Source organism: Triticum aestivum, chromosome 3A (genome assembly GCF_018294505.1).
Source record: "Triticum aestivum cultivar Chinese Spring chromosome 3A, IWGSC CS RefSeq v2.1, whole genome shotgun sequence".
NCBI lineage: Eukaryota > Viridiplantae > Streptophyta > Magnoliopsida > Poales > Poaceae > Triticum > Triticum aestivum.
This window is the reverse complement of record NC_057800.1, coordinates 681,397,526-681,469,614: the sequence shown is the minus strand read 5'-3', so window position 1 is coordinate 681,469,614 and position 72,089 is coordinate 681,397,526. Positions and strand designations below refer to the sequence as shown.

The window sequence follows — 72,089 nt, the reverse complement described above, 5'->3', positions numbered from 1 at the left end:
TTGGGCACGTACCCAATCCCTTCTTTGGCCACAACTTCCTTTTGGTTTCTCAAAAGGTCGTTGAGGTTCTTCTCGCCTTGTATGCAAGACATAAGACCTTTCTCAAGTTGCACCTTCAACTTAGCGTTCTCCTCAACAAGATGCACATGCTCACAACATGGGTTAGTAGCATTTGCATTATCAATTAACATCATACGAGGAAAAGTGGCTTTCTCCTTGGTTAGCTTTACTTGAAGTTGATCATGAGACTCTTTGAGGCTAGCATGAGCACCCTTCAAGACCTTGTGAGCCTTGTCAAGTAGGTCAAACTCCTCTTTGAGTCTAGCAAGATCAACCCCAAGCTTGGCCTTCTCGGAGTTTAGCACACGAGAAACAACAAGAGCATGATCAAAATCTTTCTTTAACTTAGCGTGATCAACGTTGTGTGACTCCTCAAGAGCCAAACGAAGACCACGCTCTTCCTCAAGAGCATTGGAAAGATCCGAAATCTCATCGGCATAGTCACGACTATGCCCCTCCATCTTGGAGATAGTATCTTCGTGAGCCTCGATCATGTCATTGGCTTCACCAAGTTGTTCCAAGAGAGCAACGAAATGCTTCTTGGATTTACCCTTGAGTTTACCCATAAAGGACTCAAACTCATTTTCCTCCACATTAGATCCCTCATATTCATCAATGCAATCCGTCAAGGAAGGATTATTAATGATGGTAGTTTTGATGTTGGGGGTTACCTTGTTGGTGGCTTTAGCCATGAGGCACTTGGCGGTGATGTTCTCATTGGGTGAGTCGAAGAGAGACACTCGTGGAGTTGTTGCAATGGCCACGGAGGCCATGGCAACCGACTCACCATCTTCATCATCATCATCATCCTCATGGTACTCTTCTTGAACCACCAATGCCTTGTGAGGGGTCTTCTTGGTGAAGTTGCTCTTGTTTGGGAAAGACTTGGCTTTGTCCTTTCGGATGAGCTTGCCACCATTGTCTTCCCTCTTCTCATACGGGCACTCCGCAACAAAATGGCTCACATTGCCACAATTATAACAAGTCCTCACACGTTGCTTGCTCTTCGTGCCACTTGAGTTGTTCTTGTTGAAGTTTGGCCTTGAGTTTTTCTTGCTCCAAAATTGCCTTGAAGCAAGTGCCATGTGTTCATGATAGGCATACTTTGTATCTTCGGGGTTGCTTTCCTCTTCTTCCTCTTCTTCTTCTTCTTCAACACAAACCTTGGCCTTCAATGTAAGGTTGGGCTTCTTTGCCCTTTGAGAGCGAAGCACCACATTGTCGGCGGTCTTGTCCAAGATGCTCATAGCCACAAACTCATCCAATACTTCACTTGAGGACAAGGTGTGGAAGTCCGGCCTTTGACGAATGACGGAGGACATAGCCTTGTGGTAAGGCATCATTGCCTTGAGGAATTTGTGCTTGATCCAATTGTCATCCGTGTCCTTGCTCCCATGATCTCGGAGTCAAACCGCGAGTTTGGTTACTCTTCGATAAAGCTCATGAGGTTCTTCATCTTCCTTCATTGCAAACTCGTCGGCTTCATCTTGCACCACTTCATAGTTGGAGCATTGAATGCTTGCGCTTCCCCGGTAGAGAGAAACAACTTGGTGCCATGCATCTTTGGCTATGGCGTAGGGCCGGAGGTGAGCAAGATCTTTGGGTGGAATTGCATCTTGGATGATGAAGGGAGCATTCTCATTGAATTGATTATCCGCGGCTTCTCTTGGAGTGAAGTTGCTTCGGTCATGTGGATAGAAACCTTCTTCAATGATTCTCCAAGGATTAGTATTCACATGATTTAAATGACGCTTAAACCGATAGACCCGAGAATCAAAGTCCTCATTTTTCACAATCTTAGGGGGAGGGCCAGCATGATTCAAATAGTGGAAGGAATCGGTCCACCGTAAACAAGTGGAGGTTCCACATGGGCAAAGATGCTGGTGCCGTTTTTACCACTAGAAGAAGGAGCCTTTTCACTAGTAGCTTCCCCCTTGTCGGAGTTAGCATCTATCACCTTGTTAGTGGGATCACCCACTTTCAACGGTGCGGTGGATAGTTTAAGCCCTTCAATGAATTTAGTAAAGATGCTTTCAACCTCGGTCATCATGGATGTTTTCAATGTCTCCAAGGCCACATTGAATTCCTCACGAGAGACCGAGGTTCCCCCATCGCCCGTAGACGAGATCGGATTCACACCGGAGTGCTCCTCCACACAGTCTACGGTGTCAACCATACTCTTAGGACGGCAAAGTCCTTAGTAAAAAGACAAGGCTATGATACCAATTCGAAGGATCGATGTAGTTGACTAGAGGGGGTGAATAGGCAACTAACAAATTTTGACTTTTCTTTACCAAATTAAACTTTGCATCAAAGTAGGTTGTCTAGACATGCAACTATGTGAGCAACCTATATGATGCAATACCAACAAGCACACAAGCAAGCAAGGGAAATAACACAAATGAGCTTGCACAAGGAAAGGTACAAGATAACCAAGAGTGGAGCCGGTGGAGACAAGGATGTGTTATTGAAGTTCCTTCCTTTTGAGGGGAAGTACGTCTCCGTTGGAGCAGTGTGGAGGCACAATGCTCCCCAAGAAGCCACTAGGGCCACCGTATTCTCCTCACGCCCTCACACAATGCGAGATGTCATGATTCCACTATTGGTGCCCTTGGAGGCAGCAACCAAACCTTTACAAACAAGGTTGGGGCAATCTCTACAACTTAATTGGAGGCTCCCAACAACACCACGAAGCTTCACCACAATGGAATATGGCTCTGCGGTGACCTCAACCGTCTAGGGTGCTCAAACACTCAAGAGTAACAAGATCCGCTAGGGATTAGTGGAGGAATCAAATTTCTCTTGGTGGAAGTGTAGATCGGGGCCTTCTCAACCAATCCCGAGCAAATCAACAAGTTTGATTGGCTAGGGAGAGAGATCGGGTGAAAATGGAGCTTGGAGCATTAATGGAGCTTTGGGGGAAGAGGTGAGTCAACGATGAAGAGGACCCCCTTTTATACAAGGGGAAACAATCCAACCGTTACGCCCAAAACAGCCCCGCGGAGGGCGGTACTACCGCAGGGGGCGGCGGTACTACCGCTGGGCCCAGCGGTACAACCGCCCCCCCTCGCGGTACTGCCGCGCGGTCTGGGAGGGCTAAAGAAGGAGCCAGAAACAGGCCCAGTGTGGAACTGCCGCGGTGGTAGGGCGGTACTACCGCTCTTGAGCGGTACTACGGTTCCTACTTCCGCTGCTAAGTGACGCACAACCCGACACGAAAGGCGACCCCCTCGAGTCGACGCGGTAGGAGCCCGGTACCGCAGCGGTACTACGGCTGAGGACCCACAAGCGGTACTACCACTGGGTACCGCGGTACTACCGCTTGGACCAAAGCAAGCTCATAACGCAGGGAAAGAGACCTCCATCGACGCGGAAGGCTCAGAGGGTGCGAAAAGGAAGTGTACGTGATGATTCCACCCTAGCATTACCAAAGCGAACCCCCTCTTGATAGTACGGTGACTCCTACGAGACAAGACCACCAAACTAGAAACGAAAGAGCTCCACCGTCTTGAATAAAAACTCCGAGGGGAAAGAATTGTCTCGTGCCAAAGGATGAATCTCTGGAAAGCTCAAAGCACATGATTAGTCCGCAAAAGTATTGTCATCAATCACCAAAACACCTTTGGGATAAATATGCCCTTACACTAGGGTTTTTGTTTTTTCTGAAGGGGGGGGGTTGGGGGTTTGTAGGGTTAATTTAGGTGTTTCATATATTGTGTTAGCTAGCTAATAGAGAGAAGTGTCCTCTCTTATCTCCGTGCTTGGTCGAGGCTACGTACTATACATATAGAGAGGACTCAACACGCTATAGCTAGTAATAAAATTAATGAAAGAAACCATTAAGTAGGGAAGTTCGTCATGAACATATGCATAGAGAGAGAAGTGATATCGACCTCTCCTTCTCTGAGAGATTGGTCGAACAACAAGTTTTCGTATATCTATCTGACGCTACTAGCTACATATATAGAATATAAGATCTCTTACAATCCCCTGACATCTGAACTCAACTTCCACATGGTATTCTCCGGCTTTATTGATGACCTGATCAACAAAGAATCCCACCAATTCCTCTTGAATTGCTTTCATGCGATCTTGTTGTAGGAGTTCATCCCACATCTGCCACGTCTAATTTGAAGAAGGGGGTTAATACATATATTGATATATATATATATATGAATGAAACTCAACACAAATGATGGTAATAAAACGAAATTGTGAATATTATTGCTTACGCACATCATATTGTCTTTTAGAGTAGCCCCGCTTATTCTTGGTCGTCGCGTTGTAGATGAAATCGCAGACGTAGTATCCACAGAAATCATTACCTTGTTCCTGCCACAAGCACTTTACGAGAAATAGAGGTCAATCAAAACTGATAATGAAGCATTATAAATGGCATTGTGATACGTCTCCGTCGTATCTACTTTTCCAAACACTTTTGCCCTTGTTTTGGACTCTAACTTGCATGATTTGAATGGAACTAACCCGGACTGACGCTGTTTTTCAACAGAATTGCCATGGTGTTATTTATGTGCAGAAATAAAAGTTCTCGGAATGACGTGAAACTTCACGGAACGTCTTTTTAGAAATAAAAAAAATCCTGGCAAAAGATGAAGACCAGGGGGCCCACACCCTAGCCATGAGGATGGGGGCGCGCCTGCCCCTGGGCGCGCCCCCTACCTCGTGGGCCCCTGGAGCTCCTCCTACCTCAACTCCAACTCTATATATTTGCTTTCGGGGAGAAAAAAAATCAGAGAGAAGGATGCCTCGCGTTTTGCGATACGGAGCCGCCGCCAAGCCCTAAAACCTCTCGGGAGGGCTCATCTGGAGTCCGTTCGGGGCTCCGGAGAGGGGAATCCGTCGCCATCGTCATCATCAACCATCCTCCATCACTAATTTTGATGATGCTCACCGCCATGCGTGAGTAATTCCATCATAGGCTTGCTGAACGGTGATGGGTTGGATGAGATTTATCATGTAATCGAGTTAGTTTTGTTAGGGTTTGATCCCTAGTATCCACTATGTTCTGAGATTGATGTTGCTATGACTTTGCTATGCTTAATGCTTGTCACTAGGGCCCGAGTGCCATGATTTCAGATCTGAACCTATTATGTTTTCATCAATATATGAGAGTTCTTGATCCTATCTTGCAAGTCTATAGTCACCTACTATGTGTTATGATCCGGCAACCCCGAAGTGACAATAATCGGGACCACTCCTGGTGATGACCGTAGTTTGAGGAGTTCATGTTTTCACTATGTGTTAATGCTTTGGTCTGGTACTCTATTAAAAGGAGGCCTTAATATCCCTTAGTTTCCATTAGGACCCCGTTGCCACGGGAGGGTAGGACAAAATATGTCATGCAAGTTCTTTTCCATAAGCACGTATGACTCTATTCGGAATACATTCCTACATTACATTGATGAATTGGAGCTAGTTTTGTGTCACCCTATGTTATGACTGTTACATGATGAACCGCATCCGACATAATTCTCCATCACTGATCCATTGCCTACGAGCTTCCCATATATTGTTCTTCGCTTATTTACTTTTTCGTTGCTATTGCTATAATCACTACAAAACACCAAAAACATTACTTTTGTTATCATTACCTTTTGCTACCATTACCACTACTATCATATTACTTGGCTACTAAATACTTTGCTGCATATATTAAAGTTTCCAGGTGTGGTTGAATTGACAACTCAGCTGCTAATACTTGAGAATATTCTTTGGCTCCCCTTGTGTCGAATAAATAAATTTGGGTTGAATACTCTACCCTCGAAAACTGTTGCGATCCCCTATACTTGTGGGTTATCAAGACTATTTTCTGGCGCCGTTGCCAGGGAGCATAGCTCTATTCTTTGAGTCACTTGGGATTTATATCTTCTTATCATTATGAGGAACTTGAGAGATCCAAAAACCAATCAACTACGAGGGGAGGTAAGGAACTGCTATCTAGCTCTGCACTTGATTCACCTTCTGGTTTGAGTAAGCTTGCGACACCTAAACCTGCTTCTGCTATTCGTTCTGATATGTCGCATGTTATTGATGATGCTACTTCTACTATGCATGATACTTATGATGAAACTACTTCTATGCTTGATACTACTGTGCCACTTGGTGAATTTCTTGATGAACAACTTGCTAGGGTTAGAGAGAATGAAATTATTGAAACTAATAATATTGACGAAAGTGATGATGAAGACTCTCCCCTAATAAATATGAATCACCTGTTATTCCTGAGGGTTATGTTTTGGAAAAAGAAGTTGCTCTAGCAATTTTAGCTTGCAATGATAGATATGATCTAAAGAGGTTATTAGCTAAATGGAAGCAGCAATCTCTTAATGCTAGAATGAAACCTGACCCTACTTTTGCTACTTCACCTATCTGTGTTACTGATAAGGATTATGAATTCTCAATTGATCCTGATATAATTACTTTGGTTGAATCTGATCCTTTTTATGGCTATGAATCTGAAATTGTTGTGGCACATCTTACTAAATTAAATGATATAGCCACCTTGTTCACTAATGATGAGAGAACTCGCTACTTTTATATCCTTAAAATATTTCCGTTTTAATTAAAGGGTGATGCTAAGATATGGTTTAATTCTATGGATCCTAGTTGTGTGCGTAGTCCCCAGGATATGATTTATTACTTCTCTGCTAAATATTTCCCTGCTCATAAGAAACAAGCTGCTTTGAGGGATATATATAATTTTGTGCAAATTGAAGAAGAGAGTCTCCCACAAGCTTGGGGGAGGCTTCTCCAATTACTTAAGAAAAATGAAATACTTGATATCTTTTATAATGGACTAACCGATGCTTCCAGAGATTACCTGGATAGTTGTGCTGGTTCTGTTTTCAGGGAAAGAGCACCGGATGAAGATGAAATCCTATTGAATAATATGTTGACAAGTGAAAACAATTCGACACTTCCTGAGCCAGCTCCTGAGCCTATTCCTAAACCAACTTCAAAAAAAGAGGTGTTCTATTTCTCAGTCCTGAAGATATGCAAGAGGCAAAGAAATCTATGAAAGAAAAAGGTATTAAAGTTGAAGATGTTAAGAATTTACCTCCTATTGAAGAAATACACGGTCTTAATTTACCACCTGTTGAAGAAACATATGATCTTAATCCATTACCTATTGAAGAAATACATGGTCTTGATAACCCAACATAGGTAGTAAAGGTAAATTCTCTCTATAGATATGATAAAGCTGAAATCCTATTTACTAAGTTTGCTAGCCCATGCTTAGATGAGTTTGATAAATTTATGGTTAAGCAAGAAGATTTCAATGCTTATTTTGGTAGAGAATTAAAATGCAGTGCTGGTATGCTTGAACACTTGGGTGATTATATGGCTAATGTCAAAGGTGAACTTAAACTTATTAGCAAACATGCTTCTATGGTTACCACGCAAGTAGAACAAGTACTTAAGGCTCAAAATGATTTTCTCAATGAATTGAATAGTAAGAATAATGATTATGCTGTTAGAGTGGCTACTAGAACTGGTAGAATGACTCAGGAACCTCTGTATCCTGAAGGCCACCCTAAGAGAATTGAGCAAGATTCTCAGAGAAATAATATAGATGCACCTAGTCCTTCTAAAAGAAAGAAAAAGAAAAATGATAGGACTTTGCATGCTTCTAGTGAACCTATTGCTGAAACACCTGAGAATCCAAATGATATTTCTATTTCTGATGCTGAAACACAATCTGGTAATGAACCTGAAACTATTGATAATGTTAATGATAATGTTCATGATGATGCTCAACCTAGTAATGATAATTGATGTCTACTACACAACCTTCTTCTTGTAGACGTTGTTGGGCCTCCAAGTGCAAAGGTTTGTAGGATAGTAGCAAATTTTCCTCAAGTGGATGACCTAAGGTTTATCAATCCGTAGGAGGCGTAGGATGAAGATGGTCTCTCTCAAGCAACCCTGCAACCAAATAACAAAGAGTCTCTTGTGTCCCCAACACACCCAATACAATGGTAAATTGTATAGGTGCACTAGTTCGGCGAAGAGATGGTGATACAAGTGGTAAATGGATAGTAGATAATGGTTTTTGTAATCTGAAAATATAAAACCAGCAAGGTAACTAATGATAAAAGTGAGTGTAAACGGTATTGCAATGTGTTGAAACAAGGCCTAGGGTTCATACTTTCGCTAGTGCAAGTTCCCTCAACAATAATAACATAATTGGATCACATAACTATCCCTCAACATGCCACAAAGAGTCACTCCATATCACTAATAGAGAAGAACAAATGAAGAGATTATGGCAGGGTACGAAACCACCTCAAAGTTATTCTTTCCAATCAATCCGTTGGGCTATTCCTATAAGTGTCACAAACAACCCTAGAGTTCGTACTAGAATAACACCTTAAGACACAAATCAACCAAAACCCTAATGTCACCTAGATACTCCAATGTCACCTCAAGTATCTGTGGGTATGATTATACGATATGCATCACACAATCTCAGATTCATCTATTCAACCAACACATAGGACCGCAAAGAGTGCCCCAAAGTTTCTACCGGAGAATCACGACGAAAACGTGTGCCGACCCCTATGCATAGGTTCATGGGCGGAACCCGCAAGTTGATCACCAAAACATACATCAAGTGAATCACGTGGTATCCCATTGTCACCACAGATACGCACGGCAAGACATACATCAAGTGTTCTCAAATCTTTAAAGACTCAATCCGATAAGATAACTTCAAAGGGGAAACTCAATCCATTACAAGAGAGTAGAGGGGGAGGAGAAACATAAGATCCAACTATAATAGCAAAGCTCGCGATACATCAAGATCGTGCCAAATCAAGAACACGAGAGAGAGAGAGAGATCAAACACATAGCTACTGGTACATACCCTCAGCCCCGAGGGAGAACTACTCCCTCCTCATCATGGAGAGCACCATGATGATGAAGATGGCCACCGGAGAGGGATTGCCCCCTCCGGCAGGTTGCCAGAACGGGTCTAGATTGGCTTTCGGTGGCTACGGAGGCTTCTAGCGGCGGAACTCCCGATCTATTGTGCTCCCGGATAGTTTTAGGGTACGTGGGTATATATGGGTGAAAGAGATACGTCAGGGGAGCCACGAGGGGCCCACGAGGGTGGAGGGCGCGCCCCTACCTCGTGGCCTCCTCGAAGCTTCGCTTACGTGCACTTCAAGTCTTCTGGGCTTCTTTCCTTCCAAAAATGAGTTCCGTGAAGTTTCAGGTCAATTGGACTCCGTTTGATTTTCCTTTTCTTTGTAACCCTAAAACAAGGTAAAAACAGAAACTGGCACTGGGCTCTGGGTTAATAGGTTAGTCCCAAAAATGATATAAAAGTGTATAATAAAGCCCATAAACATCCAAAACAGTAGATAATATAGCATGGAGCAATAAAAAATTATAGATACATTGGAGACGTATCAGCATCCCCAAGCTTAATTCCTGCTCGTCCTCGAGTAGGTAAATGATAAAAACAGAATTTTTGATGTGGAATGCTACTTGGCATAATTTCAATGTAATTCTTCTCAATTGTGGAATGAATATTCAGATCCGAAAGATTCAAGACAAAAGTTCATATTGACATAAAAATGATAATACTTCAAGCATACTAACTAAGCAATTATGTCTTCTCAAAATAACATGGCCAAAGAAAGTTCATCCCTAAAAATCATATGGTTTAGTCATGTTTCATTTTCATCACACAAGAATGCTCTGATCATGCACAACCCTGATGACAAGCCAACCAATTGTTTCATACTTTAGTAATCTCAAACTCATAAACCTTCACGCAATAAATGAGCGCGAGCCATGGATATAACACTATGGGTGGAATAGAATATAATGAGGGGGGTTATGTGGAGAAGAAAAAAAGGAGAAAGTCTCACATCAACGAGGCTAATGAATGTGCTATGGAGATGCCCACCGATTGATGTTAATGCGAGGAGTAGGGATTGCCATGCAACGGATGCACTAGAGCTATAAATGTATGAAAGCTCAACAAAAGAAACTAGTGGGTGTGCATCCAACTTGCTTGCTCAGGAAGACCTAGGGCACTTGAGGAGGCCCATTATTAGAATATACAAGCCAAGTTCTATAATGAAAAATTCCCACTAGTATATGAAAGTGACAAAACAAGAGACTCTCTATCATGAAGATTATGGTGCTACTTTGAAGCACAAGTGTGGCAAAGGATAGTAGCATTGTCCCTTCTCTCTTTTTCTCTCACTTTCATTTTTTGGGACTTCTCTTTTTTATGGCCTTTTTCTTTTCTTTTTTTGGGCCTTCTCTTTTTTAATGGCATTTCTCTTTTTTCTTCCTCACTTGGGACAATGCTCTAGAAAATGATGATCATCACACTTCTATTTATTTACAACTCAATGATTACAACTCGATACTAGAACAAAGATGCCTCTATATGAATGCCTCCGGCGGTGTACCGGGATATGCAATGAATCAAGAGTAACATGTATGAAAGAATTATGAACGGTGGCTTTGCCACAAATACTATGTCAACTACATGATCATGCTAAGCAATATGAAAATGATGAATGTGTCATGATGAACGGAATGATGGAAAGTTGCATGGCAATATATCTCGGAATGGCTATGGAAATGCCATAATAGGTAGGTATGGTGGCTGTTTTGAGGAAGATATAAGGAGGTTTATGTGTGAAAGAGCGTATCATATCACGGGGTTTGGATGCACCGGCGAAGTTTGCGCCAACTCCATCTCAATGTGAGAAAGGGCAATGCACGGTACCGAAGAGGCTAGCAAGGATGGAAGGGTGAGAGTGCGTATAATCCATGGACTCAACATTAGTCATAAAGAACTCACATACTTATTGCAAAAATCTACAAGTCATCAAAAACCTCGACACTACGCGCATGCTCCTAGGGGGATAGATTGGTAGGACAAGACCATCGCTCGTCCCCGACCGCCACTCATAAGGAAGACAATCAAATAACACCTCATGTTTCAAATTTGTTACACAACGTTTACCGTACGTGCATGCTACGAGACTTGCAAACTTCGACACAAGCACTTCTCAAATTCACAACTACTCAACTAGCATGACTTTGATATTATTACCTCCATATCTCAAAACAATCATCAAGCATCAAAATTCGCTTAGTATTCAAAACACTCATAAGAATTTTTTTAACTATTCTTTGAATACCAAGCATATTAGGATTATTTAAGCAAACTGCCATGCTGTTTAGGACTCTCAAAATAATATAAGTGAAGTACGAGAGTTCATCTATTTCTTCAAAATAAAACTACCACCATGCTCTAAAAGGTCTAAGTGAAGCACTAGAGCAACAACAAGCTACTCCGAAAGATATAAGTGAAGATCAATGAGTAGTCGAATAATTATGCAACTATGTGAAGACTCTCTAGCATTTAACAATTTCAGATCTTGGTATTTTATTCAAACAGAAATAAAATAAAATAAACTAAAATGACGCTCCAAGCAAAACACATATCATGTGGCGAATAAAAATATAGCTCCAAGTAAAGTTACCGATGAACGAAGACGAAAGAGGGGATGCCTTCCGGGGCATCCCCAAGCTTAGGCTTTTGGTTGTCCTTGAATATTACCTTGGGGTGCCTTGGGCATCCCCAAGCTTAGGCTCTTTCCACTCCTTATTCCATAATCCATTGAATCTTTACCCAAAACTTGAAAACTTCACAACACAAAACTTAAAGTAGAAAACTCGTGAGCTCCGTTAGTATAAGAAAATAAATCACCACTTCAAGGTACTGTAATGAACTCATTATTAATTTATATTTGTGTTAAACCTACTTTATTCTAACTTATCTATGGTTCATACCCTCCGACACTACTCATAGATTCATCAAAATAAGCAAACAACACATAGAAAACAGAATCTGTCAAAAACAGAATAGTCTGTAGTAATATGGATCAAACGTATACTTCTGGAACCCCAAAAATTATAAAATAAATTGCTGGACCTGAGGAATTTATCTATTAATCATCTGCAAAATGAATTAACTAAATATCACTCTCCAATAAAAAATGACAGCAATTCTCGTGAGCGCTAAAGTCCTGTTTTTGACAGCATGATCAACAAGACTTTCCCCAAGTCTTCCCAAAGGTTCTACTTGGCACAAACACTAATTAAAATCATAAAACCACATCTAAACAGAGGCTATATGAATTATTTATTACTAAACAGGAACAAAAAGTAAAGAACAAGAATAGGATTGGGTTGCCTCCCAACAAGCGCTATCGTTTAACGCCCCTAGCTAGGCATGATGATTTCAATGATGCTCACATAAAAGATAAGAATTGTAACATAAAGAGAGCATGATAAAGAATATGACTAGCACATTTAAGTCTAACCCACTTCCTATTCATAGGGATTTTGTGAAAAACAACTTGTGGGAACAATAATCAACTAGCATAGGAGGGTAAAACAAGCATAACTTCAAAACTTTAAGCACATAGAGTGGAAACTTGATATTATTGCAATTCCTACAAGCATATGTTCCTCCCTCATAATAATTTTCAGTAGCATCATGAATGAATTCAACAATATCACCAGCACCTAAAGCATTCTTTTCATGATCTACAAGCATAGAAATTTTATTACTCTCCACATAAGCAAAATTCTTCTCATTCGGGATAGTGGGAGTATCATAAGAGACTTGGATACTATAAATTGTTTCCACATTAAAAGAGTAATGTTCAGAAAAGGGGTAACCATAATCATGACAAGTTTTATAAATATAATCCTCACTACTTTTTATAGCATATGTATCATCACAATAATTATCATAAGTAGGAGGCATGTTATTATCATTATAAATTTGCATATCAAAACTTGGGATACTAAAAATATCATCTTCATTAAGCGTAGCATCCCCAAGCTTGGGAAAAACATTAATTGCATCAAAAACATCATCTTCATCAAACATAGCATCCCCAAGCTTGGGCCTTTTCATATTATAAGCATAATCACTCTCATCATTAATAGTATGGATAGCACCAATAGTATAACAATTATCATATTCTTCCAAGCAAGTGCCAAAAAGATTTTCAAGATCATAAGAAGTATCATTATCTTCCACAATTATATTTTCACGAGGCACAATAGTAATAGGAGCAGCATTATTTGAGAGAGATATCTTTTTACCTCTCTTCCTTTTTCTTTTCTTCTTATTCACCACATCATGTGTGGGTTCAATCCTCGTTTTGAGGTCCTTATTAATGAGATTGGTTGAATAGGAGGCTCCTCCTCGTTACCTGATTCATCATAAGAAATAATAGGAGGGTATTGGGAAGCCTCTTCCCTTTCATTAGTATTCTCTTCATCTTCTATTTGTTTTGTTTTCTTTATGTAGTTGGCAATATAAGGATTTTCAATACAATTCACCGCACAATACATATAAATTTCATCTAGATCAAATCCAAGAAGTTTATAACGGGTAAATTCTGGAAGATAATTAGTTATATGTTTCATTTCTTCCTAACTCATAAGCAAACTAATTTCATTATGATGTGCAAGGGAAATCAAGTCATCACAATTTTTGGACACGATACGATCATGAAACAATTTGCATTGGGTATTGAAATGATCATGTTCGTTACAAAGCTCACAAGTATGGCCAATATAATTTAAATTTTCAGAACATTCATCTAACCTTTCTTGCAACAATTTAGTTTCTAAGTACTTATGCCTCTTGCAATATATATCTTCCCTATTTGGTGTGTTCGTACAAACCCAATGTACTCCACAGAAATTGACAAGTTTATAGGAGACATCATAACTAGTGCAATCATCATTAGTATCATGGATATTCAAAGAATTCGTACTAACAAAATTGCAATCATGCTCATCATTCAAAGATTTAGTGCCAAACATTTTATAGATTTCTTCTTCTAGCACTTGAGCATAATTATCCTTTCCGTCATACTCACGAAAGATATTAAAAAGGTGAAGCGTATGAGACAAACTCAATTCCATTTTTTATAGTTTTCTTTTATAAACTAAACTAGTGATAAAACAAGAAACTAAAAGACTCGATTGCAAGATCTAAAGATATACCTTCAAGCGCTAACCTCCCCGGCAATGGCGCCATAAAAGAGCTTGATGTCTACTACACAACCTTCTTCTTGTAGACGTTGTTGGGCCTCCAAGTGCAGAGGTTTGTAGGACAGTAGAAAATTTCCGTCAAGTGGATGACCCAAGGTTTATCAATCCGTAGGAGGCGTAGGATGAAGATGGTCTCTCTCAAGCAACCCTGCAACCAAATAACAAAGAGTCTCTTGTGTCCCCAACACAGCCAATACAATGGTAAATTGTATAGGTGCACTAGTTCGGCGAAGAAATGGTGATACAAGTGGTATATGGATAGCAGATAATGGTTTTTCTAATCTGAAAATATAAAAACAGCAAGGTAACTAATGATAAAAGTGAGCGTAAACGGTATTGCAATGTGTTGAAACAAGGCCTAGGGTTCATACTTTCGCTAGTGCAAGTTCCCTCACTATAATAACATAATTGGATCACATAACTATCCCTCAACATGCAACAAAGAGTCACTCCAAGTCACTAATAGAGGAGAACAAACGAAGATATTATGGTAGGGTACGAAACCACCTCAAAGTTATTCTTTCCAATCAATCGGTTGGCCTATTCCTATAAGTGTCACAAACAGCCCTAGAGTTCGTACTAGAATAACACCTTAAGAGACAAATCAACCGAAACCCTAATGTCACCTAGATACTCCAATGTCACCTCAAGTATCCGTGGGTATGATTATACGATATGCATCACACAATCTCAGATTCATCTATTCAACCAACACATAGGACCTCAAAGAGTGCCCCAAAGTTTCTACCGGAGAATCACGACGAAAATATGTGCCAACCCCTATGCATAGGTTCATGGGCGGAACCCGCAAGTTGATCACCAAAACATACATCAAGTAAATCATGTGGTATCCCATTGTCACCACAGATACGCACGACAAGACATACATCAAGTGTTCTCAAATCTTTAAAGACTCAATCCGATAAGATAACTTCAAAGGGGAAACTCAATCCATTACAAGAGAGTAGAGGGGGAGGAGAAACATAAGATCCAACTATAATAGCTAAGCTCGAGATACATCAAGATCGTGCCAAAGCAAGAACACAAGAGAGAGAGAGATCAAACACATAGCTACTGGTACATACCCTCATCCTCGAGGGAGAAATACTCCCTCCTCGTCATGGAGAGCACCAGGATGATGAAGATGGCCACCGGAGAGGGATTGCCCCCTCCGGCGGGGTGCCGGAACAGGTCTAGATTGGCTTTCGATGGCTACGGAGGCTTCTGGCGGCGGAACTCCCGATCTATTGTGCTCCCGGATAGTTTTAGGGTACGTGGGTATATATGAGTGAAAGAGATACGTTAGGGGAGCCACGAGGGGCCCCAGGCCCGGCCCTGAGGGGGGGGGGCAGGGGGGGCGGCCGCCCCGGGCCCCCAAAACTCAGGGGGCCCTCCCCAGGGTACACACACAGAGGTAGTCTACGGGCCATGGCCCATGGTGTTAGCGCATGGACGCATAACCTATGGCGAAGTAGCGATTCTTCCTGTACTGAAAAAAGGGAACTCAGAAATGTAGCGCTATTCTTCCTATTCCATCACGTAGCAATCCCATATCCTACGCCGTCCTTTTCGCGATAACACAAACAGCCCATACGGCACCTTCCTCCTAATTTCCTTCCTAATCCCAGTCTCTCGTTCGCCGTCTCCCCGATTTCTGTATCCGGGGTCCCGATGGCGAGACACTAGTCAGAGTACTGAGTACGCGGCGCCGCTTTGCTCTCTGCCTTCAGGCGTTGGACATGCACACACACATCGCCAGTTCGCCGGCCTAATTTTAGACGAGTCCATATCGAGGCATTGGGTCATCGCTCAACACAACATAGCCGATCGGATCATCTAAGGTACTATATTATATTGCGTAGTCTTCTCTCATCCTTACTCCGTATACGTTTAGTACTGATTAAGTAATTTATCTGTCACACACATGGTGCATAGCTCGCATTGATCAACCTTTGATGTCATTTTTTTTCCCAGCACGGTTAAAAGTGATACAATGTGTGGATGATGCAATCACAGAGGCGCTCTTGATAACAAAAATCAAGAGAAATATTGGTGCCTTGTTGAATCCAAATGGTGAATTGGCGATTGTTGTTGTGGGGGAAGATGAAAAAATTGATGGAATTCCAAATCTAAACATGAGGGAAATGTTAACATCAACATCCATGATAAAAATGTAAGTGGTTCTTGGAGTACAGTTTTTTCAATAGGTTCACATGCACAATCTGCTAGGGTTAATGAACATCCACTTTTGCATTTATCTGAATTTAAAATATTAGATTGTCTTTGCCAGATGGTGTAATGTCTATGAGGATTTTCGAGTATGTAAAGGAAGTCGATTTTTATCCCAATGCCTCTATTGCTTACCATCTTATTTACAGCGCATGTAACTGTCGCATCGGTTGAAATAAGTTTTTCAGAGTTAAAAGTATTGAATAACTATTTGAGATCAACAATGACTCAAGACATTTTAAATGGCTTGACAACATGATGCATTGAGAATAAATTATCGGATGATATTGCCATCAACCCGATCATAAGTGACTTTGCATCAAAGATTCTTTTATTAAAGGTAACATGTACAATTATTTCATCTATACATTGTTTTTGATGCATTTTAAGTGATTATTTGTAAAACTTCATATATTCATTATTATCACTATATTTTTTATACTAAGGGCCCCCAGTTTTGGTTTCGCCCCGGGCCCCCAAAATCTCAGGATCGGCCCTGAGGGGCCCACGAGGGTGGAGGGCGCGCCCTAGGGGGGTGGGTGCGCCCCCTACCTCGTGGCCTCCTCGAAGCTTCCCTTACGTGCACTTCAAGTCTTCTGGGCTTCTTTCCTTCCAAAAATGAGTTCCGTGAAGTTTCAGGTCAATTGGACTCCGTTTGATTTTCCTTTTCTTCGAAACCCTAAAACAAGGTAAAAACAGAAACTGGCACTAGGCTCTAGGTTAATAGGTTAGTCCCAAAAATGATATAAAAGTGTATAATAAAGCCCATAAACATCCAAAACAGTAGATAATATAGCATGGGGCAATCAAAAATTATAGATACGTTGGAGACATATCAGCATCCCCAAGCTTAATTCATGCTCGTCCTCGAGTAGGTAAATGATAAAAACAGAATTTTTGATGTGGAATGCTACTTGGCATAATTTCAATGTAATTCTTCTCAATTGTGGCATGAATATTCAGATCCGAAATATTCAAGACAAAAGTTCATATTGACATAAAAATGATAATACTTCAAGCATACTAACTAAGCAATTATGTCTTCTCAAAATAACATGGCCAAAGAAAGTTCATCCCTAAAAAATCATATGGTTTAGTCATGTTTCATTTTCGTCACACAAGAATGCTCTGATCATGCACAACCCCGATGACAAGCCAACCAATTGTTTCATACTTTAGTAATCTCAAACTCATAAACCTTCATGCAATACATGAGCGCGAGCCATGGATATAGCACTATGGGTGGAATAGAATATAATGAGGGGGGTTATGTGGAGAAGACAAAAATGAGAAAGTCTCACATCAACGAGGCTAATCAATGGGCTATGGAGATGCCCACCGACTGATGTTAATGCGAGGAGTAGGGATTGCCATGCAACGGATGCACTAGAGCTATAAATGTACGAAAGCTCAACAAAAGAAACTAGTGGGTGTGCATCCAACTTGCTTGCTCACGAAGACCTAGGGCACTTGAGGAGGCCCATTGTTGGAATATACAAGCCAAGTTCTATAATGAAAAATTCCCACTAGTATATGAAAGTGACAAAACAAGAGACTCTCTATCATGAAGATTATGGTGCTACTTTGAAGCACAAGTGTGGCAAAGGATAGTAGCATTGTCCCTTCTCTCTTTTTCTCTCATTTTAATTTTTTTGGGCCTTCTCTTTTTTTATGGCCTTTTTCTTTTCTTTTTTTGGGCCTTCTCTTTTTTTTAATGGCCTTTCTCTTTTTTTATTCCTCACTTGGGACAATGCTCTAGAAAATGATGATCATGACACTTCTATTTATTTACAACTCAATGATTACAACTCGATACTAGAACAAAGATGACTCTATATGAATGCCTCCGGCGGTGTACCGGGATATGCAATGAATCAAGAATGACATGTATGAAAGAATTATGAACGGTGGCTTTGCCACAAATACTATGTCAACTACATGATCATGCTAAGCAATATGAAAATGATGAATGTGTCATGATGAACGGAATGATGGAAAGTTGCATGGCAATATATCTCGGAATGGCTATGGAAATGCCATAATAGGTAGGTATGGTGGCTGTTTTGAGGAGGATATAAGGAGGTTTATGTGTGAAAGAGCGTATCATATCACGGGGTTTGGATGTACCGGCGAAGTTTGCGCCAACTCGATCTCAATGTGAGAAAGGGCAATGCACGGTAACGAAGAGGCTAGCAAGGATGGAAGGGTGAGAGTGCGTATAATCCATGGACTCAACATTAGTCATAAAGAACTCACATACTTATTGCAAAAATCTACAAGTCATCAAAAACCTCGGCACTATGCGCATGCTCCTAGGGGGATAGATTGGTAGGAAAAGACCATCGCTCATCCCCGACCGCCACTCATAAGGAAGACAATCAAATAACACCGCATGTTTCAAATTTGTTGCATAACGTTTACCATACGTGCATGCTACGGAACTTGCAAACTTCAACACAAGTATTTCTCAATTTCACAACTACTCAACTAGCATGACTTTGATATTATTACCTCCATATCTCAAAACAATCATGAAACATCAAACTTTTCTTAGTATTTATCACACTCATACGAAAGTTTTATTATTAATCTTGCATACCAAGCATATTAGGATTTTAAGAAAATTACCATGCTATTAAGACTCTCAAAATAATCTAATTGAAGCATGAGAGATCAATAGTTTCTATAAAACAAATCCACCACCGTGCTCTAAAAGATATAAGTGAAGCACTAGAGCAAAACTATAAAGCTCAAAAGATATAAGTGAAGCACATAGAGTATTCTATTAAATTTCAAATCATGTATGGCTCTCTCAAAAGGTGTGTACAGCAAGGATGATTGTGGTAGACTAACAAGCAAAGACTCAAATCATAAAAGACGCTCCAAGCAAAACACATATCATGTGGTGAATAAAAATATAGCTCCAAGTAAAGTTACCGATAGAAGTAGACGAAAGAGGGGATGCCTTCCAGGGCATCCCCAAGATTTGGCTTTTAGGTGTCCTTATATTATATTGAGGGTGCCATGGGCATCCCCAAGCTTAGGCTCTTGCCACTTCTTGTTCCATAATCCATCAAATCTTTACCCAAAACTTGAAAACTTCACAACACAAAACTTAAAGTAGAAAATCTCGTGAGCTCTGTTAGCGAAAGAAAACAAAATACCACTTCAAGGTATTGTAATGAACTCATTTTTTATTTATATGGGTGTTATACCTACTTTATTCCAACTTCTCTATGGATTATAAACTATTTTACTAGCCATAGATTCATCAAAATAAGCAAACAACACACGAAAAACAGAATCTGTCAAAAACAGAACAGTCTGTAGTAATCTGTAGCTAGAGAAAGATCTGGAACCTCAAAAATTCTAAAATAAATTGCTGGACGTGAGGAATTTATCTATTAATCATCTGCAAAAATAATTAACTAAATTTCACTTTCCAAATAAAAATGACAGCAGTTCTCCTGAGCACTAAAGTTTCTGTTTTTACAGCAAGTTCAACAAGACTTTCCCCAAGTCTTCCCAACGGTTCTACTTGGCACAAAGACTAATTAAACAAAAAAACACAACCAAAACAGAATCTAAATAATTTATTTATTACTAAACAGGAGCAAAAGTCAAGGAATAAAAATAAAATTGGGTTGCCTCCCAACAAGCGCTATCATTTAACGCCCCTTGTCGGTGTCAAAACCGGCGGATCTCTGGTAGGGGGTCCCGAACTGTGCGTCTAGGCCGGATGGTAACAGGAGGCAAGGGACACGAAGTTTTACCCAGGTTCGGGCCCTCTCGATGGAGGTAAAACCCTACGTCCTGCTTGATTAATATTGATGATATGGGTAGTACAAGAGTAGATCTACCACGAGATCGGAGAGGCTAAACCCTAGAAGCTAGCCTATGGTATGATTGTTGTTGTGTATGTTGTCCTACGGACTAAAACCCTCCGGTTTATATAGACACCGAAGAGGGTTAGGGTTACACAAAGTCGGTTACAATGGTAGGAGATCTGCATATCCGTATCGCCAAGCTTGCCTTCCACGCCAAGGGAAGTCCCTTCCGGACACGGGACGAAGTCTTCAATCTTGTATCTTCATAGTCCAGGAGTCCGGCTGAAGGTATAGTCCGGCCATCCGGACACCCCCTAATGCAGGACTCCCTCAGTAGCCCCTGAACCAGGCTTCAATGACGACGAGTCCGGCGCGTAGATTGTCTTCGGCATTGCAAGGCGGGTTCCTCCTCCAAGTACTTCATAGAAGATTTTGAACACAAAGATAGTGTCCGGCTCTGCAAAATAAGTTTCCACATATTGCCATAGAGAGAATAATATTTACACAAATCTAATCTGCTGACGTATTCCGTAGTGTGACACACCACGGCCAAGCCTTTATCCGAGTCGTTTCATTATCCCACCTCAGCGCGTCATGCGAGGCGGTTTCCTTGGCACGTCTTGTTAAAGCAGAGATCGTGTCCCCTTATTCCGGGATTCTCATCAATACGGGCGTGGGTAACCCAACCGCGCCATTGATTACGGCGCTTGGAGATAAGCGAGTTTTACCAGGCTGGTGGGGACACGTAGTTGCGTCCACCCATATAAGGGGATAAGGATCCACCTTCTCACCTACGCCTTCTTCCTCCCTTGCTTATCCATTCTCGCGCACTCGAGCTCCAGCGCCCAAGTCCGCACTCCCCACCTCAACCTTCTCCAGCCATGTACGGAGTGGGAGGCAAGTGGATGGTCTCCTCCGTCACAGAGGGACACATCAAAAAACTGAGGAAGGCCGGATACTTGTCTAACGACATCGCGTATCGGCTTCCCGAAAAGGGGCAGCTCATTCCCACCCCCAGGCCCCATGAGAGGGTGGTGTTCCTCCCCCATTTCCTTCGCGGACTGGGCTTCCCTCTTCACCCATTTGTCCGGGGGCTCATGTTCTACTATGGCCTGGATTTCCACGATCTGGCCCTGAACTTTGTCCTCAACATCTCGGCGTTTATCGTCATGTGCGAGGCTTTCCTCTGCATCCGCCCCCATTTCGGCCTTTGGCTCAAGACTTTCAATGTCAAGCCGAAGGTGGTGCGCGGCAACCAGGCGGAGTGCGGAGGCGCCATGGTGGGCAAGATGGCCAACGTCTTATGGCTCGAGGGCTCCTTTGTGGAGACCCTGAAGGGGTGGCAATGGGGGTGGTTTTACATCACCGAGCCGCGCGACCCCGAATGGGTCACAACCCCCAAGTTTTGATCCGGACCCCCTACGCGGCTCACCTCCTGGAAGGAGACGACCCTGTCGTGGGGTAAAAAAGGAGAGTTGACCGGACTCCAAACATGCGTCCAAACCCTGGTGGACAAGAAGCCCAAACTTGTCAACGTAGTCCAGGTTATGCTCATCCGCCTGATCCTCCCGTGTCAACAACGAGCTTTCGACCTGTGGGAGTTCGACCCGGCGTGGCACCAAACTCTGAGCAGGCTCTTTGACACGACGTACGAAGATGCCTGGAAGGTGCTTTTCAAGGGCGCCGAGGCCCCCGCATCCGCTACCAAGGATCGCGGATTCAGTACGCAGCGTCACGCTCATGCGGTAAGCTGTTTTTCCTTTTACAGGGTATCAGTTTTTCATAGTTTGACTCCATGAGGGATCTAAGCTCCCTTACCTTTGACAGGATTGGCAGGTGACGTCCGGACAGATCAACTGTCCGGCTCCTTTGCCCGAAGGCCCAGCAGACGCTCGCTTGGCGAAGTTGTTGGTTCCGGCACCCTATGTGGTGCCGGAGAAGAAGGCCACGAAAAAGGCCACGGGGACTCGAAAGAGTGCCCGGCGCCAGGAGGTGTCGGATCCATCATCCGACGGTTCCGAGGCGCATTCCTCCCGTGAAGACAAGGAGGAAGAAGAAGAGACCTCTCCCCCTCCAGTGGGAGGAGAGAAGAAAAGGAAGGCCGCCCCAGCTGGGGAGGCCGAAGGGTCCAAGAAGGGGAAAACCCTTCCTCCGGACTACTCCACTGACGCCGACGATGGCAGAGAGAAGTGCCCGCCCAGGGCCAAGCCCCTGGCCAAATCGTAAGTATCCGGATACCAGAGTAATTCATAGTATCCGTTTATTGCACAGCTTTCCCTCATGTCGAATATGTTAATGCAGCCCACCCAAAGACCGGCTCGACCCGTCATCGAGCGGCTCACTGGAGTCGTCGGATGTGAACTCGCTTCCGACGGCTTCCTCCCCCCGCCCTATGGACGACACCGAAGTGTTGTCCCAACAGGTTCCAAGCCGGGAGGAGGTGGTCCTGGAGGCATCGCGAGGCGACCTCCCGGACTCCAAGAGTAAAGGGGATGAAACCCCCCAGGGCTCCAAGTCCGGCCCTAGGCCGGACACCGCTCCGGAACCTTCAAAGGTTCTAGAGTCCGGCGGGGGACCTCCTTCCAAGAGGAGCAAGCCCACCGTGCCGGTGACCTCCGTCCAACCGAAGGCGCCGGACAATTTGTTGGAGGCGCTCCAAGGCGCCTCCATCGATGAGGAGCACCGCACCATTATGAGTGCGGTGGTCCAGAAGGTTCAGTCCGCCAAGAGTGGACTGACTGAAGCTTGTACTAGCCTTTTAACAGGCTTTGAGGTAAGTAAAGAATGTGTAAATAATATTACCGCATAGACAGTAGCCCCTGATGCTCTGTTTGGCGTTCGGGAAGAAAAGTCGAATAGAGGATCAAATAAAATTCGCAGGAGTCTAACAAAAAGGAGTCAATATGTGTATGCAGGCTTCTCTACTTGCATCCGTCGCACTGACTGCGGAAGTGGACACGCTAAAGCAGAACCTCGAGCAGTCCGAGCAAGAGCTCGGGCGTGCCAAGAAGCAGCTCGAGGACAATGAAGGTAAGAAATACCTTGTTTAAATATATATAAAAAGGTGCAATTGCAAAAAATGACAGGATTATCATGGCTATTGTAGGGGCCACGTCTGAGGTGGCGACCCTTAAGCAAGCGCTGGTCAAGGCCGAGAAGAGGGCGGCCACGGAGCACACCGAGCGGGAGAAGTACGAGGCCCAGGCTGGCAAGGCGCAGCAAGAGCTCCAAGTTCTCATGAAAAAACATGAGAGTTTGGAGCTTGACTCAAAGACGCGAGCGTCCGAGCTCGCGGCGGCTATTGAAAATGCCAAGTCTGCCAAGGCCGAATCCCAGAAGACCCTCCAGGAGTTGGATGAGGTGAAGAAGATAGCGGCGGGTAAGGCATTCTTTATGCAAAGAAAACACATAAACATGAGTTACTTGTTACTTACCCGAATCCGGAGCTCTCCAGGAGCGTTCGCAGATCTTCCCCGGAGTGTGTCTGATGCCGCCGCATTCTATCGAGTCGAGGAGGGCAGCTCGACAGAGAAGGTGTTCTGGTCTCAGTATGCTGAGGCCGGACACCCCGTGCCCCTGAGCGACCAGCTGAAGCAACTGGTCGAGCTCCACAAGGCGGCCGAACAGGCCATGAAGGGCCTCATAGTTCGGCTGTGGCCTGGAGAGGCTCTGCCTGGGAGCTATTTCGGGCTGGTGCGGTGGCTGGTGGAGGCCTGTCCAAGGCTCGAAGTCATCAAGCGCTCCGTCTGCATTGAAGGTGCCCGTAGGGCCCTTGCCCGTGCGAAGGTGCACTGGGGCAAGCTAGATGCTGAGAAGCTTGTGAAGGACGGCCCGCCGCCGGGGAAAGAGCATCGCAAGCCCGAGAGTTATTATAAGGATGTTCTGAAGGGTGCCTGCCTTATGGCAGATGAATGTTCTAGGGATGTAATTTTTGAGTGAAACTTGCTCGTTTTATCCTGTGCGCTGAAAACTTGTTCATATGCGCTAAGCAATGCTGTTGGAATTTAAAATATTACCTTCTGTGTGGCTGTTTATCAATTCCGAGAGATGGCGAGTCGTCGGCTTCTGCCCCCGTGCCGCTAGTGCTGGGGTGTTCGGGGATAAACCTGAGCGCTCTTTTTCCCATGTTTGGGTCCTTCGAGGGAGGCGCTCAGCCCAACGAACAAGGCAATCGGTCTATAATGCGTGAACACTCTCACTTAGCCATAGAATTCTATAATTTTAAATTTCGGCGAAGCCCCTGGTATTCGGAAGACCGAGTTCGGCGCGCTATCCACGCCTTGGCCGGACAGAGCCGACTCCTCGCTCTAAGCGACATAAGTCTTTAGGGACTCGAAAAACCTCTCGAACAGCGACCAGCTCTCGCTTCATCATGACAGTCAGTTTAGGTTTCTCCACTGAGGTGCTCAACCCAGCTCAACTGGGGCACAATCGCAGTGGTTCTCCTAGTGCTACCTTAGCCGATATAGCGGAACGTAAGGCACCAAACACATAGGAGCCGGGCAAACCCAACTATTGACCCAAGACATGATTCGGAGCCGATGCATATAATGCTATAAGTTCGGGGTGCCGCACTTGTTAAAGTGTTCGGACTTCTCACACCATGTTGAGGGGTACTGAAGCCCCTGGCGTATTTCGGCCGTACCAAAGTGTACGGGTGCAACATGTCGTTAAGGAACACATATATATAAAGTAATGCAAAAATAGACAAAAGCTATGCATTGTTTATTAAAGAGGGCTGCGATCAAAGCAGAGCGATACAAATAATGCGATAAGCAAAAGGTTGGACTATTTAACATGTCGGTTCCAGGGGCAAGCTGCGGAATAGTATGTGAAACAGGTATACTGCTCGTGATAGAGACCACCTGGGAGTTTCGTAATGCGGCGTGGCTTGTCTGCTTCCCTGGTTCTTGCATCGTTTGTGCGGCAATTGAACTGCCGAACAGGCCTTCCAAAGAATGGAGTCCTGAAAGTAAGAGAAAATTAAAAAATCGGCAGCCCCTGGTGCAGTTTAAGCCATGCTTCGGGCGTGCCGTGATGGTGACCCTCCCCCTGTACTCATGGTATTTCTAGAGCGTAGTTATGTATGTGAAGCACTGGCGTTGCCTTTTTGCTAGGGCTGGGGTTGGGGCCGCATTGCTACGCCTGCTCGAATCATGCCAGGCGGTCTTGTTGTAGGTTACTCCGGGCGCGCTTGACGGTGTCCGATCGTTTAGTGGTCGGACTGGAGAACTGCCTGGAGAGGTTGCTTTGTACTTCCGCTGCAAGGGCCGCCGTGTGCTCCTCCGTTCGGAGGAAGCGTTCGGTGTTTCCATTGACCGTAATTACTCCTCGAGGGCCTGGCATCTTGAGCTTAAGGTATGCGTAGTGCGGTACCGCATTGAACTTGGCAAATGCGGTTCGCCCGAGCAGTGCGTGATAGCCACTGCGGAATGGGACTATGTCGAAGATTAACTCCTCGCTTCGAAAATTATCCGGAGATCCGAAGACCACTTCAAGTGTGACTGAGCCTGCACAGTTGGCCTCTACACATGGTATTACGCCTTTAAAGGTCGTTTTGGTGGGCTTAAGCCTCAAGGGATCTATGCCCATTTTCTGCACTGTATCTGGTAAAGTAGGTTCAGGCTGCTGCCGCCGTCCATAAGGACTCTAGTGAGATGAAATCCGTCAATAATTGGGTCTAGAACCAATGCGGCAAATTCGCCATGACGATGCTAGTGGGGTGGTCTCTTCTATCAAAGGTGATCGGGCAGGAGGACCATGGGTTGAACTTTGGGGCGACTGGCTCTGCCGCGTATACGTCCCTTAACGCGCGCTTCCGCTCCCTCTTGGGGACGTGGGTTGCGTATATCATGTTCACCGTCCGCACTTGTGGGGGAAAACCCTTCTGTCCACTGTTGTTCGGCGGCCGGGGCTCTTCGTTGTCATCGCTTTGCAGCCCCTTGTCTTCGTTTTCGGCATTTAACTTGCCTGCCTGCTTGAACACGCAACAATCCCAATTGGTGTGATTGGCCGGCTTTTCGGGGGTGCCATGTATCTGGCACAAGCGGTCGAGTATTCGGTCCAAACTGGACGGGCCCTAGGATTCCTTTTGAATGCCTTTTTCCGCTGACCGGATTTAGAGCCTCTGAATCCGGCATTAACGACCGTATCCTCAGCATTGTCGCCGTTAATGCGGCACTTCTGCTTGTTGCGACGCGACCTGGCACTACTGTCCCTGGTATCCGAATTACCAGGGTTCTTGGTCATATTGTTGCTACGAGCAAGCTAGCTGTCTTCTCCCGCACAAAAGCGGGTCATGAGTGTCGTGAGTGCTGCCATAGACTTCGGCTTTTCCTGTCCAAGGTGCCGGGCAAGCCACTCGTCACGGATATTGTGCTTGAAGGCTGCTAGGGCCTCAGCGTCCGGACAGTCAACTATTAGATTTTTCTTTGTTAGGAACCGTGTCCAGAATTGCCTGGCCGATTCCTCTGGCTGCTGAATTACGTGACTTAGGTCATCGACTTCTGGGGGTCGCACATAAGTGCCCTGGAAATTGTCGAGGAATGCGGCTTCCAGGTCCTCCCAACAACTGATTGATCGTGTTGGCAAGCTGTTAAGCCAATGCCGAGCTGGTCTTTTAAGCTTGAGTGGGAGGTATTTGATGGCGTGGAAATCATCGCCGCGGGCCATGTGGATATGAAGGAGATAATCCTCGATCCATACCGCAGGATCTGTTGTGCCATCATATGATTCGATGTTTACGGGTTTGAAACCCTCGGGGATTTGATGATCCATTATTTCGTCTGTGAAGTATAGTGGGTGTGCGGCGCCTCTGTACTGGGCTATATCACGATGTAGCTCCAATGAGCTTTGTCTACTGTGTTCGGCCCTGCCGAATTTGTGGCCGGAGTGACGGTTACCGTCTCGAGCCGTGGGGCGCCCACACGATCTGTAGATCGATCTTGTTTGCCTTGCCTTGTCCTCCAACATATCTCGTAAGTCCTGCGCATATTCCTGGTATGGGGTGCGGCTTGAATGGAGGGCCGAGAGGCTTCTCTGTCGCGGCCACGAGGTGGCCGGTCGGCCGCATCAAGTGCTTCCTCCTCTAACCGGGGTAGCAACCTGCGCTTTGGGTAGCTCTTGGAGGGGCGTTCGAGTTTATGCTCTTCGGCCGCAAGGACTTCAGTCCATTTGTCGACTAGAAAATCTTGATCAGCTCTAAGCTATTGCTGTTTTTTCTTGAGGCTTCTTGCCGTGGCCATAAGCCTGCGTTGAAAACGCTCTTGCTCGACGGGATCCTCTGGCACGACGAATTCGTCGTCGTCGAGGCTTGCCTCGTCTTCGGAGGGAGGCATATAATTATCGTCCTCGACCTCTCTGTCTACCGCTCTTTCATGAGGGCTGGTTTCTCCATCCTCCTATGCTAAATCTTGCTGGAGGGGGTTTTCTTCAGCACTTTCCAGAGTATTATTATCTCCCGTGCTGGAATCACCGTATTTGTTTTGGCGGGATTTTGAGCGGCGCCGCTGACGCTGGCGCTTAGGCTGTTTCTTGGAGGGGTCATGCTCCGCTGTTCCATCACCATCTCCTTCTTTTGGGGTGTCCACCATGTATATGTCATATGATGAGGTGGCTTTCCAGGGCCTGATAGGCGCTGGATCTTCATCGTCTCCTTCATCGGCGTCCATACCGTCGATGTCTTCGGAGTCAAAGTCGAGCATGTCGGTTAAGTCGTCGATAGTGGCTACAAAGTGGGTGGTGGGTGGGCTTTGAATTTCTTCATCGTCCGAATCCCAACCTTGCTGACCGTAGTCCGGCCAGGGCTCTCCTGATAAAGAGAGACTTCAGTGTCTTCAGAATTCGCCGAAAGGCGAGTGCTGAAAGATGTCTGCGGTAGTAAACTCCATGATCGGCGCCCAATCGGAATCGATCGGCAGGGGCGCGGAGGGTTCGGAGTCCGAAGAAGAGTCCGGCTCCTTGGAGTCACGAGTCTCGCAGAGTGCGGGGCTGGTGTTCGGCTTGATCACCGTTGGGATCGTAGCTCCCGAGGCGGCGTCCAACCACCAATCCTCGATCGGCGTAGTTGGCTCCGAATTAAGGGTCGAAGCCGATGCGGGTGCGGCCTCTAGTGCACTGTTCGGCGGCAGAGCTAGATCATGCTCGTCACGACAGTGCGGCGCGCTCGGCAGTGGCTCGAATCCGTCAAAGATCAAGTCCCCGCGGATGTCAGCCGTGTAGTTTAAACTTCCAAATCTGACCTGACGGCCAGGGGCATAGCTTTCGATCTGCTCCAGATGGCCAAGCGAATTGGCCCGCAGTGCGAAGCCGCCGAAGACGAAGATCTGTCCGGGGAGGAAGATCTCACCCTGGACTGCATCGCCATTGATGATCGTAGGAGCCATCAAGCCTGACGACGACGACACAGAGGAACTCTCAATGAGAGCACCAATGTCGGTGTCAAAACCGGCGGATCTCGGGTAGGGGGTCCCGAACTGTGCGTCTAGGCCGGATGGTAATAGGAGGCAAGGGACACGAAGTTTTACCCAGGTTCGGGCCCTCTCGATGGAGGTAAAACCCTACGTCCCGCTTGATTAATATTGATGATATGGGTAGTACAAGAGTAGATCTACCACGAGATCGGAGAGGCTAAACCCTAGAAGCTAGCCTATGGTATGATTGTTGTTGTGTATGTTGTCCTACGGACTAAAACCCTCCGGTTTATATAGACATCAAAGAGGGTTAGGGTTACACAAAGTCGGTTACAATGGTAGGAGATCTGCATATCCGTATCGCCAAGCTTGCCTTCCACGCCAAGGAAAGTCCCTTCCGGACACGGGACGAAGTCTTCAATCTTGTATCTTCATAGTCCAGGAGTCCGGCTGAAGGTATAGTCCGGCCATCCGGACACCTCCCTAATCCAGGACTCCCTCACCCCTAGCTAGGCATAACAAGCAAGAATAGATCTAGGTATTGCCATAATAGTAAGATAGATTATTAAAACTCATTTCATATTCTCTACGTTCGGCAGCAAGTTTTCTCTGAGGCAAGCAAAAGTAATCAAAAGGACTAAATTTAACGGGACAAAAGTCCCCAAGATCAACCTTGGGAGGTATAGGTTCCTCCTTTGGTCCTTCATAATGCACAACCAATTCATCATTATAAGCATTCTTTTGACAGAACTTTGTGAGCCTATATTCAAGAGAATATCCTAGTTCATTATTTTGAATAGCCAAATCATCATTAAGTTCAGAAATTCTATCAACTAAAACATTGGTAGGAACCCTTTTTCTAAGATTTTCATTTAAAGCAACATAGTATAGAGATTGAAAACGCATTATTTCTTCTTGATCAAAGAGGATAGCCTCTATGGGAGGACGGCAAGCGTCCACCCTATAATGTGCAAAGATTTCTTTGGCTTCTTTTATTATGAATCTAAACTCATGAGCTAAAAAGATAGTAGCGGCACGCTTAATAGAAGAATGCTCAATATTAGAATATTCTGAAAAAATCCTTTGTATGGAAGGATGCATGTGCATGAATTGTCTTTCAAGTTCAACTACAAGCATGGCAATAGCGTCCGCAAGACTACTAGTTCTGTGAAGGATAGAACTACCCATAGAAGGTAAAGCACCGGCACAAGTAGAGAAATCTTGAATAACTCCTTTTCCAATAATATTATCACTACCAACACGGAATTTTTTTGTATGAAAGATGGTAGGTTCTTTAGCAGGAGCATCAGAATTTTTTATGATATTATTATTGTCCATATCGACAATAATTTCCCCAATTTCTGACATAGAGGCAGAAGGTAAAGGACTTGACATAATGACAAGCAAACAATCTAACACACAAGCAAACAAAAAGCAAACATGCAAAAAGAGGCAAATAGAGAGAGAGGGCGAATAAAACGGCAAGGATGAAGTGGGGGAGAGGAAAACGAGAGGCAAATGGCAAATAATATAATGCGGGAGATAGGGATTGTGATGGGTACTTGGTATGTTGACTTTTACGCAGACTCCCCGGCAACGGCGCCAGAAATTCTTCTTGCTACCTCTTGAGCACTGCGTTGGATTTCCCCGAAGAGGAGAGGATGATGCAGCAAAGCAGCGTAAGTATTTCCCTCAGTTATTGAGAACCAAGGTATCAATCCAGTAGGAGGCTATGCGCGAGTCCCTCGTACCTACACAAAAACAATAGCTCAACGCAACCAACGCGCTTAGGGGTTGTCAATGCCTTCACGGTCACTTACAGAAGTGAGATCTGGTAGAGATGATAAATAATATTTTTGGTATTTTTGGTATAGAGATGCAAAGTAAAAAGTAAAAGCAAAGTAAAAGCAAAGCAATAATAAAGTGATGGAGCTTGATATGATGAGAAAGAGACCCGGGGGCCATAGGTTTCACTAGTGGCTTCTCTCAAGAGCATAAGTATTCTACGGTGGGTGAACAAATTACTGTTGAGCAATTGACAGAATTGAGCGTAGTTATGAGAATATCTAGGTATGATCATGTATATAGGCATCACGTCCGAGACAAGTAGACCGAAACGATTCTACATCTACTACTATTACTCCACTCATCGACCGATATCCAGCATGCATCTAGAGTATTAAGTTAAAAACAGAGTAACGCCTTAAGCAAGATGACATGATGTAGAGGGATAGTTTCATGCAATATGATAAAAAAACCATCTTGTTATCCTCGATGGCAACAATACAATACGTGCCTTGCTGCCCCTTCTGTCACTGGGAAAAATTCCAAATTGCATTCAAATCCATTCTTTCTCATTACTTGAGAATATGTATAGTGCAGAACAAAAAAGAAGGCTGATTTGATGAGTTGTAGGGGCGGACCCACTTCCACTAATTTCTTGCGGGAAGGTTCTATAAGGGAAGAAGAATCAGAGCTGTGACCTGGTAACCTTGATTTCTTTCGGAACGTCATTACGAGAGTAACAAAGAAAGAATAACGTAGATAGGAAGGAGCGAGCCGAGCCCCAAGGATAATGAATTGGTATGCCGGGTGCTTACTTGAGCAAGAAGCCAAGTCATCGATAATCAAAGAAAGGTGTGAGTGAACGAGCCCAACTTTCCGATTCAAATATGACTCCTTTCCACTTTCAACAAATAGAGAAATCTCCGCTAGGCTAGCAGTGGGTAACCAACGTAGTGCCCCATTCGTTCCATGACATCCAATCAGTTCTCCTCGGATTCCAATCCAATCTCCCAATCAGTGAGAAATAGACGGTCGGATGAGATCTCGAACGTTGTCCCTACCTACTGAGGAATCAAAAGTGTACGTAGAAAAATAGAGTGTTGGAAATGCATCGAGGAGAACTTACCTTGTGAGTCACTACTCCGGCACTGGGCAGGAATACTACTAGCGAGGCTTATAGGCGGCTAGTTCTTAAAGAAATCTGTCAGCTATAACCTAGCCTATTGAATCTGGTACGCCCGAAGCACGAAACTAGATAGGTAGCCCTACCTACGACTAGAAAAGTATCGTATTTTTTTCTTCCAGTAAATCTTCCACTCATTCCTTCCATTATGGAATATCATTTGGAGTGTATTTTCCCTCTCAAAAAAGGCTTCGCCCTCACTTCACTGAACTTATTGGAAATGCCTAGGACAGAGTTCATTCACTTGCCCAGCAGCCCTACTCCTCATAGTTGATCCGAATTTCTATCCCTGATTGACTCAATCAGGAAGAGGAAGACTTGATAAAAGATGAAAAGAAAGGATTGATTACCTTTTGAAGTCAAGAAAAGAAAGGAAAGGGCTATTTATGAGTTTATGTAGATGAAGTTTCAGATTCTTGGATGAGCGGAACATCTTTGAGACAAATCATCTCTACCCGGGTACATAGCTTCATCCAAACCATGGATCCACGAATTGTTGACTCGCTCTAGAAAAGAGCTTCGTAGTTGGGAGCTCTGAACCGATGATCGATATGGTTTCCTAGGATGAGAACTATGGTTTACTACTTGAAAGAAAGTTGTTTTATCTTTTTTTCACTTTTTGAGGTGTTTTGCCTAGTCTGAATTTCCCCTTCTTCTATTTGATCAAGATGGATAGCAAAAAAGCATGAATAGGCCTACTGGGATGGAAGGAGAGAAGGACTGAACGAGAAAAGGAAATACCTCTTTGTTTACCTTGGAATGAATTGCTCAACTACTTAGGTAACGAAACGAAACGTTCATCTACGATCTTTCTTAAAAAAAGATAGGACTGTACGGCAGTTCTCGTTAGTAGATTCGCAGAACAGAAGAAGAAGTTCACTCTGACTTGCGCACTACAAAAAGGCAGCCAACGACTTCGGACGTACTCCGTCTTTCGAGCCTCTGTTTAGCTTCAAAAGATAAGGCGCTAGTGCAACGAACGCTGCTTTGGTGCGTCCCACCCCAACTAACTAGTGCTTGACTTGACTTTCCCCCGCGCCCTATCCAATGAATAAGGAGAAGGCCGGCCTATCAATGACCGAGCCAGTCTGATCTCCTTTATACTGACCTCAAACAACGAGCGAAGTCGAGATGTTGATGAGAAAGGGGCTTTTCTCAAGGCCAAAGAGTGCTCTTTGAAGGCTACTATGCATCCTTACGAATACAAGAGTGGTTTTTTTTGTTTTGGGTATAGCAGGACTTGAACCTGCGACCATTAGGTTAAAAGCCCAATGCTCTACCAACTGAGCTATACACCCGATTTTACAAGAAGGCTTGGTGCGGAAAAGAAAAGAGGGCGGCCTGGCCCCTTTTCTTCTTATCATATCACAAGGGCGCGGCTCTGTATGGTATAGTACTGTGGAGCAAGTTTGGGAGTCCTTTCCACTCATTGAGGATTCTATCTAAAAAAGAAGGTCAACGGGGGAGACTACTTTGAAGTCCGGGCTGAACAAACTACTTCTCCTGCTACCAAAACAGAGAAATAAGGAAATAAGATGGATTCGTCTAATAAAATACCCAATGCCTGTAGTTGAAGAATTGTTGGATGAGTTATCTTGTGCTGTTTGGTTTACTAAGCTGGATCTGAGAGCTGGTTACCATCAGATAAGATTACATGAAGCAGACGAATACAAAACGGCATTCAAGACCCACGTCACTATGAATTTTAGGCTATTTGGGCTCACAAATGCACCACCCACCCTCCAGAGTGCTATGAACACAATTCTGGCTGAGCTGACTAGGGTTTGTGTACTTGTTTTTGTTGATGACATCTTAATCTACAGCAAATCCTTGCAAGATCATGTCACCCATTTGCAGCAAGTATTTGACCTTCTGAAGCAGAATCAACTATATGTGAAGTTGAATAAATGTTCATTTGCTCAACCACAGATAGAATACCTGGGTCATGTCATTAGTGGGCAAGGGGTGGCTACAGACTAAAAGAAGATCCTCACAGTGAAAGAGTGGCCTACTTCCAAGTCAAGCACATTAGAGTTTGGGCTTAGCAGGACAGGCGTTTCATTCACAGGAGCTTAGCTCATTTGACTGCTCAAAGACTTAAAACACCAATGCAGCACAAAGCTTTCCTTTCCTCAAGCTCATGGGATTACAATATACCATCCAATAAAAGGCTCAGAGAATAGGGCAGCTGATGCACCACTATCTAGATTACATGAGCCAGATGAACTCAATGCCATTACTTCCTGTCAACCACAATGGCTCACTGATATTGTTGCAGGGTACAGCAAAGACACATTCACCCAGAATTGACTATCTGAATTGGCAGTCCTGAGCACTCACAAGAATAGCAAATATTCATTGCATAATGGGGTCATTCGATATAGAGGAAGAGTATGGGTTGGTGCAAACTTCTAAATGAAAAAAAACATCTTGCAAGCACTTCATGCCAGTGGTATTGGTGCCCACTCTGGCATTACTGCTACTTATCACCGCATCAAGGCACTATTTGCTTGGACAGGAATCTTTCAATCAGTGGAATCTTTTGTCAACAAGTGTCAAATCTGTCAGCAAGCTAAGGTAGAACATTAAAAACTCCCTGGCCTCTTCGATCCTCTACCCATTCCTGATGAAGCATGGTCCATTATCAGCATTGACTTCATCACTGGATTACCAAAGTCCCATTACTATGATTCAATTCAGGTGGTGCACGAGACAAGCCAAACAAACAGAAACCGAATTAATACCGAAGAACACAAGCTGTGGGCCGTAAAGTGGAAACGGTTGCAGGCCAAAGCTGTCCCCCTTTGCCACTAAGACTTGAATCTTTAACCATCGGAATACCCGGTACTCTCTCTACCAAACAGGCAAGATAGTCTTATCTTGAACTCTGTCCCTTCTCTAATGATTGACAGGTTTAGTGCCTGGTAGTAAGGGTATTTTGTGGTCTATTGTCCTCCTAGGAGGTCACTCTGTAGGCTCAGCAAACAATTCACTGAAGCCATTCAAGACCGGTTGCAGGGCAGACAGACCATTGACTTGACATGACCGTAATACATACAGAATAGGAAGGATAAGCTATAAGATAGAGATCCGGATTGTTGTGCTCCGGAATAAAGAAGAATACCATCTTGTCTAATCAAATACGAATACCATCTTATTGATTTAGTCAGCTTGCATCAACACATAAGATGTGATATGAGTAGTGGGAAATAAACTCTTCTTTGATCACTTGAAACATAGTAGAAAGCATCCAAAACAGAATGAAATGCTGTTCAAAAGAAGAAGCTACCTGGCCCAACCACTACACCATTTTGCCTAATGTGTGACTACCCATATCAGTTACAACATCTTCCGTTTCCAAGTTTTCAGTGCCTTTTTCTTATAGTATACAAAATAGGATTCTGGATTGCTCTTCATTTCGTTCAATTTATCCCCTTGCTTTTCAACGTATATATATTAACCCGCCTTGTTTACCTATTTCTTCTACAATTCACATGACTCATTGAAACCAACTTTCTCCTTCCTACATTTTATCTCTACAGCAGTTATCCTGTATAATGATTTCTTTTTGGTCGCTACTCTCCTAACCGACGAGTCGGAGAGGATACGAATGTCCATTCACCCTACCACCCATCTTCCTTCTAGCTTCCTTGATCAACGACGAGTAAAGATCCCGGAAAAGATCCAAGGGAGTACAATACACTTTATATTCACGTCTTGAATAATGAGGGGGGTAAAGAAGAAAGTCCGATTTCTCTCTCCTTTGTGGATATGCCCTTATTCAGCTCTTGAAAGAAAGAGAGATAGAAAGAGAGAATGATCAAACTCAACTAGACGGCAGTTCCTCTTGTTCAAACCTCTCTTGCCGAGTCTTCTCCTCATAGCGAGTTTCGCTCTCGCTTCGCGTGTCCTAAACATAAAAAAAAGAAAGAATTGATTGTGAAAGACAAGTGTTTCATTCCCCTCCCTAATCGTTGAAATTCGAACTGTCCGCTAGCTCCTCCTTTGTTTGGATTATAGCCCTTCCTTGGGGATTTACTATCCAAAGTAAATCTTTCCAGTTTCAAATGCTACTATTTCTTCGTGGGCAGAAAGTCCAAAATCTTCTTTTTCCGGTACTCCTTACTCTTTTCTCCCGTCGTCCTACTTTCACTTCTACGGACCTTCTATCCATAACGAGTTCCAGGATTGGTGAATCGATGTGGGAATAGATAAAACGATTGTTGAGTACACAGTATAACCGTGTAGCTCATCCAGAAGATCATCAATGACCGGTATCGGGTATTTCTTTTTTACGGTTTGCGCATTGAGTTGCCTATAATCCATAGGCGCCACGAACCTTCTTTCTTCTTGTAAAGAAGAGCCGGTGAGGCATGAACTAGGTTGTAGAGTACCATTCTAGAGTAACTCCTTGATTATGGCTTCAATTTCATCCGGTGGTGTGAATACCTATAAGGCCTTTGATTCACTGGTTGACTATCGTGAGGTGAATCCGATGGTCACATGGTCTTTTAGGAGGGAGGGTAGTGGGTTCTAAGAACACATCAGAGAAAGAGGACCAAACCTGCTTGAGTCCTCTTCTACATCTTGAGTACTTCCCACTCCAATGGATCTAGTTTTTAGAATAGCTTTGATCCGGCCATGTAGAGCACTCATAGAGGTCCGGCTTCACGTCAGTAATCTACCACACCCATGCTAGAATTCAGTAGAGTCCCCACTCGCCAACCGCGATGTCTTGGTTGAGAGGCCCCACCTACCCATCTTCCCACAGTTTCACTGAGGTAGTACCATCCCCAATTCGCCACTTCTTGTGTTGATGTACTAAGAAATTGGTTGAGGCAATCGACTTCAATCAGAGGAAGCACTTGTGCACATCAACTTAGGATATCCCCTCCGTTCTACACCAGATTATGCACTCACCTCTGGTATAATATAGGAAAGGAAGACGCCCTTTCAGTGCACGCCAAAGCAGCTTTGCCTAGAAGGCTTCGAAATACACTACTAGGTCCCTCATTCTCAGTCGGCCTTCACAAAGCGGTTTGCACACCTTGGACCAGCTGGACAGATGTTCCGGCCTTTCTCCTATTAAATGCATCTGCCACCTTATTTTCCATTTTACCCCTAATATTCCGCCTTTGAAAGTCAAAACTCACACTTGCTCATCTTAGCATGTAGCTGATTCCGCAGAAAAAGTGTTAGCTGCAAGTGCTGTTGATGCTCCTTCAGTGTTTTACTGTCAAGAAGTATATCATAAAACCAACACAAATCTTCTGGGCTTGAACACATCATTCATGAGTGCTTGAAACGTTGCAGGAGCATTTGTAAGCCCGCATCACATTGAATTCATAGTTACAGGGTTCTGAATGAAGTTTTGGGCTTGTCTTCCTCTCTCATCCTGATCTGATGATAGCCAGATCTTAAGTCAATCTTGCTGTAATATTTAGCACCACTCATCCAATAGGGCATCTATGTGCCGGAATTGGGTATTTCTTCTTTACTGTACTGGCATTCAGCTGCCTGGTTTCAATGCACATCCTCCATGTCCCATCCTTCTTCTTCACTAACAGCACAGGTGAAGCAAAGGGGCTAGTAGAGGATTGTATCAGTGAATTCTTCAGCAATTCCTCAATTCTCAATCTCAGCCTTTTGCAGATGTGAGTATCCGTATGGCTTCAGATGTTTGGGCTCAGTACCTTCGGGGGTCTATAGTGATCATGGATTCTTTTTTTTGTAAGGACTTAGGTTCTTGAAACACCTACTCTTAAGAGTTCAGTAGGGTTGAAATTGGATCAGAGATCAGAGATGTTAGGTTTACTGAGTTGACCATGCACCATTGAGCCATCATGCAGAACTAAGCTTGTTCTGATTTAGTAGCAATCAGCTCTTCTCCTTCCACCTGGTACAGCTTTCCTCCTCCCCTCTTGATTCCTTCCAGCACCACTTAAACACTGCGGAAAGGGTTTTGACCAGCTAGTCAGATTGCCCCATTACGGGTGTGTTACGCCAGAAAGTTCCTCAATCCTGTGCCTGTTCCCGAGCGAGTCAGTCCCATTTCGATGACGAACGACACGATGTGTGCCTCCATAGAGCTTCCCATTTGACATTTCTCCATCGCGAGAGATTCTCTCCAGCCACAGGTTCCCCAGTGGTACGTCCGGGGTCGGTTCAATCAGTGCGCTATCAGTCCAGTACCATTAGCTCTCCAAGGGTCGCAATCCATTCTTTCCGGGCAAGCCAGTTCAGTTCCTTTCTGGTAGCAAGAGATCCCATATCAGATTAAGTAAAGGGATTACCTAGCTAGCGCATATCGAAGAGTTGGAGACTTCCTGCCACTATAGAAAAAGCCGTTGATGGATCAATTTCTGTAGGTGGGTCTCAACTCGGATCGAGACATTCGGATTTGCCGATGAAGAGTACTGCCTTGGAGGGCTAGGGGTTGTAGGGGAAGAACCAACCTTTTGTAGGTAGCAAAACATCTCACTCAGTAACTAAATTAGAGTTCGATCTTTTACGTTTGTGTTGTCTTTTTGCATTTTTGTTTCGATCCGACATCAGATCTGAGTTATTGTTCACTGACTATATCTTAGACCATTGCGATCTCTTTCTTTCACTTGGTTTTTCTTCCTTCCCTTCGGTACTCCTTAACTCGGAGATACTCCTTCGGTACTACTTGGCTACTACTTGAACAGATGGGTTTAGTCCCTTCCTTCGGGCAACGTTTTCTCCGGGTACCACCGGCTTACCACCGGGTTGAAAGAAATCCCTTACTATTAGGACATAGTGTTCGGTACGACTTAAGGCTACTGGATTGACTTTCTTTAATGTTGCATCTGCTTTCAACTATTTCATAGCCTCCCGTCCCGAGCAAACGTCGAGAGCAGGGTGTTGAGCCAAAAAGTAAAATCCATAGAGTTGGGGACTAAAGAGACTCTTTTTTTACAGCCAACCATGAAGAGAAGAGAGTCTCAGAGTAGATTCGGTAATGTTGAGTCGATCTAGTATGGAAAATTCCTCGCTGTGCGCTCGCCTTTTGCCTGCTTCTGCTTCATCTGCAGATCGGATTCCTTCCCCAGAGTTCTTACTTATAGGCTTTATAGCCAAGCAATAGAATAGCTGCTTCTTCTAAAGCGGATTAGAGTGCGACGACCAAAGCTACGGAGCGGCCTCTACCGCTTTCCCTACTGTTCTGGTTGAACTAGGGCTTTGGCTGAGCGACCACCTTCTTCCAGTATTCTTAGCTTACTGTCTGCTTCCTGCCTGATCGGTGCTGACTGACTGTTCTTGCTTGTCTTGGGCCTGCTCTAGTTTTGGTGCTGCTAACTAAGGGTCGAATTTCGTGACTTGATGAAGAGGAAGCCGAGTATCTTTGGTCTTGAAGAGTCAGGCCAATCCAACCGCTTGCTCCTGCCCAACTCAGTCTCAGTCGTACCATAATGCGCCTGGACTCAACACTTTTCTTGCTCCAAGACCACCCTCTAGCCCTCATGTAAAATAGATGACAGAATTGTAAACAATCATAGAATGATTTAAGCTGAGGAACATAGAGGTCTCTCCCACAATTTTTGTCATATACCTCTGGAATAGTGTTGAAATCACACGCCACTAAGCTGTTTTTTAAACCAAGTGGTTTATCTTAGTGTGCTAGCCGCTGCTTCATTTCGTATAGCGATAACGCTTTCTCTTTCTTAGCGCTCCACCCCGCGGAGAACTCTGGTTGCGCTTTGGTTGGCTTTCTCTTTTTTTCGATTTTCTCTGACTTGACTCAGCTTGACCTACTTGACTCAGCGGTTAGAGTATCGCTTTCATACGGCGAGAGTCATTGGTTCAAATCCAATAGTAGGTAAAGCCGGCCGAAACCCCCGCTTTTGCCAGCATGACAGCAAGCACAGACTGGCATCAAGGAGTAGAATGACCAAAGCATCGGTTGCTTCCACTTGTTTGTTGCCTTCTTCGACCGACAGACAAGGTACCCCCCTCTTTTTCTCTTGCGAACCTACGTTGAGCTTGGGACAACCCGCGACTGGCATAGGATATTTCAAAAGCGCCAGGATCCATCCTTCTTACGAACCAAGAGCACTGGAGAAGCGAAGGGGCTCGTGCTGCGACGAATAATGCCATTGTTCATCATCTCACAGATTTGCTTCTCAATCTCTGTTTTCTGGTGGGGTGCATATCTATATGGCCGGACATTGACTGGCACTGCACCTGGCACCAACGGAATTTGGTGGTCACAGGCACGACGAGGGGGTAATTCCTTTGGCTCCCGGAACAAAGCATCAAACTCCTGTAGCAGTTCTTGAACAGCTGGAGGTGTCTGCTCTGCAGGATCAGCATCCAGAGTAATTGCTTGCAGATCATGCTCCTGGTGAATCTGACGCACTTGCACACACTGGCTAACAGCACCCCGTTTCAGCAATCCTTGCAGCTTACGGACAGAGATTGGACGGCAGGAAGGATTATCTTGAATGCCATTGAGAGTGATGCGGCGCCCTTTGTGCGTGAATTTCATACGACGATGACGCCAATGTACCCACATCGGGCTATGGTCTTCGAACCGCTCTTGCCCTCCCCTTTCACTTCCATAGTGGTCTTCTTTGGCCGGCCCACTCATTTCACTCTCAAGCTCTCTGAGAAGAGAGAATCCGATTCAAGATGTTTCGAATTCAGCCTTTCCTTCATGTTCGTGCTTTAAGTCAGTTCGTACTTTTCAGTATCTAAGAGAATGACTGAACTCGCGTTGAAAGCTACTAAACAACGGCTGACAGAGACTCATAAGAGGGAGAGCGGTAGCAAAAATGAGATCTTTCGTCTAGACAGAAGAGAGATCCTTTCCTTCCTTTCTATAGGAAATGACTGATGTTGCTAAGTCACCTTCCGCTGCTCTTGCGTCATCCCTTTTCCAATTCTTTTTGTATGGCTCGGTTGCATCCGATTGATCGATCCCTAGTCACTGATTACATGCATGAGTTCTTTGATTCACTACTGACTTCTTCTGTGGAGCCGAGTTCGCCGACTGAGACTACTTGAAAAGCATTTTCGACCAACCGATCTCACGACGATGAGTCACCCACATACTTAACAAAAAATGCAAATAGAAGAGCAAGTAAATCAAGCTCAATTACAACTCACTCTGATCAAATAGCACTCAGGTATAGGATTTCCAGCGGAAAGGTAGCCTTGCTCGCTTCTTTACCCTTGTACGCACAAATCTAGCTCATAGCAGCACTTTCGAGTTCGGTTACTTAAGTACAGAGATTGGAACAACTTAGCACGGGAAGTCCCATATCTTGTCTTAGCCTCGCCTCACCTATTTCCTCATAACGAGATCAGAATGAAATAGAATGGAATCTCAAGTCTTAGCTAGATCAGGGCTACCATGTTCCCTCAGACGAAAAAGAAAAGAATACTAGACCTGTTGGACTCGCAAAGTAGGATCAGGCTTTTTCTACTAGAAACAGAGGAGAGCGAAAACTAAGTCAAAGGGGGGAGAGCTGTTTATGAGCATTTTAAGGCCGGTTGACAACATCCAATGTCTCCCACGAGGGTGCCTGAAACTCCAGTTTTTCTAGGCAGAGGTAGGTATATATATATATTTAACACATTTTAGTTTGTAGGAAGATTCCCCGCTCTGAAATTTTTTCTATTTGGAGCTTCTTCCAAAGAGGTTGGGATTCTAGTTTCAATTGGATGTGTCCCGGTAAGATCGTTAACGACTGATATACTGCCTGAGACAGGGCATGCTCTCCCCTCTGCGTATCGAGAGAAAGAAACAACTTCCTGATTCCAGTTTATTTCATTTATACCTACGATATCCATGCTAAAGATGCAAACTTTTGCAGTTCATATCAGCCTGAATGAGGAAGTAGAGTCAGTTTCGTCCATAAACTGGGCCGAAGATCTGACAGAGGTTGACTTGCTGGCTTGTGAGTTGCCAGCTCCGTAGTTGATTGCTAACCAGAGGATAGTGACAGCCAATATTCCTATTCCTGCTTGTGTGCTTGTTTGCTATTCTTCCTGTTCCTGTTACGAGACGACCTCGGCTCAAGCTGACCCCACACCGAAAGTCGTCAAGCAGTCTTGGGCTCCATCAATCAGTGAGGAGGAAACCAAAACCTGTTGGAGTTCCCCGCCATCACCTCGCCTAGATCCGGGGGTTCATACCCTCCTGTAGAAGAGATGTAAGTCGCAAAGGCTACTTGCCTGCCGAGGGGGGAGAACTACCTAGTATCAAATTCACAAAGCAGCACATTTAGTAGTTGACATCTTTCTTTCTCGTTTTCATCGGAAAGGAGAGTTTTCACGTTAAGCAAGAAGAGCTACGAGTTGGAGGGCTATTTCACCGACCGTCACTTCTCCTTTGTATCTGCCGAAGACGCAAGTAGCCCAACGACAGGCTTGTGTGGAGTTGAATGACAACACGCAGAGGTCTTTTGGCGAAACTGGGGGCTCTTTGTCTAAAGGAAGGGCAAAGTCAACAGGCCAATCCCAGTTTCAGAATTGGAAGAAGCAGTAGGAGGTTCACCATCAGAAAGGCATGGGACAACAAACTCTCTTAAAGCTTTCTTCGAATAAGTCTTTCGCTTGACTTGGCTCAACGGCTTTAGTTCAGTAAATGCTTTCGTATGAAGCTTGAGTCAAGTCTAGTCTCATGCAGTGAAGATCGTCAAGCAATCATTGCTCGTCTCTCCGAAACCTATTGATAAGGAACGCGTTCAAGTGTATGGAATAATCAAACCTTTCACGTATTTGTTAACATAGCGTTGGACGATTGATTCCTCTCTTTCTCCATGGCCTGCTTCCCATAACTGGCCTTACTAAAACTTACGAAATGCTAATTTGACCTAAATTTCCGGTTAACTGCTTACTTTCTTTGCTAGCTCACCCGAAACTCTGTCTTCAGGAGGAAAGCTTGCTTGAGTACCTTACTTGAAAACAAACCGCTTGAGCTGTAACCGAAACAGAAAGGTTTGATGAGCCGCTGCTTGCTCTCTAACTGCTCTTACCGCTTCTTCTTCTTGACCTCTGCTCACTGCTGCCAATGCTGTGACTGCCGCCCCTATCTCTAAAGCTGCGGATTACAGCTCCTGATTCAAGCAGTTTTTTTTCTGAAGTATGAGTCTTGTTTGTGACATTCAATTCCAGAATGAACATTCAAAGGAAAAGTAGTATGGGACGCTGCTTGCTATTACTGACTGCGGCTGCCGACCGAAGAACTGAAGATCTTCAATCTATGTTTGAGTGCTCTTGCGAAAGAAAATAATTTCGAATGCAAAAATGACTTCAAAAATAGGATAGGATCGCGGATTCCATATATTTTTATAGAAAGAAAGATACTGTACTCTGCATCTTTACACCGAATCCTTAAAAGCCATTTAATGCCTTCTTGCCTGCCTTCAGTTCATGCCTTCAGGCCGGCCTGCTCTTGCAAAGATGACCAATCATACATAAAAAAATTCAGAGAAGATTCAATTATTATTCATAGATAGACTTGATCATAAACCCACAATTCATCGATCTCAACAAACACACCGCAAAAAATAAGATTACATCGAATAGATCTCCACGAGAGAGGGGGAGAACATTGTATTGAGATCCAAAAAGAGAGAAGAAGCCATCTAGCTACTAACTATGGACCCGTAGGTCTGAAGTAAACTACTCACAATTCATTGGAGGGGCTTGGATGATGATGTAGAAGCCCTCCATGATCGATGCTCCCTCCAGAGGAGCTCCGAAACAGGACCTAAGATGGGATCTCGTGGATACAGAAAGTTGCGGCGGTGGAATTAGGTTTTTGGCTCCGTCCCCGATCGTTTGGGGGTACGTGGATATATATAGGAGGAAGAAGTGCGTCGGTGGAGCTTCGAGGGCCCACGAGGCAGGGGGCGCGCCCTAGGGGGGCCTCCACCCTCGTGACCGCCTCGTGGCTTTCTTGACGGAGGGTCCAAGTCTCCTGGATCTTATCTGATGAGAAAATCACGTTTCCGAAGGTTTCATTCCGTTTGGACTCCGTTTGATATTCCTTTTCTCTGAAACCCTAAAACAGGCAAAAAAACAACAATTCTGGGTTGGGCCTCCGGTTAACAGGTTAGTCCCAAAAAAATATAAAAGTGGATAATAAAGCCCAATAATGTCTAAAACAGTAGATAATATAGCATGGAGCAATCAAAAATTATAGATACGTTGGAGATGTATCAGTTTACATTGAGTATGACTTGAGTGGATCTCTTTTACGATGAATTACAATGTCTACTCAGTCCTTGATCTTTAAAGGTGCTCTGCATTTATGTTTTGCGGTCTCAGAAAGGGCTAGCGAGATACCATCTTGTTATATCATATTATGACTGTTTTGATAAATTGTTGTCATCCGAGATTTATTATTATTGCTCGCTAGTTGATTATGCCATTGATATGAGTAAACATGAGATCTGAGGGTTATTGTGAATGTGGTTAGTTTATAATCTTTGCTGAAAACTTGAATGCTGGCTTTACATATTTACAACAACAAGAGCAAACAGAGTTTGTAAAAGTTTTTCTTTATCACTTTCAGTTTGTCAACTGAATTGCTTGAGGACAAGCAAGGGTTAAGCTTGGGGTTGTTGATACGTCTCCGTCGTACCTACTTTTCCAAACACTTTTGCCCTTGTTTTGGGCTCTAACTTGCATGATTGAATGGAACTATCCCTGATTGACGTTGTTATCAGCAGAATTGCCATGGTGTTATTTATGTGCAGAAACAAAAGTTCTCGGAATGACCTGAAACTTCACGGAACGGCTTTTTGGAAATAATAAAAAAATCCTTGCAGAAGATGAAGACCAGGGGGGCCACACCCTAGCCACGAGGGTGGGGGCGCACCTGTCCCCCTGGGTGCGCCCCTACCTCGTGGGCCCACTGGAGCTCCTCCGACCTCAACTCCAACTCTATATACTTGCTGTCGGGATAAAAAAATTAGAGAGAAGGATTCATCGTGTTTTACGATACGGAGCCGCTGCCAAGCCCTAAAACCTCTCTAGAGGGCTGATCTGGAGTCCGTTCGGGGTTCCGAAGAGGGGAATCCATCGCCATCATCATCATCAACCATCCTCCATCACCAATTTCATGATGCTCACCACCGTGCGTGAGTAATTCAATCGTAGGCTTGCTGGACGGTGATGGGTTGGATGAGATTTATCATGTAATCGAGTTAGTTTTGTTAGGGTTTGATCCCTAGTATTGATACGTCTCCGTCGTATCTACTTTTCCAAACACTTTTGCCCTTGTTTTGGACTCTAACTTGCATGATTTGAATGGAACTAACCCGGACTAACGCTGTTTTAGCAGAATTACCATGGTGTTATTTATGTGCAGAAACAAAAGTTCTCGGAATGACCTGAAACTTCACGGAGCAACTTTTTGGAAAATATAAAAAATACCTGCAAAAGATGAAGGCCAGAGGGCCCACCACCTGTCCATGAGGGTGGGGGCGCGCCTGCCCCCCTAGGGCGCGCCTGCCCCCCTAGGGCGCGCCCCCTACCTCGTGGGCCCCCTGGAGCTCCACCGACTCCAACTCCAACTCTATATATTGTTTTTCGGGGAGAAAAAAATCAGAGATAAGAATTCATCGCGTTTTACGATACGGAGCCGCCGCCAAGCACTAAAACCTCTCTAGAGGGCTGATCTAGAGTCCGTTCGGGGTTCCGGAGAGGGGAATCCGTCGCCATCGTCATCATCAACCATCCTCCATCACCAATTTCATGATGCTCACCGCCGTGCGTGAGTAATTCAATCGTAGGCTTGCTGGATGGTGATGGGTTGGATGAGATTTATCATGTAATCGAGTTAGTTTTGTTAGGGTTTGATCCCTAGTATTGATACGTCTCTGTCGTATCTACTTTTCCAAACACTTTTGCCCTTGTTTTGGACTCTAACTTGCATGATTTGAATGGAACTAACCCGGACTAACGCTGTTTTTAGCAGAATTACCATGGTGTTATTTATGTGCAGAAACAAAAGTTCTCGGAATGACCTGAAACTTCACGGAGCAACTTTTTGGAAAATATAAAAAATACCTGCAAAAGATGAAGGCCAGAGGGCCCACCACCCGTCCATGAGGGTGGGGGCGCGCCTGCCCCCCTAGGGCGCGCCCCCTACCTCGTGGGCCCCCTGGAGCTCCACCGACTCCAACTCCAACTCTATATATTGTGTTTCAGGGAGAAAAAAATCAGAGAGAAGGATTCATCGCGTTTTACGATACGGAGCCGCCGCCAAGCCCTAAAACCTCTCTAGAGGGCTGATCTGGAGTTCGTTCGGGGTTCTGGAGAGGGGAATCCGTCGCCATCGTCATCATCAACCATCCTCCATCACCAATTTCATGATGCTCACCGCCGTGCGTGAGTAATTCAATCGTAGGCTTGCTGGACGGTGATGGGTTGGATGAGATTTATCATGTAATCGAGTTAGTTTTGTTAGGATTTGATCCCTAGTATTGATACGTCTCCGTCGTATCTACTTTTCCAAACACTTTTGCCCTTGTTTTGGACTCTAACTTGCATGATTTGAATGGAACTAACCCGGACTAACGCTGTTTTTAGCAGAATTACCATGGTGTTATTTATGTGCAGAAACAAAAGTTCTCGGAATGACCTGAAACTTCACGGAGCAACTTTTTGGAAAATATAAAAAATACCTGCAAAAGATGAAGGCCAGAGGGCCCACCACCTGTCCATGAGGGTGGGGGCGCGCCTGCCCCCCTAGGGCGCGCCCCCTACCTCGTGGGCCCCCTGGAGCTCCACCGACTCCAACTCCAACTCTATATATTGTTTTTCGGGGAGAAAAAAATCAGAGAGAAGAATTCATCGCGTTTTACGATACGGAGCCGCCGCCAAGCCCTAAAACCTCTCTAGAGGGCTGATCTGGAGTCCGTTCGGGGTTCCGGAGAGGGGAATCCGTCGCCATCGTCATCATCAACCATCCTCCATCACCAATTTCATGATGCTCACTGCCGTGCGTGAGTAATTCAATCGTAGGCTTGCTGGCCGGTGATGGGTTGGATGAGATTTATCATGTAATCGAGTTAGTTTTGTTAGGGTTTGATCCCTAGTATTGATACGTCTCCGTCGTATCTACTTTTCCAAACACTTTTGCCCTTGTTTTGGACTCTAACTTGCATGATTTGAATGGAACTAACCCGGACTAACGCTGTTTTTAGCAGAATTACCATGGTGTTATTTATGTGCAGAAACAAAAGTTCTCGGAATGACCTGAAACTTCACGGAGCAACTTTTTGGAAAATATAAAAAATACCTGCAAAAGATGAAGGCCAGAGGGCCCACCACCTGTCCATGAGGGTGGGGGCGCGCCTGCCCCCCTAGGGCGCGCCCCCTACCTCGTGGGCCCCCTGGAGCTCCACCGACTCCAACTCCAACTCTATATATTGTGTTTCGGGGAGAAAAAAATCAGAGAGAAGAATTCATCACGTTTTACGATACGGAGCTGCCGCCAAGCCCTAAAACCTCTCGGGAGGGCTGATCTGGAGTCTGTTCGGGGCTCCGGAGAGGGGAATCCATCGCCATCGTCATCATCAACCATGCTCCATCACCAATTTCATGATGCTCACCGCCGTGCATGAGTAATTCCATTGTAGGCTTGCTGGACGGTGATGGGTTGGATGGGATCTATCATGTAATCGAGTTAGTTTTGTTAGGGTTTGGTCCCTAGTATCCACTATGTTCTGAGATTGATGTTGCTATGACTTTGCTATGCTTAATGCTTGTCACTTGGGCCCGAGTGCCATGATTTCAGATCTGAACCTATTATGTTTTCATCAATATACGAGAGTTCTTGATCCTATCTTGTAAGTCTATAGTCACCTATTTTGTGTTATGATCCGTTAACCCCGAAGTGACAACAATCGGGATACTTACCGGTGATGACCGTAGTTTGAGGAGTTCATGTATTCACTATGTATTAATGCTTTGTTCCGGTACTCTATTAAAAGGAGGCCTTAATATCCCTTAGTTTCCGTAAGGACCCCGCTGCAACGGGAGGGTAGGACAAAAGATGTCATGCAAGTTCTTTTGCATAAGCACGTATGACTATATTCGGAATACATGCCTACATCACATTTATGAACTAGAGCTAGTTCCGTGTCACCCTAGGTTATGATCGTTACATGATGGACCGCATCGGGCATAATTCTCCATCACTGATCCATTGCCTACGAGCTTTCAATATATTGTTCTCCGCCTTTTTACTTTTCCGTTGCTTTTGCTATCATCACTACAAAATATCAAAAACATTACTTTTACTACTGTTACCTTTTGCTATCGTTACCACTACTATCATATTACTTTGCTACTAAACACTTTGCTGCAGATATTTAGTTTCCAGGTGTGGTTGAATTGACAACTCAGCTGCTAATACTTGAGAATATTCTTTGGTTCCCCTTGGGTCGAATCAATAAATTTGGGTTGAATACTTTGCCCTCAAAAACTGTTGCGATCCCCTATACTTGTGGGTTATCAAGACTATTTTCTGGCGCTGTTGCCGGGGAGCATAGCTCTATTCTTTGAGTCACTTGGGATTTATATCTTCTTATCATTATGAAGAACTTGAAAGATCCAAGAACCAAGATTTATCCCTCAACTATGAGGGGAGGTAAGGAACTGCCATCTAGCTCTACACTTGATTCACCTTTTGTTTTGAGTAAGCTTGCAACACCTAAACCTGCTTCTGGTATTCGTTCTGATATGTCGCATGTTATTGATGATGCCACTTCTGCTATACATGATACTTATGATGAAACTAATTCTATGCTTGATACTACTATGCCACTTAGTGAATTTCTTGATGAACAACTTGCTAGGGCTAGAGAGATTGAAAATATTGAATCTGATAATACTGATGAAAGTGATGATGAAGACTTGCCTGTTATTCCTAAGGGTTATGTTTTTGATAAAGAAGCTTCTTTAGCTATTTTTAGCTTGCAAAGATAGATACGAACTCAAGAGGTTATTAGCTAAATGGAATCAGCAATCTCTAAATGCTAGAATGAAACCTGACCCTGCTTTTGCTACTTCACATATCTTTGTTACTGATAAGGATTATGAATTCTCTGTTGATCCTGATATAATTACTTTGGTTGAATCCGATCCTTTTCATGGCTATGAATCTGAAACTGTTGTGGCACATCTTACTAAATTGAATAATATAGCCACCATGTTTACTAATGATGAGAGAACTCGTTACTTTTATATCCTTAAAATATTTCTGTTCTCATTAAAGGGTGATGCTAAGATATGGTTTAATTCTCTTGATCCTGGTTGTGTGCGTAGTCCCCAGGATATTATTTATTACTTCTCTCCTAAATATTTCCCTGCTCATAAGAAACAAGCTGCTTTAAGGGATATATATATATATATATAATTTTGTGCAAATTGAAGAAGATAGTCTCCCACAAGCTTGGGGGAGGCTTCTCCAATTACTTAATGCTTTGCCTGATCATCCTCTTAAGAAAAATGAAATACTTGATATCTTTTATAATGGACTAACCGATGCCTCCAGAGATTACCTGGATAGTTGTGTTGGTTCTGTTTTCACGGAAAGAACACCAGATGAAGCTGAAATTCTATTGAATAATATGTTGACAAATGAAAATAATTGGACACCTCCGGAGCCAATTCCTGAGCCTATTCCTAAACCAACTCTGAAGAAGAGGGGTATTCTATTTCTCAGTCCCGAAGATATGGAAGAGGCAAAGATATCTATGAAATAAAAAGGTATTAAAGCTGAAGATGTTAAGAATTTACCTCCTATTGAAGAAATACATGGTCTTATTTTACCGCCTGTTGAAGAAACATATGATCTTAATCCTTCACGTATTGAAGAAACTCATGGTCTTGATAACCCAACACAGGTAATAAAGGTAAATTCTCTCTATAGATATGATAAAGCTGAAATCTCATTTACTAAGTTTGCTAGCCCATGCTTAGATGAGTTAGATAAATTTATGGCTAAGCAAGAAGATTTTAATGCTTATTTTGGTAGACAATTGAAATACAATTCAAATATGCTCGAACACTTGGGTGATTATATGGCTAATGTCAAAGGTGAACTTAAACTTATTAGTAAACATGCTTCTATGGTTACCACTCAAGTAGAACAAGTACTTAAAGCTCAAAATGATTTGCTGAATGAATTGAATAGTAAGAATAATGATAATGCTGTTAGAGTTATGACTAGAGGTGGTAAAATGACTTAGGAACCTTTGTATCCTGAAGGCCATCCTAAAAGAATTGAACAAGACTCTCAGAGAAATAATATAGATGCACCTAGTCCTTGTAAAAGGAAGAAAAAGGAAAATGATAGGACTTTGCATGCTTCTAGTGATCCTATTGTTGAAACACCTGAGAACCCTAATGATATTTCTATTTCTGATGCTGAAACACAATCTGGTAATGAACCTGAAACTAGTGATAATGTTAATGATAATGTTCATGATGATGCTCAACCTAGTAATGATAATGATATAGAAAATGAACCTGTTGTTGATCTTGATAACCCACAATCAAAGAATCAACGTTATGATAAGAAAGTCTTTGTTGCTAGGAAACACGGTAAGGAAAGAGAGCCATGGGTTCAGAAACCCATGCCTTTTCCTCCCAAACCATCCAAGAAAAAGGATGATGAGGATTTTGAGCGCTTTGCTGAAATGATTAGACCTATCTTTTTGCGTATGCGATTAACTAATATGCTCAAAATGAATCCTTATGCTAAGTATATGAAAGATATTGTTACAAATAAGAGAAAGATACTGCAAGCTAAAATTTCCACCATGCTTGCTAAATATACTTTTAAGGGTGGAATACCAAAGAAACTTGGAGATCCCAGTGTACCAACTATACCATGCTCCATTAAAAGAAACTATGTTAAAACTGCTTTATGTGATCTTGGAGCCAGTGTTAGTGTTATGCCTCTCTCTTTATATCGTAGACTTGATTTGAATAAGTTGACACCTACTGAAATATCTTTGCAAATGGCTGATAGATCAACTGCTATACCTGTCGGTATTTGTGAGGATGCGCCTGTTGTAGTTGCAAACGTTACTATTTTAACGGACTTTGTTATTCTTGATATTCCCGAGGACGATAGTATGTCTATTATTCTTGGAAGACCCTTTTTGAATACTGCAGGGGCTGTTATTGATTGCACTAAAGGCAATGTCACTTTTCATTTTAATGGTAATGAGCATATGGTACACTTTCCGAGGAAACAACCTCAAGTTCATAGTATCAACTCTATTGAAAAAATTCCATCGATTATACTTGGAGGTTTTGAATTTCCTCTTCCTACTGTCAAGAAGAAATATGATATTCTTATTATTGGGGATGTGCATATCCCTGTTGAGGTAACATAGTGTTATTCGAAATTTCTCCGGTTCCATGTTATTCGGAATGAGTTCGTTAACAAGACTTGATCAACCTTGTTAGTGGATTCCTTTTGATGATCATGAGATGGATGAAACTAGAAGGCACAACCTTCTGTACCCCACTTTACTTTCTATTATTTATATTAAATAAAATAAAAATAGTATTTTTTGTCTGTTATCTGATTATCTGTGCAATATAAAAATACCCCAAAAATAAAAGTTCTCCAAATGCCCTGAAATTTAAATATGATTTTTTCTGGAATATTTGAGAAATATTTGGCACTAAGAACACAGCAGGGGGTCACCCACCTGCCCACGAGAGTGGAGAGCGCACCCTACCCCCTGGGCGCGCCCCCTGCCTTGTGGGCCCACGGTGGCCCTCCTCCACTTATCCTTTCACCCACACACTCCTTATTCCTCCCACAAACACGAATATCCAGCTCAAGCATGAGTTCTAGCTCATTTTGCTGCCATTTTCGATCTCCTTGCTCAAAGCACCTCTCACAAAACTGCTTGGGGAGATTGTTCCTTGGTATGTGACTCCTCCATTGGTCCAATTAGTTTTTGTTCTAGTGCTTTATTCATTGCAAATTTGTGCTGCCTAGGTGACCATGTTCTTGAGCTTGCATGTCAAATTTATATGGTTCCAAGTAGTTTTGATGCATGATATAGGCTCTAGGCACTTGTAGGAGTAGTTGCTATCAATATTATTGAGTTTGGTTTACTTTTATTTTGAAGTTACTAAAAAAATTCAGAAATTTTTCAGAGGAAGAAATATGCTTAGGAAAATGTTCCAGGGTGGTTCTTCAAGGAAGCAAGGACCCGGGCTTGCAATGCGTGATGCTGATGATGAGCCACCAAGAGACGCTCTAGTGCGTCCTTGTGAATGGCCTTCCGAGAACTTTATGGATCGAGCGGGAATCAAGGAAGAATTTAACACATATTTGTGTAATGCTGATCTTGTGAGCTTCGAGGAAGAGAAGTGCAGCCAGTATCACAATCTCACTACTTCCTTTGTGAGGAGGTTTGAATTTTCATCTTCACGTAATTCTCCAACTGTCCTGTTTGATCTTTATGAAAATTCTTACACTATGGACTTAGAGGATTTTACCACTGCTTGCAAACTTCCACAATGGGTTAGTATAAGGGATCCTCGCAAATCTGAATTTAGAGATTTTCTTGCTAGCATAACTGTGGGAGAATCTAGAGATATAACACAAGCCACCTTAGGGAGCATTCACTTTCCTGCTATACATTATTTTGCTCTCTTCATAGGTAGATGCATTAATGGTAAAGATGAGGCATGTCACATGTGTGTCCCTGACCTGAGTATTCTTAGGAGTGCTGTGTTAGGAGATAAATCTTATAATTTGGGAGCCATTGTTGCACATAGGTTGCATCTTAATAGATTTAATAGAGATTTCTTTGGAGGAATTTATGCGACCCTCATAGCTAATTTTCTTGGTATAGCCATACGCGAAGATGATATTGAATTACCCCCTGCTTACCTAGACTTTAATGCTATGGTTCACCACCAGTTTATCGAGAGGAATGAATCACCTCTCCAGTATCGACTAATCTTTGACAGATGCCGTGTTGTCCATATTACTCTCCCTGCTCCTGCCTTCTTTGATCATCAGGCAAAAGGAAGATATGTTATTACCAGAGAGGAGGCAGATGAGTACGAGAGGAGAGCTGAAGCCGCTCGTCGCCACGCTGCAGCGCAGGAGGCATAGCCACTGCATCTCAGTACGACCCCAACTACTATTATGGATATCCACCAGGCCAACCGTGACCATAGACCAACTTAGGCCAAAAGCCTAAGCTTGGGGGAGTTTGTATTTCCCACCAACATTACATTTATGTTCACACACTCATTGCTAGATGTCGGTGCTCATACTTTTTCATTGTATCATCCATGCTAGTTTACTTTCCTTTTTATGCTTTCTTTTTATGTGTTTACTAAACCTTAAGAAAAACCAAAAAAATTAGTTGTAGCTTTTAATTAGTTTACTTTCCATGCTTGTAGTAGTAATTAAAAAGAAAAATCAAAAAGATTTCCTGTTCTTCTTTTACTTGTTGGGAGCTCTCCCGTGTGTTTTATTTCTTTTCTTTTCTTTGGGGGTCGATAGGAGAAGACCATGATTAAATTGTTGAAGTGGCTCTTATATACATTATTTTTGATCTGACAAAAGAGCCCATATTGTCTTGTCTTAGCCTGTTTATTGAATGCTTGCAGATTCCAGTTTAGTCCAATCCACGTGCACTATTATTATTATTCACATCGTTCGGTCGTGCAAGTGAAAGGCAATAATGATGATTATATGACGAACTTATTGAGATGAGAAAAGCTGGTATGAACTCGACCTCTTTTTTTATAAATATGATTAGTTCATCGTTCCTGATTTAGCCTATTATGAATAAACATGTTTGCAATGAAAACTAGAGATCATAGTTCTTGGGCCATGCTTGATTAGCTAGGAGCTTATAATGGTTTACCTTGCATGCCAGCATGTTATTAAAATGGTTGTGATGTGGTATGATAGGGTGGTATCCTCCTCTGAATGATTTAAGTGACTTGACTTGGCACATGTTCACGCATGTAGTTGAAACAAAATCAACATAGCCTTCATGATATTTATGTTCATGGTGGATTATATCCTACTCATGCTTGCATTTGGTGTTGATTAATTTTAATGCATGTTCATGACTGTTGTCGCTCTCTAGCTGGTCGCTTCCCAGTCTTTTGCTAGCCTTCACCTGTACTAAGCGGGAATACTGCTTGTGCATCCAATCCCTTAAACCCCAAAGTTATTCCACATGAGTCCACTATACCTACCTATATACGGTATCTACCTGCCGTTCCAAGTAAGTTCGTATGTGCCAAACTCTAAACCTTCAAATAAATATCCTGTTTTGTATGCTCGAATAGCTCATGTATCAACTAGGGCTGTCCGTATCTTCCATGTTAGGCGGGTTATTCTCAAGAGGAGTGGACTCCGCTCCTCACTCACGAGAAAGTGGCTGGTCACCGGGATGCCCAGTCCCATGCTTTATGCAAACTAAATCAAAATAATTGCAAACAAAACTCCCCCTGGGACTCTTGTTAGTTGGAGGCACTCGTTGTTTCGAGCAAGCCATAGATTGATGCTTGTTGGTGGAAGGGGGAGTATAAACTTTACCATTCTGTTTGGGAACCGCCTATAATGTGTGTAGCATGGAAGATATCGCCATATCTTGGTTGTTATGTTGACAATGAAAGTATACCGCTCAAAATATTATTCACCTCTATTTCAAAACCGAGCTCTGGCACATCTACAAATCCCTGCTTCCCTCTGCAAAGGGCCTATCTATTTAATTTTATGCTAAGGCATCATCCTCTTATTAAAAAGCACCAGTTTGGAGAGCACCGTTGTCATTTGCATCCATTACTGTTAGTTTACATTGAGTATGACTTGACTGGATCTCTTTTACCATGAATTACAATGTCTAGTCAGTCCTTGGTCTTTAAAGGTACTGTGCATTCATGTTTTGCAGATTCAGAAAGGGCTAGCGAGATACCATCTTGTTATATCATATTATGATTGTTTTGAGAAAGTGTTGTCATCCGAGATTTATCATTATTGCTCGCTAGTTGATTATGCCATTGATATGAGTAAACTTGAGACCTAAGCGTTATTGTGAATGTGGTTAGTTATAATCTTTACTGAAAACTTGAATGATGGCTTTACATATTTACAACAACAAGAGCAAACAGAGTTTGTAAAAGTTTTTCTTTATCACTTTCAGTTTATCAACTGAATTGTTTGAGGACAAGCAAAGGTTTAAGCTTGGGGGAGTTGATACGTCTCCGTCGTATCTACTTTTCCAAACACTTTTGCCCTTGTTTTGGACTCTAACTTGCATGATTTGAATGGAACTAACCCGGACTGACGTTGTTTTCAGCAGAATTACCATGGTGTTATTTATGTGTAGAAAAAAATTTCTCGGAATGACCTGAAACTTCACGGAGCAACTTTTTGGAAAATATAAAAAATACCTGCAAAAGATGAAGGCCAAAGGGCCCACCACTTGTCCACGAGGGTGGGGGCGCGCCTGCTGAAGGAAATATGCCCTAGAGGCAATAATAATGTTATTATTTTATTTCCTTATATCATGATAAATGTTTATTATTCATGCTAGAATTGTATTATCCGAAAACATAATACTTGTGTGAATACATAGACAAACTAAACGTCACTAGTATGCCTCTACTTGACTAGCTCATTAATCAAAGATGGTTATGTTTCCTAACCATAGACATGTGTTATCATTTGATTAACGGGATCACATTATTAGGAGAATGATGTGATTGACATGACCCATTCCATTAGCTTAGCACCCGATCGTTTAGTATGTTGCTATTGCTTTCTTCATAACTTATACATGTTCCTATGACTATGAGATTATGCAACTCCCGTTTGCCGGAGGAACACTTTGTGTGCTACCAAACGTCACAACGTAACTGGGTGATTATAAAGGTGCTCTACAGGTGTCTCCAAAGGTACATGTTGGGTTGGCATATTTCGAGATTAGGATTTGTCACTCCAATTGTCGGAGAGGTATCTCTGGGCCCTCTCGGTAATGCACATCACCTAAGCCTTGCAAGCAATGCAACTAATGAGTTAGTTGCGAGATGATGTATTACGAACGAGTAAAGAGACTTGCCGGCAACGAGATTGAACTAGGTATTGAGATACCGACGATCGAATCTCGGGCAAGTAACATACCGATGACAAAGGGAACAACGTATGTTGTTATGCGGTCTGACCGATAAAAGATCTTCGTAGAATATGTGGGAGCCAATATGAGCATCCAGGTTCCGCTATTGGTTATTGACCGGAGACGTGTCTCGGTCATGTCTACATTGTTCTCGAACCCGTAGGGTCCGCACGCTTAAGGTTTCGATGACAGTTATATTATGAGTTTATTAGTTTTGATGTACCGAAGTTAGTTCGAAGTCCCGGATGTGATCACGGACATAACGAGGAGTCTCGAAATGGTCGAGACATAAAGATTGATATATTGGACGGCTATATTCGGACACCGGAAGTGTTCCGGGGAAGTTTCGGATAAAACCGGAGTACCGGGGGGTTACCGGAACCCCCCGGGGGGTTAATGGGCCTCATGGGCCTAAAGTGGAGAAGAGGAGGGGCAGCCAGGGCAGGCCGCGCGCCCCCTCTCCCCCTAGTCCGAATTGGACAAGGAGGGAGGGGCGGCGCCCCCCCTTTCCTTCCTCTCCTCTCTCCCTTCCTTCCCCCTCTCCTACTTGGACAAGGAAAAGGAGGGAGTCCTACTCCCGGTAGGAGTAGGACTCCTCCCTGGCGCGCCTCATCATGGCCGGCCGCCCCTCCCCCTTGCTCCTTTATATACGGGGGCAAGGGGCACCTCTAGACACAACAATTGATCCTTGAGATCTCTTAGCCGTGTGCGGTGCCCCTCTCCACCATAATCCTCGATAATATTGTAGCAGTGCTTAGGCGAAGCCCTACGATGGTAGAACATCAAGATCGTCACCACGCCGTCGTGCTGACGGAACTCTTCCCCAACACTTTGCTGGATCGGAGTCCGGGGATCGTCATTGAGCTGAACGTGTGCTAGAACTCGGAGGTGTCGTAGTTTCGGTGCTTGATCGGTCGGGCCGTGAAGACGTACGACTACATCAACCGCGTTGTTATAACGCTTTCGCTTTCGGCCTACGAGGGTACATGGACAACACTCTCCCCTCTCGTTTCTATGCATCACCATGATCTTGCTTGTGCGTAGGAAATTTTTTGAAATTACTACGTTCCCCAACAGTGGCATCCGAGCCTAGGTTTTATGTGTTGATGTTATATGCACGAGTAGAACACAAGTGAGTTGTGGGCGATATAAGTCATACTGCTTACCAGCATGTCATACTTTGGTTTGGCGGTATTGTTGGATGAAGCGGCCCGGACCGACATTACGCGTACGCTTACGCGAGACTGGTTCTACCGACGTGCTTTGCACACAGGTGGCTGGCGGGTGTCAGTTTCTCCAACTTTAGTTGAACCGAGTGTGGCTACGCCCGGTCCTTGCGAAGGTTAAAACAGCACCAACTTGACAAACTATCGTTGTGGTTTTGATACGTAGGTAAGATTGGTTCTTGCTTAAGCCCGTAGCAGCCACGTAAAACTTGCAACAAACAAAGTAGAGGACGTCTAACTTGTTTTTGCAGGGCATGTTGTGATGTGATATGGTCAAGACATGATGCTAAATTTTATTGTATGAGATGATCATGTTTTGTAACCGAGTTATCGGCAACTAGCAGGAGCCATATGGTGGTCGCTTTATTGTATGCAATGCAATCGCGCTGTAATGCTTTACTTTATCACTAAGCGGTAGCGATAGTCGTGGAAGCATAAGATTGGCGAGATGACAACGATGCTACGATGGAGATCAAGGTGTCACGCCGGTGACGATGTTGATCATGACGGTACTTCGGAGATGGAGATCACAAGTACAAGAAGATGATGCCCATATCACATCACTTATATTGATTGCATGTGATGTTTATCTTTTATGCATCTTATCTTGCTTTGATTGACGGTAGCATTATAAGATGATCTCTCACTAATTATCAAGAAGTGTTCTCCCTGAGTATGCACCATTGCCAAAGTTCGTCGTGCCCAGACACCACGTGATGATCGGGTGTGATAAGCTCTACGTCCATCTACAACGGGTGCAAGCCAGTTTTTGCACACGCAGAATACTCAGGTTAAACTTGACGAGCCTAGCATATGCAGATATGGCCTCGGAACACTGAGACCGAAAGGTCGAGCGTGAATCATATAGTAGATATGATCAACATAGCAATGTTCATCATTGAAAACTACTCAATTTCACGTGATGATCGGTTATGGTTTAGTTGATTTGGATCACGTAATCACTTCGAAGATTAGAGGGATGTCTTTCTAAGTGGGAGTTCTTAAGTAATATGATTAATTGAACTTAAATTTATCATGAACTTAGTACCTGATAGTATCTTGCTTGTTTATGTTTGATTGTAGATAGATGGCCCGTGCTGTTGTTCCGTTGAATTTTAATGCGTTCCTTGAGAAAGCAAAGTTGAAAGATGATGGTAGCAATTACACGGACTGGGTCCGTAACTTGAGGATTATCCTCATTGCTGCACAGAAGAATTACGTCCTGGAAGCACCGCTGGGTGCCAGGCCTGCTGCTGGAGCAACACCAGATGTTATGAACGTCTGGCAGAGCAAAGCTGATGACTACTCGATAGTTCAGTGTGCCATGCTTTACGGCTTAGAATCGGGACTTCAACGACGTTTTGAACGTCATGGAGCATATGAGATGTTCCAGGAGTTGAAGTTAATATTTCAAGCAAATGCCCGGATTGAGAGATATGAAGTCTCCAATAAGTTCTATAGCTGCAAGATGGAGGAGAACAGTTCTGTCAGTGAGCATATACTCAAAATGTCTGGGTATAATAATCACTTGATTCAATTGGGAGTTAATCTTCCAGATGATTGCGTCATTGACAGAATTCTCCAATCACTGCCACCTAGCTACAAGAGCTTCGTGATGAACTATAATATGCAAGGGATGAATAAGACTATTCCCGAGCTCTTCGCAATGCTGAAAGCTGCGGAGGTAGAAATCAAGAAGGAGCATCAAGTGTTGATGGTCAACAAGACCACTGGTTTCAAGAAAAAGGGCAAAGGGAAGAAGAAGGGGAACTTCAAGAAGAACAGCAAGCAAGTTGCTGCTCAAGAGAAGAAACCCAAATCTGGACCTAAGCCTGAAACTGAGTGCTTCTACTGCAAGCAGACTGGTCACTGGAAGCGGAACTGCCCGAAGTATTTGGCGGATAAGAAGGATGGCAAGGTGAACAAAGGTATATGTGATATACATGTTATTGATGTGTACCTTACTAGAGCTCGCAGTAGCACCTGGGTATTTGATACTGGTTCTGTTGCTAATATTTGCAACTCGAAACAGGGACTACGGATTAAGCGAACACTGGCGAAGGACGAGGTGACGATGCGCGTGGGAAATGGTTCCAAAGTCGATGTGATCGCGGTCGGCACGCTACCTCTACATCTACCATCGGGATTAGTATTAGACCTAAATAATTGTTATTTGGTGCCAGCGTTGAGCATGAACATTATATCTGGATCTTGTTTAATGCGAGACGGTTATTCATTTAAATCAGAGAATAATGGTTGTTCTATTTATATGAGTAATATCTTTTATGGTCATGCACCCTTGAAGAATGGTCTATTTTTGATGAATCTCGATAGTAGTGATACACATATTCATAATGTTGAAACCAAAAGATGTAGAGTTGATAATGATAGTGCAACTTATTTGTGGCACTGCCGTTTAGGTCATATCGGTATAAAACGCATGAAGAAACTCCATACTGATGGACTTTTGGAATCACTTGATTATGAATCACTTGGTACTTGCGAACCGTGCCTCATGGGCAAGATGACTAAAACACCATTCTCCGGTACTATGGAGAGAGCAACAGATTTGTTGGAAATCATACATACAGATGTATGTGGTCCAATGAATGTTGAAGCTCGTGGCGGATATCGTTATTTTCTCACCTTCACAGATGATTTAAGCAGATATGGGTATATCTACTTAATGAAACATAAGTCTGAAACATTTGAAAAGTTCAAAGAATTTCAGAGTGAAGTTGAAAATCATCGTAACAAGAAAATAAAGTTTCTACGATCTGATCGTGGAGGAGAATATTTGAGTTACGAGTTTGGTCTACATTTGAAACAATGCGGAATAGTTTCGCAACTCACGCCACCCGGAACACCACAGCGTAATGGTGTGTCCGAATGTCGTAATCGTACTTTACTTGATATGGTGCGATCTATGATGTCTCTTACAGATTTACCGCTATCATTTTGGGGTTATGCTTTAGAGACGGCCGCATTCACGTTAAATAGGGCACCATCAAAATCCGTTGAGACGACGCCTTATGAACTGTGGTTTGGCAAGAAACCAAAGTTGTCGTTTCTGAAAGTTTGGGGCTGCGATGCTTATGTGAAAAAACTTCAACCTGATAAGCTCGAACCCAAATCGGAGAAATGTGTCTTCATAGGATACCCAAAGGAAACTGTTGGGTACACCTTCTATCACAGATCCGAAGGCAAGACATTTGTCGCTAAGAATGGATCCTTTCTAGAGAAGGAGTTTCTCTCGAAAGAAGTGAGTGGGAGGAAAGTAGAACTTGATGAGGTAACTGTACCTGCTCCCTTATTGGAAAGTAGTACATCGCAGAAACCGGTTTCTGTGACACCTACACCAATTAGTGAGGAAGCTAATGATAATGATCATGAAACTTCAGAACAAGTTACTACCGAACCTCGTAGATCAACCAGAGTAAGATCCGCACCAGAGTGGTACGGTAATCCTGTTCTGGAAGTCATGCTACTAGATCATGATGAACCTACGAACTATGAAGAAGCGATGGTGAGCCCAGATTCCGCAAAATGGCTTGAAGCCATGAAATCTGAGATGGGATCCATGTATGAGAACAAAGTGTGGACTTTGGTTGACTTGCCCAATGATCGGCAAGCAATTGAGAATAAATGGATCTTCAAGAAGAAGACTGACGCTGACGGTAATATTACTGTCTACAAAGCTCGACTTGTCGCAAAAGGTTTTCGACAAGTTCAAGGGATTGACTACGATGAGACCTTCTCACCCGTAGCGATGCTTAAGTATGTCCGAATCATGTTAGCAATTGCCGCATTTTATGATTATGAAATTTGGCAGATGGATGTCAAAACTGCATTCCTGAATGGATTTCTGGAAGAAGAGTTGTATATGATGCAGCCGGAAGGTTTTGTCGATCCAAAGGGAGCTAACAAAGTGTGCAAGCTCCAGCGATCCATTTATGGACTGGTGCAAGCCTCTCGGAGTTGGAATAAACGCTTTGATAGTGTGATCAAAGCATTTGGTTTTGTACAGACTTTTGGAGAAGCCTGTATTTACAAGAAAGTGAGTGGGAGCTCTGTAGCATTTCTGATATTATATGTAGATGACATATTACTAATCGGAAATGATATAGAATTTCTGGATAGCATAAAGGGATACTTGAATAAGAGTTTTTCAATGAAAGACCTCGGTGAAGCTGCTTACATATTGGGCATTAAGATCTATCGAGATAGATCAAGACGCTTAATTGGACTTTCACAAAGCACATACCTTGACAAAGTTTTGAAGAAGTTCAAAATGGATCAAGCAAAGAAAGGATTCTTGCCTGTGTTACAAGGTGTGAAATTGAGTAAGACTCAATGCCCGACCAATGCAGAAGATAGAGAGAAAATGAAAGATGTTCCCTATGCTTCAGCCATAGGCTCTATCATGTATGCAATGCTGTGTACCAGACCTGATGTGTGTCTTGCTATAAGTCTAGCAGGGAGGTACCAAAGTAATCCAGGAGTGGATCACTGGACAGCGGTCAAGAACATCCTGAAATACCTGAAAAGGACTAAGGATATGTTTCTCGTATATGGAGGTGACAAAGAGCTCATCGTAAATGGTTACGTTGATGCAAGCTTTGACACTGATCCGGACGATTCTAAATCGCAAACCGGATACGTGTTTACATTAAACGGTGGAGCTGTCAGTTGGTGCAGTTCTAAACAAAGCGTTGTGGCGGGATCTACATGTGAAGCGGAGTACATAGCTGCTTCGGAAGCAGCAAACGAAGGAGTCTGGATGAAGGAGTTCATATCCGATCTAGGTGTCATACCTAGTGCATCGGGTCCAATGAAAATCTTTTGTGACAATACTGGTTTAATTGCCTTGGCAAAGGAATCCAGATTTCACAAGAGAACCAAGCACATCAAGAGACGCTTCAATTCCATCTGAGATCTAGTCCAGGTGGGAGACATAGAGATTTACAAGATACACACGGATCTGAATGTTGCAGACCCGTTGACTAAGCCTCTTCCACGAGCAAAACATGATCAGCACCAAAGCTCCATGGGTGTTAGAATCATTACCGTGTAATCTAGATTATTGTCTCTAGTGCAAGTGCGAGACTGAAGGAAATATGCCCTAGAGGCAATAATAATGTTATTATTTTATTCCTTATATCATGATAAATGTTTATTATTCATGCTAGAATTGTATTATCCGGAAACATAATACTTGTGTGAATACATAGACAAACTAAACGTCACTAGTATGCCTCTACTTGACTAGCTCATTAATCAAAGATGGTTATGTTTCCTAACCATAGACATGTGTTGTCATTTGATTAACGGGATCACATTATTAGGAGAATGATGTGATTGACATGACCCATTCCATTAGCTTAGCACTCGATCGTTTAGTATGTTGTTGTTGCTTTCTTCATAACTTATACATGTTCCTATGACTATGAGATTATGCAACTCCCATTTGCCGGAGGAACACTTTGTGTGCTACCAAACGTCAAAACGTAACTGGGTGATTATAAAGGTGCTCTACAGGTGTCTCCAAAGGTACATGTTGGGTTGGCGTATTTCGAGATTAGGATTTGTCACTCCGATTATCGGAGAGGTATCTCTGGGCCCTCTCGGTAATGCACATCACCTAAGCCTTGCAAGCAATGCAACTAATGAGTTAGTTGCGAGATGATGTATTACGGAACGAGTAAAGAGACTTGCCGGCAACGAGATTGAACTAGGTATTGAGATACCAACGATCGAATCTCGGGAAAGTAACATACCGATGACAAAGGGAACAACGTATGTTGTTATGCGGTCTGACCGATAAAAGATCTTCGTAGAATATGTGGGAGCCAATATGAGCATCCAGGTTCCGCTATTGGTTATTGACCGGAGACGTGTCTCGGTCATGTCTACATTGTTCTCGAACCCGTAGGGTCCGCACGCTTAAGGTTTCGATGACAGTTATATTATGAGTTTGTTAGTTTTAATGTACCGAAGTTAGTTTGAAGTCCCGGATGTGATCACGGACATAACGAGGAGTCTCGAAATGGTCGAGACATAAAGATTGATATATTGGACGGCTATATTCGGACACCGGAAGTGTTCCGGGGAAGTTTCGGATAAAACCGGAGTACCGGGGGGTTACCGGAACCCCCCGGGGGGTTAATGGGCCTCATGGGCCTAAAGTGGAGAAGAGGAGGGGCGTCCAGGGCAGGCCGCGCGCCCCCTCTACCCCTAGTCCGAATTGGACAAGGAGGAAGGGGCGGCGCCCCCTTTCCTTCCTCTCCTCTCTCCCTTCCTTCCCCCTCTCCTACTTGGACAAGGAAAAGGAGGGAGTCCTACTCCCGGTAGGAGTAGGACTCCTCCCTGGCGCGCCTCATCATGGCCGGCCGCCCCTCCCCCTTGCTCCTTTATATACGGGGGCAGGGGGGCACCTCTAGACACAACAATTGATCCTTGAGATCTCTTAGCCGTGTGCGGTGCCCCTCTCCACCATAATCCTCGATAATATTGTAGCAGTGCTTAGGCGAAGCCCTGCGACGGTAGAACATCAAGATCGTCACCACGCCGTCGTGCTGACGGAACTCTTCCTCGACACTTTGCTGGATCGGAGTCCGGGGATCGTCATCGAGCTAAACATGTGCTAGAACTCGAAGGTGTCGTAGTTACGGTGCTTGATCGGTCGGGCCGTGAAGACGTACGACTACATCAACCGCGTTGTTATAACGCTTCCGCTTTCGGTCTACGAGGGTACGTGGACAACACTCTCCCCTCTTGTTGCTATGCATCACCATGATCTTGCATGTGCGTAGGAATTTTTTTGAAATTACTACGTTCCCCAACACCTGCCCCCCTAGGGCGCCCCTACCCGTGGGCCCCCTGGAGCTCCTCGACTCCAACTCACTCTACATATTGTTTTTCGGCGAGAAATCAGAGACAAGAATTCATCACGTTTTGACGTACAGAGCCGCCGCCAACCTACCTCGGGAGGCCTGATCTGGAGTCCGTTCGTGGATCCGGAGAGGGGAATCTGTTGCCATCGTCATCACTAAACTCTCCATTACACAATTTCATTGATGCTCACCGCCGTGCTGAGAATTCCATCGTAGGCTTGCGGACGTGATGGTGGATGGGATCTATCATGTAATCGAGTTAGTTTTGTTAGGGTTTGATCCCTAGTATCCACTATGTTCTGAGATTGATGTTGCTATGAGTTTTCTATGCTTAATGCTTGTCACTAGGGCCCGAGTGCCATGATTTCAGATCTGAACCTATTATGTTTTCATCAATATATGAGAGTTCTTGATCCTATCTTGCAAGTCTATAGTCACCTATTTTGTGTTATGATCCGTTAACCCCGAAGTGACAATAATCGGGATACTTACCGGTGATGACCGTAGTTTGAGGAGTTCATGTATTCACTATGTGTTAATGCTTTGTTCCAGTACTCTATTAAAAGGAGGCCTTAATATCCCTTAGTTTTTGTAAGGACCCCGCTGCGACGGGAGGGTAGGACAAAAGATGTCATGCAAGCTCTTTTGCATAAGCACGTATGACTATATTCGGAATACATGCCTACATTACATTGATGAACTGGAGCTAGTTCTATGTCACCCTAGGTTATGACTGTTACATGATGAACCGCATCCGGCATAATTCTCCATCATTGATCCATTGCCTACGAGCTTTTCGTATATTGTTCTCCGCTTATTTGCTTTTCTGTTGCTATTGCTATCATCACTACAAAATACCAAAAACATTACTTTTATTACCGTTACCTTTTGCTATCATATTACTTTGCTACTAAACACTTTACTGCAGATATTAAGTTTCCAGGTGTGGTTGAATTGACAACTCGGCTGCTAATACTTGAGAATATTCTTTGGCTCCCCTTGTGTCGAATCAATAAATTTGGGTTGAATACTTTACCCTCGAAAACTATTGCGATCCCGTATTCTTGTGGGTTATCAAGTATCCACTATGTTCTGAGATTGATGTTGCTATGACTTTGCTATGCTTAATGCTTGTCACTAGGGCCCGAGTGCCATGATTTCAGATCTGAACCTATTATGTTTTCATCGATATATGAGAGTTCTTGATCCTATCTTGCAAGTCTATAGTCACCTACTATGTGTTATGATCTGGCAACCCCGAAGTGACAATAATCGGGACCACTCCCGGTGATGACCGTAGTTTGAGGAGTTCATGTATTCACTATGTGTTAATGCTTTGGTCCGGTACTCTATTAAAAGGAGGCCTTAATATCCCTTAGTTTCCATTAGGACCCTGCTACCACGGGAGGGTAGGACAAAAGATGTCATGCAAGTTCTTTTCCATAAGCACGTATGACTATATTCGGAATACATGCCTACATTACATTGATGAATTGGAGATAGTTCTGTGTCACCCTATGTTATGACTGTTACATGATGAACCGCATCCGACATAATTCTCCATCACTGATCCATTGCCTACGAGCTTCCCATATATTGTTCTTCGCTTATTTACTTTTCCGTTGCTATTGCTATAATCACTACAAAACACCAAAAATATTACTTTTGTTATCATTACCTTTTGCTATCGTTACCACTACTATCATATTACTTGGCTACTAAATACTTTGCTGCAGATATTAAAGTTTCCAGGTGTGGTTGAATTAACAACTCAGCTGCTAATACTTGAGAATATTCTTTGGCTCCCCTTGTGTCGAATCAATATAAATTTGGGTTGAATACTCTACCCTCGAAAACTGTTGCGATCCCCTATACTTGTGGGTTATCACATTGATGAAAGTAGATAGAATCAACGGGAGATGCACATAACTAGCTAGCTACTAGTACTGACTTTTAGGTATGTAAATCGCAGCTCCCCCGGCAGTCCTGGAGTTTCTGTGGTGAATAGTTTCCAAACCCTGCGAGACAAAGAAAACAATTACTTGATATCAGGAAATGAGCAAAAAGTTGCCGATATGTTGCGATGATGATCAACTGAACTTACTTCTTGAGCATTTTAGTCATGTCCGCATAGGTCTCGGGATCTTCTCGTCTCGAGTCTAAGCCAGTTACTAGTCCCTGCTCAAGCTTAATCTCCAGGAGAATATAATGGAAGTTGCGCACGCATGCATAACTCATCAATTACATCACTATAACCTCAAGTAATAAGGAAACCGAATATGCACAAGACAGTAACACTCACTCGAAGTTGTAAGGAAAGAGTATTTTATCTTTGTTTTGATTTATTAGCAACGATTTGAGCAAGTTGGCCTCGTGTCGGGGGTTAGGTGCGACATATGCCAAAGGATGGCTTATCATGGTGGGGGCGAGTAGAACGTCGCCGGTGCCTGGAAATGGGATGAGGCGAAGACATGCACGCCGGCGAATCTTACCCAGCTTCAGGGCTCTCCAGGGAGATAATACCCCTACTACTGCTCTGCGGGGTCTCCGCATGGTCACTGTGGCAAAGTGTCTACACGGTTGCTCCTTGAGCTGTTTTCTAGTGGTAGGAGAGGGCAAGGCTAGCTCTCTCCCTTCTATATGATATGGTCTAGAGCTAATGGGTTCCAACCCTTTGCATGGGTGCCCTGGGGGGTTTATATAGGCCTACCCCCCAGGGGTACAATGGTAATCCGGCTGGACGCGGGCCCAGCCGTCAGTGCCTCTGGCCTCCGTCTTCTCTGACGACCGCTGGGGCCCGCCGACTGGCCTGGTATGGAGCCGACAGGCCACGTCCGCCGCGGGCGGGTCTTGTCGGCTGCTGATTACTGTAGTCGTGCTTCTGATGACGCACGCTTGATCATGAGGTCGTGGCAACAGCCCCGCCGCCTGGCAGGCGACCACTATCGCCACTCCCCATCACATCTTGATTAATGGCGCGTGGGCCCCAGGGGAGGGCTCGACCGACTCCCCCGGGCCGACTCCCGATGGGTCCGACTGGTGGACCTCTTGCTGTCTCCTGGGGTCTCACTGACTGGTGGGACCTGCTGCCACTAGGCCGTACAGACAAGCCGTCGTGGGTGCAGGATTCGGTCCTGCGGTGCTGATGTCAGGGCCGACATGGCAACAGTGCCACGCCGCACGGAGATCTTCCAGGGTACGGCGTGCTGTAACCATGCCTGCCCTTGGTAAGGGGCAGGAGCGGGCTTCATTGCTGCCACTCCCCTGCCCCGTCCCACTTGATGAGGTCGTGAGGGGTGTTGAAGTCGCAGGCCGACTCCCCAAACCGGCTTCTCTGGAAGTCGCCAGTCAAGAGTCGGCTTTCCCTAAAGTCGTCCCTGGGACTCGGCCGTGAGTGGTCAGTCGGCCATCTTGCCGTTGACTTCCTGAAGGCGGCTCTTCATCCTGGGGTCTTGAGGGGCGTAGCTTGCCCCGATGTCTTGAAAGGTTCTGGGGCTCGGGTTGGCCTACCCGTGGCTCATTACTCTGACAGTAGTCCCCGAAGCTGGTGAGGCGCCATGGACGATCGGCCGAGAAGCCTCAGCAGTTTATCTTTCCGGGTGCTCAACACATGGTCTGTGACTGGCTTCTGCCGGGCTGACTAGGAGGAGTTGGACTCGCTTGATTCGGACTCACTCAATTCGGACTCGCACAATATTTCAAACATCACGGCGGGATCCAAGTGGCGTGCTAGCTAAGCCTCCTGGCCGCCGCCCGTTCTAGGCCTGTCACGCGATGACACGTGATAGTGGGCCATCCTGCCAGCCTACGCGCGCGACGGGACAGGCCCATAGGCGGGGCCCACCACTATCGTGCCTCGGCGCCCGAGCGGATCCGCTGCGGCCCCGGCGGATGGTTAGGATTCCCGTGGAGTTAGTGGGCGTAGTAACTTTATCGTGGAACGTGGGGGTCGTGGGGTCGTGGGCGCAGTAAATCCCCATGACCGCCCCCTCGGCTTCGCAGCCCACGGGGCTATAAGTAGGGGGAAGAGGGGGGCACGCGCGCCCCTCCTTCCCACCACTCCTCGTTCTCTTCCTTCTCACTTCTCCTCGCTCTCCTCCTACTCACTGCTCCTCGCTCTCCTCCTTCTTCTTCTTCTTCGCTCCGCCGCGCACCCAAGATCCGACGAACGCCGCGGCGATCAGCTCGCGATGAGTTCTTCCTCCGCCACCGCGCCTCCCCCGGTGCGCTCCGGCACTTGGGACGATTCCGAAGTTCACGACGACCACATCGAGTTCCTTTGCCGGACTCGCCGGCTCCCCGGCGAGGATCACGTGCGGGTGCGCCTTGCGCCGAAGGGGGAGATTTCCCCCGTGCCGCAGGAGGGCAAGCGGGTCATCTTCCGCTCGCACTGCTTGCGCGGGTTGGGGCTGCCGACGAGCAGTTTCTTCCGATCTTTCCTGGAGTTCTATGGCCTCTAGCCGCACCACCTCACCCCCAACATAGTGGTGCTACTTTCCGCCTTCGTGGCTTTGTGTGAAGGCTTCCTCGGAGTCCTCCCCACCCTCGAGCTCTGGGGGGAGTTCTTCTTCTCCAAGCTCGGCACCTAGGCTGCGGGCGTGCCTGCTTAGTGCGGTGCTTTCATCGTCGTGCGAAGGTCGGGGGCCGACAATCCCTTCCCCTCCATCTCGCTGATAAAGTCGGTGAAGATGTGGCAGCGATCCTACTTTTACGTCAGGAGCGTCTCCGCGAGGGGGGACTGGGTCAACCTGCCGACTTTCGAAGCCGGCCCGCCGGCTGGGCGACTACCCAACTGGTCGTACCGGGCCAAGTCGCTAACGCCTGCGGGAGCCGGCACCATCGCGCGACTCCAAGTGTTGACGCAGTCGGAGGGTTTGACCGGTCTAGACCTGTTGGCCGCCTTCGTGGCGCGCCGAGTTCTCCCACTCCAAGGCCGCCCCCACATGATATGCCAGATGAGTGGGCACCGCGACCCGAGTCGGATGTGCACCAAGGACATGCCTCACGAAGAGGTGGCCTTCATGGTGAACTACCTCTCGGACAGCAAGCTCCTGGAGGATTGGCGGTTCGGCAAGGAGCCGTACTCCCGCGCCAACCCCCCGCACGTGGTGAGTTGCCTTTCCTTTCTTTCTTTGGATTGTCTTCTCTCTCGCCGAGTTTGTTTTGAACAGTCGGCTTTGGTTAGAATCCTCTCCTCCACCCGCCAGCCGGCACCTCGGGGCCGGCCCGCGAGTTCCTTGCCGACCGGGCGGAGAGCAACGTCGACGACCCCGACTTGAGGGTGGCGGCTCTGGAGGACGACGCCGAGGGAGGAGGAGGAACAGCGGGCGACTTCAGGCCTTCGGCCACTTTCGCCGACTGGCCTGACGACGACGCCAAGGGGGAAGTAGCCCCCCGCCATCGGCCAGGAGCCAGCCAGCCTGGCGCGGGCTCTTCTGCCGCGCCGGGTGCTCCAGGAGGCGGGAAGAAGCGCAGGGCCGTGCCGACCTTGTTCGGCAGTCGGCCAAAGAAACCCAAGGGTTTGGCTACGGCGACCCGGCGGGACGAGGCGGCCGCGAAGGCCATCCGCTTCCGTAAGGAAGTGAAGAAGCCGCCATTGGTCTCCGCATGAGTATTCTGTCTTAATGTTTTATTCTTCTTTGTGGCTTTGTCTGAGTCTTTGCTCGCTCCCCTTATTTCAGGGCTCCCCTCACTCTTGGGAGGGGCACCGCCGCCTCCGTCATGGGGTCAGCGGAGACGTCCGCCACCACTCGGCGGATTGACCCCGCTGCTGACCTCCGGGAGGCGACAGAGCGGAATGCGCAGGAGAAGCGCAACAAAGAAGAGGCCATTCGCCTGGAGAAAGCGGAGGCCGACAAGGCGGAGGCCTCCGCCAAGAAAAAACTGGCGGAGGCCGAAGCCGCCGCCGCGACGAAGCGGCAGGCTAAGGAAGCCGCACGCCGCCAACCGCCGGTGTTCATCACCCCGTTGAACTCTGCGCCGCCGCCTCCAGAGTTCACAGGGCAGACTGGAGAAGCCAGCAGGGAGAACCCCGTCGTGGAGAGGGAAGGCGGCGACCCCTCTACGCCGGACGTGAACGTTCCGCCGCCGCCTCCGCCGCCGTCTGCGAGTGCGCAAGGCGAGCAGCCAGCGGACCCTCCGGTGCCGCCGACCGAAGACGAGGCCATGGCGAGGCTGCTCCTCCAAGTCGGCTCGCCAATGCGCCGCCGTCTGGAGAAGGCGACTTCGGCACCTCGCCCCCTGGAAGCCGGCACCGCCAGCTCGGCGATCCCAGACGCCGATGCGACAAGCGCCGCGCCCATTGGGTGGGTGTGAGGAGGCGGCACAGGGCCGCTGAACCAGGCGCTCCTGGACGTCCAGGCGAAGCTTCGTGCTGAGGGCGACGCTCTCCAGAGTTGCACCAAGGCGTTCCTGGTGTCGCGGGCAGCCGTCCGGATATGTTTTTTCCTTTGGTCCTTGTTTCCTTGTTCCTCTCTATGGGGGCGCGCCAGTGCACCCACTGGGTGTAGTCCCCGAGTTTCGGGCTGGCTGCTGAGCAGGCGGCCCGGAACTCCAATTGATGAACTCTGGGTATTAATTTTTTGTCTGAAATGCTTGATGCAGGATTACCACAACCTCCGCGTCACTGCCTTCAACCGTAACGTTGAAGAGCTAGGCAAGTGGACCACCGATTTGTTGGAGAGCCAGAGTAAGTCTTTTTCCTTCTTTGCGGGGGCGCGCTGGCGCACCCGCGGGCTGTAGTCCCCGAGATTCGGGTCGATTGCTGAGCAGTCGGGCCGGATCTCCCCGGCGATCTTCTTTATTTATGACTTAACGCCTTCTTTCTTTCTTCTTTTCAGGAGCCAATGCTGCTCTTCAACAGCAGCTGAGCGAGTCCAACTCCGCATTGTGCGCCAAAGGGGAGGAGTGCAGCAAGCTCGCCACGGAGCATGATCTACTGGCCACTCAATTGGCAGAGCAGAAGGAGCTGCTTGTGAAGGCGCAGAGGGAGGTGGAAGAGACGGAGACCGCCCTCCTGGCCGAATTCGCGAGCGAGCGCTCCTCCTGGTCTGACAAGGAGGCGATGCTGGCCTCCGGCTTCCATGAGATTGAAGACATCGTTGATGGTGAGTTTCTTTACTTTCTTTCTTCGAGCTACCGATTATAAGTCGTGCCGACTCCTGGTTTTTGACTTGCTTCTTCGTTTCTTCCAGTCTTTGCAGACTTCTTTCCTGGGCACTCGCAGGCCGCCATCCAAGCCATCGAGGCTGACCGTGAAGGTGGGAGGGCGGAGGGCACAGAGATTGCCGCCGATGCCCCCCGAACTCTTGACGAGCACATCCTGAGCATCGAGGCTTGCCTTCGGCCGGGTCACTGGATGCTGCGCCGGCTTCAGCATGTCGGTGCCCAGGCGATTGCCGCCCGGTGGCCGGATATGCAGGCTCCGCACACCCCCAGCCTGACGGCCGTCTGGCTAGAGGTCGTGGCTGGTTGTCTTGAGGCCTGGAAGGGCTCTTCGGCCCGAGCTAGAGCGCGCCGGGCCTTGGAGTTCGTCAAGGCGTGGTACCCGGGGCTGGATCTAGACCGGCTGACCACGCTTCGGTCGGAGGCCCAGCCGGAGCTGGCAGCTGCGGAAGACGCCCTCGTCAAGCGTGCTACGGTGATCGCCGAGTACACCGACACCAGCATCTTCGTCCCCGAGCGGTCTGAAGACGGCGACGAGGTACCGCCGGAGTGGTTTGGGATGAACCCAGACTACGGCGAGGACTCGGTGGAGGTGATTGGCTCCAGCGTCGAGGAGGAAGGCGAGGCGGAGGACGGAGGCGAGATGGAGGCACCGGAAGACGGAGCAGATGGCCAGCCTCAGCTCGACCGCGCCTCCAGCAACGAGCCGCGTGCGACCGACCCGACTGCCGCCGGAGGCGATCAAGCCGAGACTAGCCAGCCGGCCGCCCCGACGCCTGATGCTGCCGCCTCGTCCGACCCTCCGAATCCGTTAGCTGCTTCCTAAGCTGCCGCTTTACCTTTATTTTATCCGCTTCAGTAGTCTTTGAAGAACTTGTTAATTCGCACAATTCCACCCGCGGGGTGTATTTTGAACTTCTGCTCGAAGATTCAGCCAAGCGCCTATGCTATGTAAATATATTTATCCAAGTACTATCTTTTCTTGCTCATTGCTCTTTTGGCTTTTTTCCTTTG

At 45.1% G+C, this 72,089-nt stretch overlaps 1 non-coding gene across 1 annotated transcript; it reads right to left on the bottom strand.

Moving 5' to 3' along the window:
- Nucleotides 1–32,853: 32,853 nt before the first annotated feature.
- Nucleotides 32,854–32,926, bottom strand: TRNAK-UUU (transfer RNA lysine (anticodon UUU)). The gene has a single exon. It is a non-coding gene; the product is annotated as a tRNA-Lys (tRNA).
- Nucleotides 32,927–72,089: the final 39,163 nt, after the last annotated feature.